At 46.2% G+C, this 60,948-nt stretch overlaps 3 protein-coding genes across 4 annotated transcripts in view; 1 reads left to right on the top strand and 2 right to left on the bottom strand.

The window, feature by feature from the left end:
• Positions 1-3,482: 3,482 nt before the first annotated feature.
• Positions 3,483-24,334, bottom strand: LOC310756956 (uncharacterized protein). The gene is made up of 4 exons (XM_083601941.1): positions 24,234-24,334; positions 21,301-21,474; positions 9,070-9,294; positions 3,483-5,045 (listed from the first exon to the last, which is right to left on the bottom strand). Exons 2-4 carry the CDS (start codon positions 21,431-21,433, stop codon positions 3,592-3,594), a joined length of 1,812 nt encoding a protein of 603 aa, XP_083458067.1. The 5' UTR covers positions 21,434-21,474; positions 24,234-24,334; the 3' UTR covers positions 3,483-3,591.
• Positions 24,335-40,574: 16,240 nt separating this feature from the next.
• On the bottom strand, positions 40,575-53,683 carry LOC310756735 (uncharacterized protein). 2 transcript variants are annotated; one of them, XM_083601373.1, is made up of 4 exons: positions 53,513-53,591; positions 52,156-52,281; positions 50,920-51,093; positions 40,575-42,271 (listed from the first exon to the last, which is right to left on the bottom strand). In XM_083601373.1, the coding sequence occupies exons 3-4, from the start codon at positions 51,050-51,052 to the stop codon at positions 40,734-40,736; spliced, it is 1,671 nt and encodes a 556-aa protein (XP_083457499.1). In that variant the 5' UTR covers positions 51,053-51,093; positions 52,156-52,281; positions 53,513-53,591; the 3' UTR covers positions 40,575-40,733. The 2 variants fall into 2 exon arrangements, with proteins under 2 accessions (XP_083457499.1, XP_083457498.1); XM_083601372.1 differs by lacking the exon at positions 52,156-52,281 and having other exon boundaries at positions 53,513-53,683.
• Positions 53,684-55,704: 2,021 nt separating this feature from the next.
• LOC310756523 (uncharacterized protein) overlaps positions 55,705-60,948 on the top strand; it is an 8,677-nt gene continuing 3,433 nt past the window's right edge. The window contains exons 1-5 of the mRNA XM_083600738.1: positions 55,705-56,104; positions 58,653-59,155; positions 59,354-59,435; positions 59,713-59,795; positions 60,107-60,233. Of these exons, the coding sequence (XP_083456864.1) occupies positions 58,745-59,155; positions 59,354-59,435; positions 59,713-59,795; positions 60,107-60,233 (703 nt within the window). The 5' untranslated portion in view covers positions 55,705-56,104; positions 58,653-58,744. The remainder of the gene's footprint in view (positions 56,105-58,652; positions 59,156-59,353; positions 59,436-59,712; positions 59,796-60,106; positions 60,234-60,948) is intronic.

Raw genomic sequence — 60,948 nt, 5'->3', positions numbered from 1 at the left:
CATGTAGAGTTACTAAACTTCTGAATAAGAAAGTTTTAGCAGCGGAACAAGAGGAAGCTGGACTATAACCTTGAAAGAACAATGGGGGGAATTTTATAATTTGACATTTTTAAAGATTTAGGAATTAATTTTTAAAGAAAGTAATCCTAGAAATGGGAAATAATTCTGCAAGGAGTTGGGGGAAAAATGGGATTGATGGACTTAAGATTTCCAGGCTGGAAACATAGATTGGAGGATAAGGGAAATTAAACCGGGGAAGGGGAGGGAGAATTAGAATCCAAAGGCTTGCAACTATTTTCTGAATTGGTTTTCTTTTTTCTAATATATTTTTTATTTTTTTTATACTTTTATTCTGTGTGCTTTTACTTTAATGGGAAAAAAGGGGGACATTGTGGAAAGAAAAGGGGGTGGGCTATGGGGAGAGATCTTTTGCTTTTTTTTTATCAAGGGTGTTGCATAAGGTTTGTATAAATTTAAATTTGAACAATGGGGTATATAAATTGTGCTTTAAATCAGAAATAGAACTTGTGGAAACAACAATATGAAAGGGGAATACAGTAGGGGTGGGGGAAGGGGGGAGTCCCAGAAAGTGGATGTTTGAAAATAAGGTTCTGAATGTATCTTCATAATTTCTTTTCTTCTCTTTCTGTATTTTGGAAACTTCAATAAATATTATTTAAAAAAAAAAAAAAAAAAAAAGAAGAGGTGGCAAGAATACACAGAGGAATTACTCCAGAAAGATATGGAGGTCTCGTACACCCCAGGTAGTGGGGTTGCTGAGCTTGAGCCAGACATCCTGGAGAGTGAAGTCAAATGGGCCTTAGAAAGCACTGCTAATAACAAGGCCAGTGGAAGCAATGATATTCCAGCTGAACTATTTAAAACTTTAAAATATTATAGTGTTAAGGTGCTACACTCAATATGCCAGCAAGTGTGGAAAACTCAGCAGTGACCAGAGGGTTGGAGAAGGTCAGTCTACATCCCAATTCCAAAGAAGGGCAGTGCCAAAGAATCCTCCAACTACCGCACAATTGCGCTCATTTCACATGCTAGCAAGGTTATGCTTCAAATTCTACAAGGCAGGCTCAAGCAGTATGTGGACCAAGAACTCCCAGAAGTGCAAGCTGGATTTCGAAAGGGCAGAGGAACCAGAGACCAACTTGCAAACATGCACTGGATTATGGAGAAAGCTAGAGAGTTCCAGAAAGACATCTACTACTGCTTCATTGACTAAGCAAAAGGATTTGACTGTGTTGACCACAGCAAACTATGGCAAGTTCTTAAAGAAATGGGAGTACCTGATCACCTCACCTGTCTCCTGAAAAATCTCTACGTGGGACAAGAAGCTACAGTTATAACTGGATATGGAATAACTGATTGGTTCAAAATTGGGAAAGGAGTATGACAAGGCTGTATATTGTCTCCCTGCTTATTTAATTTATATGCAGAATTCATCATGCGAAAGGCTGGACTGGATGAATCCGAAGCCGGAATTAAGATTGCCGGAAGAAATATCAACAAGCTCAGATATGCAGATGACACAACCTTGATGGCAGAAAGAGGACGGTGCAAAATATGGTCTGAAGCTCAACAACAACAAAATGAAGACCATGGCCACTGGGCCCATCACCTCCTGGCAAATAGAAGGGAAAGAAATGGAGGCAGTGAGAGATTTTACTTCCTTGGGTTCCATGATCTCTGCAGATGGTGACGGCAGTCACGAAATTAAATGACGCCTGCTTCTTGGGAAAAAAGCAATGACAAACCTAGTATCAGGAGTGCGTGCAGGAGCCAGGCCCTGTGACCAGTTTGCAGGACTGGGGCCTTCCTAAGTTTGTTCTGAAGAGGCAAGGCGCAGCCGCATAGGTGAGGCCGATTGGTAACTCACAGCACCTGGTGGCAAGAGCCAGGAAGGGATATAAGTTCAGCATTTCCCTTCCGCTCTTTGCCACAGCAACACGTTTCCTGCCTTGCTGCATTTGGCTTCTTGCTTCCCGACCCTTGGCCCCTTGACTTCAAGATTCCTTGCTTCTTGACCCTCGGACCCTCGACTTCGTGACTCCCTGCTTCCTGACCCTTGGACCCCTGGCTTCTAGACTCTTGCTCCTGCTCCCACCCTGCCATCTTACCCCTAGTCTCGATGTCCTCAGCCGGGACTTCAATTGCCCGTAGACTGGACCTTGACACCTAGACAGCATCTTAAAAAGCAGAGACATCACCTTGGTGACAAAGGTCCATATAGTTAAAGCTATGGTTTTCCCAGTAGTGATGTATGGAAGTGAGAGCTGGGCCATCAAGAAGGCTGATTGCCGAAGAATGGATGCTTTTGAATTATGGTGCTGGAGACTCTTGAGAGTCCCATGGACTGCAAGAAGATCCAACATCCATTCTGAAGGAAATCAGCCCTGAGTGCTGACTGGAAGGACAGATCCTGAAGCTGAGGCTCCAATACTTTGGCCACCTCATGAGAAGAGAAGACTCCCTGGAAAAGACCCTGATGTTGGGAAAGATTGAGGGCACAAGGAGAATGAGGGCACAAGGAGAAGGAGACAACAGAGGATGAGATGGTTGGACAGTGTTCTCAAAGCTACCAACATGAGTCTGACCAAAGTGCGGGAGACACTGGAAGACAGGAGTGCCTGGCGTGCTCTGGTCCAGGGGGTCACAAAGAGTCAGACACGACTAAAGAACAACGCCACTTGATGTTTTATCATGTTTTCAATATTCTGTTGGGAGCTGCCCAGCGTGGCTGTGGGACACCAGCCAGATGGGCAGGGTACAAGTAATAAATTATTATTTTTTAAAAAAATTCTTCCAGTAGCACCTTAAAGACCAACTAAGTTTATTCATGCATGGTCTCTGAAGTAGTTTACATGCACACGAAAGCTCATACCAATAACAAACTTAGTTGGCCTTTAAGGTGCTACTGGAAGAATTTATTTTATTTCGATCATGGCAGACCAACACAGCTACCTACCTGTATCTGTTATTATTACAGTGGTGCCTCGCAAGACGGAATTAATCCGTTCCGCAAGTCTCTTCGTCTTGCAGTTTTTTCGTCTTGCGAAGCACGGCTATTAGCGGCTTAGTGGCTATTAGCGGCTTAGCGGCTATTAACGGCTTAGCAGCTATTAACGGCTTAGCGGCTTTAAGAAAAAGGAAACAAACTCGCAAGAACTCGCAAGACGTTTCGTCTTGCGAAGCAAGCCCATAGGGAAAATCGTCTAGCGAAGCGACGCAAAAACTGAAAAACCCTTTCGTTTTGCGAGGCATTCGTCTTGCGGGGCACCACTGTATTAGTTCCTTAAACATTCCAAGCACTGTTAGTGTTGGGAGTCATTCTTCAAAGAAACAGTAAGGATGTTTGTACCTTTAAGAACTGTTTCTGTGAGCTTTGGGCAGATTGGTTACAGCTGGTCATGACTATAAAAGAAGGAAAAGTTGCAGTTTGAACTTTGCCTGCAGGAAAAACACCCACAAGCTTTGCTGTTTGTTGCTTTGTCATAAATCTTTATTTGATTTGGTTTTACACCGGTCTCGTGCTGTCAGTCTTCTGTCATCTGCCACCAGAGGAAAAACCCCCTCTAACACTTATGGTTTCTCTCCTATATGAAATCTTTGATGGGAGGTGAAACTAACCTTCCATCTGAAGCTCTTTCCACATTCCAAGCACTGATAGGGTTTCTCCCCTTTATGAATTCTTTGATGGGAAGTAAGACTATCCCTCCGACTGAAGCTCTTTCTACATTCCAAGCACTGATAGGGTTTCTCCCCAGTATGAATTCTTTGATGGGAAGTGAGTTTATCCCTATCACGAAAGCTCTTTCCACATTCCAAGCACTGATAGGGTTTCTGACCTGTATGAGTTTTTTGATGGGTCAGGAGATGGGCCCTTTGGGTGAAGCTCTTTCCACATTCCAAGCACTGATATGGTTTCTCCCCTGTATGAATCCTTTGATGCTTAGCAAGTTTTCCCCTCTCACAAAAGCTCTTTCCACATTCCTGGCACTGATAGGGTTTCTCACCTGTATGAATCCTTTGATGGATGGTGAGTTCGTGGCTGTGAATGAAGCTCTTTCCACACTGGAAGCATTGATATGGTTTCTCCCCTGTATGAATTCTTTGATGGGAAGTGAGAGTATTCTTCTGAATGAAGCTCTTTCCACATTCATGGCACTGAAAAGGCTTATCCCCTGTATGAATTCTTTGATGGGAAGTAAGACTAGTCCTCCAATTGAAGCTCTTTCCGCATTCCAAGCACTGATAGGGTTTCTCCCCTGTATGAATTCTTTGATGGGAAGTGAGAATTTGGCGGTTACTGAAGCTCTTTCCGCATTCCAAGCACTGATAGGGTTTCTCCCCTGTATGAATTCTTTGATGGTAAGTGAGACCGTGCCTCTGTCTGAAGCTCTTTCCACATTCCAAGCACTGATAAGGCTTCTCCCCTGTATGATTTATTTGATGGGAAGTGAGACTGTTGCTCTGACTGAAGCTCTTTCCACATTCCAAGCACTGATAAGGCTTCTCCCCTGTATGAATTCTTTGATGGGAAGTGAGCTCTGAGCTCAGTCTGAATCTCTTTCCACATTCCAAGCACTGATAGGGTTTCTCCCCCGTATGAATTCTGTGATGGGAAGTGAGCTCTGAGCTCTGTCTGAATCTCTTTCCACATTCCAAGCACTTATAGGGTGTCTCCCCTGTATGAATCCTTTGATGGGTTGTCAGATTGCTCCTCTGACTGAAGCACTTTCCACACTGCAAACACTGATAGGGTTTCTCTCCTGTATGAATTCTTTGATGCGAAATGAGAGAATCCTTCCGACTGAAGCTCTTTCCACATTCCAAGCACTGATGCAATTTCTCACCACTGTGAGTTCTTTCGTGTGAAGTAAGGCTATGCCTCCGAATGAAGCTGTTTCCTTGATGGGAGGTGGACTGGGAGCTCTGACGGATGTTCTCTCTACACCCTGAATATTTATTTGACTTCTCCGCTGTGTGGATTCTGTTGTGATCCCCTTTGTTCTTCCCTTCCAATTCATCGCCATCTGCAATGAAGAGAGAAGCTAATTAGAGTCTCAGGAAGATTATTCCCCAGATTATTGAACGATGTTAATGAATTAAAAAATTCCTTCCAGTAGCACCTTAGACACCAACTAAGTTTGTTATTGGTATGCGCTTTTGTGTGCATGCACACTTCTTCAGATACACTGAAACAGAAGTCACCAGACCCTTATATATAATGAGAGGGTGGGGAGGGGTATTACTCAGAAGGGTGGTGGGAATTGGTGATTGGCTGATAGGTGTGGTAAATCTGTTGATGACTATTAACGACTGCAATTGGTCTTACAGGAAAAAGCAAGGGGTGAGATGGCTAAAAATAGCTACATATACCATGTATAGTGAGATAAGAATCCAATGTCTCTATTCAGACCAGGTCTCTCCATGGTTTTAAGTTTGGTAATAAGTTGCAATTCAGCAACTGCTCTTTCCAGTCTATTTCTGAAATTCTTTTGTAATAAGACAGCTGCTTTGAGATCTTGTTTAGAATGTCCCGGGAGACTGAAGTGTTCTCCTACTGGTTTCTCTGTCTTGTGATTCCTGATATCAGATTTATGTCCATTTATCCTTTGGTGTGGGAGGCGCTGTGGCTTAAGCCACAGAGCCTAGGACTTGCTGATTAGGATGTCGGAGGTTCGAATCCCCGCCACGGGGTGAGCTCTCATTGCTTGGTCCCTGCTCCTGCCAACCTAGCAGTATGGAAGCACAAAAAGTACCGCTCCAGCGGGAAGATAATCGGCGTTTCCATGTGCTGCTCTGGTTCGCCAGAATCAGCTTCATCATGCTGGCCACTTGACCCGGAAGCTGTACACCGGCTCCCTTGGCCAATAAAGCCAGATGAGCGCCACAACCCCAGAGTCGGTCACGACTGGACCTAATGGTCAGGGGTCCCTTTACCTTTACCTCTTATCCTTTGGCATAGAGTTTGGCCTGTTTGTCCAGTCGTGACCCTAAAAAATCTGAAGATGACATTTAAAAAAGCCTGGGTAGTTCAAAGAAGCCTGGTCATTGCTTAAAAAAGCTTTACGAAATGAAGAATATTCACAGAGAAAACAGTTGATATCCCTCCATTCAGGATTCACGGTGAGGATGTTGGAATCCCAGATGATGATGATGATGATAATAATGATAATAATGATAATGATAATGATGATTATGATAATAATAATAATAATAATAATAATGAATTATTTGTATTCCGCCCTTCCCGGCCAAAGCCGGGCTCGGAGCAGCTAACAACAGGTAAAAAAAGCACAGTGTACATAAAATCACACAGTCAATTAAAATACATTTTAGAATTAATTCAGAATCATATTAATAGCAACCACCAGGTTAGAATTCTAGGATGATTACAGAAGGAGAGAGGGGGTCAGACTGTGCCTTGGCCAAAGGCCTGGTGGAACAGCTCTGTCTTGCAGGCCCTGAGGAAAGATGTCAAGTCCCGCAGGGCCCTAATCTCTTGTGACAGTGTTCTACCAGATCAGGGCCAAGGCCGAAAAGGCCCTGGCTCTGGTTGAGGCCAGCCTAACCTCCCTGTGGCCCGGGACCTCGAAGATGTTTTTGCTTGAAGACTGTAAGGTCCTCCGTGGGGCAGACCAGGAGAGGCGGTCCCGTGGGTACAAGGGTCCTAGGCCGTATAGGGCTTTAAAGGTTAAAACCAGCACCTTAAACCTGACCCTGTACTCCACCAGGAGCCAGTGCAGCTGGTACAGAACTGGGTGAATGTGATCCTGCAGTGAGGACCCCGTAAGGAGTCTGTCACGGGGCTGCCAGGGAATGCCCCAGAGCTGAGGGAGGGGGAAGAACAAGAGCCGTTAGAAAAGACAAGAGAGGGAGAGGAGGACAAGCAAGCAGAAGGAGCTCAAGCAGCAAGGACGCTCCCGGATGCTGGAGACCATCAACACCACTCGACCAGTTCAGAGGGAGGACAGAGAGAGAGTCAATGCCCATTCCTTCAGCATAGGACAGAAGGGGGTTAAAATGTAGGGAACAAATGAGGCGCTTGGGGCTTCTCAAGCTCCTCTGCTGGAGGAGGAGCCAAAAGCTCCCACTTCCTGGATCTGCTACCGAGGATTCAGATGCATGAAGCTATGTCCTGTACCTTGTAAATATGTATGTAAATAAAGACTGCAAATATATCTCTGAGTGAGCAGAGGTATTTCTTGCGAAAGGCTTCCAGACCCACCAGAGTCCTGCCTTAGCATTCTGTACCTGCTGGAGTTTCTGGGTCAGTCTCAAGGGCATCCCCACGTAGCGTGAGTTACAATAATCAAGCCTGGAGGTGTCTGTCGTGTGGATCACAGTAGCTAGGTCAGGGCGAGAGAAGTAAGGAGCCAACTGCTTAGCTTTTCATTCCACCAAAATAGTGAAGGTTCGTCACACAGAGCAGGGGTCACCTTTCCTGGGTCGGTTCAGCCCTGCGAAGATCCCACCATGGTCTGGATCGCTCATGTGTCTGCGTCTGATTTCCGGCACCATGGAAGCGAGTCCCCGCCCTGGACTGGTTTAGCGCAGCACGCGGGGACTCGCTGAGCGGGTGGCTTGGTTCAGGGGTGTCTTGTGGCCCGTTTAAACGACCCCCCATGGGCTGCAGCTTGCTGACCCCTGACATAGAGGTATGTATGAAATTTCAAAACTGATTTTATGATCCAACAGGGAGTTTTACTGAGAGGGTCCATGATCCCATGATTCTCCTCCTTTACTTCCTTCTGCAGAGCTCTTTGGACAGGATCCATGCCTTGTCTGTGAAACCTACACCCCATTAGCAGTTGCTTCACTCTGATTGGTCTAAATTTAAATTTATACATAAATCACTTTCTTCAGTTTGAACCCCCCTCCCGTGTTCATGAGGAGACCAACTCTGTATTGTTTCATTGGAAACATAAGTGGAAAAGTGACTATAACTCACACTTTATCTGAGCACAACAGCCACAAGAGCTCCTGACTAGGCATTCAGCTATGCAATGTTGAATGCTCTCTGTTCTCTCCTGTTTCCTCATTTTTTCTTCCAGTTTAAAACATTTCATGAACCCAGAACTCACACACTGACCACTAATGATGAATCGTATGTTATAGATATTCCTGCAAATAGATTCTGCTAGTTTTGAGATGTACAAATGACATGAGAAGACTCGGTCTACATCAGGGGTCGGCAAGCTTTACCTCGCCTGGGCTGGTTCACTCTCACGGAGATCACTCCGTGGGCAGGATCACGTGTGTACACACAGGACTCGCCGAGCGGACGGCTTGGGGGCAGCTCAGGGGCCGGTTAAATGACCCCCGTGAGTCGCTTGCGGCCCGAGGATGGTAGATTGCTGACTCCTGGTCTACATATTTCATCCTTTAGTGGTCCTATGATCCTTGTTTTTAAAAGCAAATAAAAGTTATTCCAAAAAGAACAGAAAAAGGCAATACACGGAAGACGCAGGATTAGGATTCAGTTCCAGAAATTTGTGTGCAGAAGTCTGATCCATGGAAAATGTGTACAAGGAAGTAACCTTAAGCCTAAACAACATACAGCCTATAACTTGAATCCGTATTCATGTTAATAGAAAAAAACAACAGCACTGTTTGTTCTATTTCAGTGGAAGAAGAACCAAAACTCCTTGTTTACATCTGTTATAATAAGGTTTGTTTTCAAGCTGTTTTCCCAAAGAAAACCCACGGTCACTCGTGATTCATACTTCATTGGGATTTCGCCTGAGGGAAAGGGAAGCAGAGGGCTGGCCCAGCAGTGCCAGGGAGAGAAAGTGACGTTGCGTCATTGCAGCTTCCGATCGGCTCTTCCCATTGCAAGAGCCAATCAAAAGTCACGCCTCGGACGTTGAACCAACTTCCAGAACGGATTCTGTTCGACTTCTGAGGTTCAGCTGTATTCCTAACTCAAAATGCCTGCAGATTACAAAGGCGCAGGCAGGAAGCAGGTGGAGGAGCCCAAAAAAGTGCTCCCCTTCTCCATCTCCATCTGCCTGCCTGCCTCCCCCCACCCCCAGACTGAGCAAGCCCTGATACCTCTCTGGCTCCGTCCATCCAGGTCCCCATCTCCACTCTCCTGGGACTCACCAGATCTCTCAGAGGTACCTGGGAGGGAACGCTCAGAGGTTGTGGGGAGGGATGCAGGAGACAACCTGACCACGTCAACCGTCCATCTTCCCCCTTCCATCCTCACTAGCTTTGCAGGATCCGTCTCTTTCATCCTTCCTGAGGAGTCAAGGAGCCAAAACAAGCTGCAGGGTCCTGGGAGAGAGGAAGAAGCAAAGGGAGCCTCAGAGGCCCAGCAGGGATTCTCCTGCCCTAGATATTCTCCTGCCCCTGGAGAAGCACAAATGGGGCAGCCCCTTCCCAAGAGAAGCCCCATTTCTAAACATCTCCAGTGATTCCAATTTCCTCTGTATACTCCTCACCCCACTTCGTAAGGCTGGCATGGTCTGCACAGTAGTGACCTGAGAGTAGATCCCTTTGAACTCAGTGGGGATAATTGACAGAACTTGGTGCAAAAACCAGTCACCATCCTGTCCCCAAGCCTGAAAACTTCAACCCCAGCATGACACCAGTCAAGCTTGCAAAAATATATCATTTGCCCGATAATAAATGTTGGAAGTGTAAAGAAAATGAAGGTACATTCTTTCACCTTTGGTGGACGTGCCCAAAGATTAAGGCTTTCTGGGAGATGATATATAATGAAATGAAAAAGGTATTTAAATATACATTCCTGAAGAAGCCAGAGGCCTTTCTCTTGGGCATAGTCGGCCAATTGGTACCAAAGAAGGATAGAATTTTCTTTATGTACGCAACAACAGCAGCAAGAATACTTATCGCAAAGTATTGGAAGACACAAGAGCTACCCACCCTGGAAGAGTGGCAGATGAAGCTGATGGATTATATGGAATTGGCGGAAATGACTGGCAGAATCCGAGACCTGGGAGAAGAGTTGGTGGAAGAAGACTGGAAGAAATTTAAAGACTATCTTCAGAAATACTGTAAAATTAATGAATGTTAAAATTATGTTTGGATTGGCAATAAGTGGTAATTAGCAACAAAAGTTAACAAGAATATGTAAAAAATGTATTGATAAATGGACGAAAATATTGAGTTACAATATGTTATGATATAAAGTTAAGATAAATGAAAAAGGGTAAGAATTTGCTGAACTGATTATGTAAATGGGAGTACAAAGGGGGGAGGTGTGAGGAGGTCAAGGAAATAAGCATATGAATTTAAAGATATCAAAAAAAATGGATTTGTTTTTTAACTTCTTTTCTAATTATTTGTTTTTCGTATTAATTTTTGTATTTTTTGTGTTTTCTTTATTCATTGTTTATCTTTTTTGTGGTTTTTTTTATTCTGTAAATCTCTACTTTTTCTGTAAAACCCCAATAAATATTTATTAAAAAAAAAATGAAAACTTCAACCCCAGAGCATGGGCAGAAAAGAGCAGAGTAGATATTACATGTAGGTGCCCCCATGCTAGGTGCTTTGTATGGAGAGCCCTGTTCACAATCTTTGAGCTCACTCATCACAAGCCAGATGTTGTGGCCATATTTGCCTCTGTCTGGGGTTGCATGGAGACCAAATCTGTACGTGGAAGCAGAGGAGATGGCAATGCCACATTTTTGAAATATCTTGAGACTAATACACCACTCCTCCTTAGATATTATCTGTGTTTATACACCATCTTCACAAGTCTCCAGTCTCGAAATGTGGCCCCCACCCTGGAATGGAAGCCATCAAAGTATAGATCTTCCACATGTCCTAAATCTCTTCTGTTCTTAAGACACCAGACATGTCTACCCTTTAAAAAAACTCCAGAGGTGAGCTTTACACTCCTCTTCTGACAAGATTCCCAAAGGCTTAGGGTAGCTTGACAGAACTAGTCTATTTTGAGATAACACCAATTTCCATTTCTTGTTTATCAAAACCCACAGACCCTCTGCTAGATTTTCTCCCAGAAGGTTTTACAAGTACCTATCAGGATAGTAAGGATTTTATCACAGTCATGGGGGAAAAGGATTTTATGTGTTCCATGTCCTCTGTTAGTAGCACAAGCCACCCAGTGACTGATAACCGCTCCTCATTTGTCCCAGAATGTTGGGAGAAGGAGTCTTTTATCCTTGCTTTAGCATTTCCTGAAAATACATCTGAAATTTGCTTTGACATTAGTTTGTGTACTTGTTTAGCCTGAATAGGGGAGAGACATGTGTTGTTGCATCTGGGACAGAGGAAATGGTCCGGTTGTGCAGATGCAGACGGGCTTTTCTTCTCCCTGTGCTCCCCCATGTGCAAATGTTCCCGTCTGGCTGCAGCCTCTGTTCACAAATGTGACTTACACCTCAGTCTGAAGGGGGTTTCTTTGCCTGCCCAGTTTTTCTTGACCCAAAGCCCCCTCCCCAAAAAGGAAGGCAGCATCTGGATCCCAAGGAAGAACAGAGCTGCAGACCTCCTGCAAACTGGCCCCCTCCCTGGCTTGGCGGAGAGGACAAGGGAGGACCAGTGTGGTGTAGTGGTTAAGAGCGGTGGATTCGTAATTTGGGGAACAGGGTTTGGGTCTTGGCTCCTCCACATGCAGCTGCTGGGTGACCTTGGCCTACTCACACTTCTCTGAAGTCTCTCAGCCCCACTCACCTCACAGAGTGTTTGTTGTGGGGGAGGTAGGGAAAGGAGATTGTTAGCCGCTTTGAGACTCCCTAGGGTAGTGATAAAGCGGGATAGCAAATCCAAACTCCTCCTCTTCTTCTCTCTTCTTCCCCCACCGTGCATGATCTGAACAGAGACCCCCATGCCCCCTCCCTGCACCTCTAGGACCCCCTTCTCCCTATTGCACCCTCAGGGGGAGGAAATGGGGGACTCACCGGATTCCAGGAGGGGCCCCAAGGAAGCTTTTGCAAAGGAGAGAAAACAAAGCAACCTCCTCTCTGCTTGCAGGAAAGGATGTGGGAGGGAGGGAATTTAGCCATGGAGGACCTTGACCCCCCCTTCACTTCCTGTCCTCTCTAGGAATCCAGCTTTGCTCCTTTTAACTCGTGCACCTCCTCCCTCTCTGCAGTTTTCCTGCTTCTGCGCCTGCGCTCAAGGGGCTGCCCCCGTCTGTGCCAAGGACTCTGCCCCAACGAGCCCACATATGATCCAGACCAACCGAAAGGGAGACGGGGGTGGCCATGGGGGGGTTACCTTGGTTCTCCCCCTCCTCCAACATAGAGGCTCCTGGATCCCAAAGAAAGGCTGGAATGGAGAAGAGGCTAAGAAATGGCTCCATCAAGACACCCCTCAACAAAAAACCACACCCTCCCGATCAGCGAGTGGGGGGAAGAATGGGGGGGCTCCCTAGCTAGGAGATTCCTCCCCCTCCGAAAATAATCTCTCCCCCCCCCCCGCCAAGCGGACTTTCCTGCTTCTTCAGCCCAGGAAAAGAGACAGATGAGGAAGTGTCCCATGCGAGGAATGCACACGCGATCTGGGGGGGGGGGCAGGTGTGGAAGCCCCCCCCCCGTAAAAGCACCACAGGCAGGAAAGGCGAAGCCCAGGAGAGGGAGGGAGGGAGAGGGGCACATGCTGCTCAGGGGGCAGCCCCCCCCCACTCTAGGACTCTTTCCCCCCCTCCCAACTCCATCCTTTCCCTGTGTTTCCTGTCAGAAAACCAGTTTATACTGCGCTCTCAGAACCATTTGACCCCATTTCTCACCCCAGAGCAGGACCAATCAGAAGCCTCTCCATTTGAGAGCTGGCCAATCCCCTTTCAGATTCCCCTGGGCCTCGTCCTCTCCTTTGCCAGGTTTCCTGAGGGAGTTTTCCCCCTGAGTTTCCCTCTTGGCTGCTCCCCCTCCCAGCTTCTCCTTCATTTCTCCTTCTCTTAATGCCCCCCCTCAATGTCTGGGGAAGGGAAGAGATTGGGGGCAGCTGCATCCCCCCCCCTCATGGTCAAGCAGGCTAAGCAGGAACCCACGGAGGCGACAGGGCCAGGAGATGGCGTTTCCCGCTCTTTTCCGAAAAAGGCGGGAATGCCATTTTGTTTCATATGGAGGCCCCAGCCGCTCCCAGAGACGTCATGGCTCCCCTGTGGACCTCGGGGGTCCCACGCTCTCGGGGGTCTCTCCTCCCAGCGAAGGAGGGCGGCAGCTTTGGGGGCCAGCACTCATGGGGCATCCTCAGTCGCTTCCACTCCGGATCCCTGCAGGTCTCAGGGGGCCACTAGAGCCCAGTGGGGAGACTGAGGGGAACTGGCTCAACTGGGGTCCTCCCAGTCCAGCCCAGACAAGAAAGAGAGGGCGCTCTCAGAAGAGGAAGCCATTGCGGAGAAGAACCAGACTTGGCTGCTCCCTGCTGCGGGTCTCCTGCCTTTCTTACAAGGCTTCAAGGGGGCTGCCATGGCCAGAGGAAGAGGCAGGCCCCCCACCCTGAATCCTCTGCAGGACCCTGGGCGGCAGCCAGAGCTCTTCCTCTTGTCATGGCCAGGCCTGCCTCAGTTTCCTTCCCCAAGGCCTTGGAGGAACCTTGGGGTGAGGAATGCCAACCCCAAAAGGAGCTTAGGTTCCTGGCCAATGGGGAAAGGAACATTATATTGCATCTTTCCAGAGGAGTCCAGGCATTGCCTCCAAGGTCCAGGGACTGATCCGCCCTGGCCTCCTCCTCCTCGGAGGTCCCTTCTGGAGAAGGGGTCCCAGGTCTCTATGGGGGTGAACGGGGAGAAGCATCCCTGAGGCCTGCATTCGAGGCCAATGCTTTTGGCTTTTACGCCCCAGCCACCTTCGCTCTGGTGTTTATGTGAGCTCTAGAGATGGGATCACATACAGATCCTCCCCTTTAGGGATTCCTGCTCCTTCCATGCCCAGGGGGACAGCCTCTGTGGCATGTAGGGGGGAGGGGGCACATTGATGCAAGGGGCACATTGATACACCAACAATATTTCAATTTCGAGAAACATGTCTATAGATGTGTGAGTACAACAGTTGTGACCACGCTGCCCACCAGTTAGCTGTTGGCGTTTGACAAGAGTAGGTGTGTTTTTAGTGCAGCCAAATGAACAATTATGAGAAATGTAAAAGTGCTCCAACAGTTTTAAATCCTTAAGATTTATTAAGACCAAGTAAGTTATTCCACTCAGTAATCAAGATTACAAGGGCTTTTTAAATAAATTCAGTGGTTTTATTAATAAATGTTAATTTTTTGAAAATGTCTGTTTCGGGCACTTTGATACACTAAGACATGGGGCACATTGATACGTATAGAAGTGCTAGTGTACAATTATTGATGTTCCCAATCCTGAAAATATAAATGTTGGAGATTTCCTAATCATTAAATTTGGAAAGAAAAATACTGTTGTTTACTACAAGAGCCACTGTGGTGTACTGGTTAAGAGCGATAGACTCGTAATCTGGGGAACCAGGTTCGCGTCTCCGCTCTTCCACATGCAGCAGCTTGGTGACCTTGGGCTAGTCACACTTCTCTGAAATCTCTCAGCCTCACTCACCTCACAGAGTGTTTGTTGTGGGGGAGGAAGGGAAGGGAGAATGTTAGTCGCTTTGAGACTCCTTCGGGTAATGCTAAAGCAGGATATCAAATCCAAACTCTTCTTCTACGTGGCCAAAATCATTTCTAAATATAATATGGCCGATTTTCAAGTGTCATATCTCAGGGAAAAACCAGGATCTTGTATGTTGTTTTGAAGTTGCCAAAACCAAATTTATCAAAGGGTTCATCTTCCTGGTGATTAGAGTTGTTTGACAGTGGACTGGTCTCCCTCTGGAGTTTGTGGTCTCTCCTTCACTGGCAGTTTTTGAGAAGAGGGTGGATGGCCATCTCTCAGGGATGCTTGAAATGAGATTCCTGTGTTGCAGAGGGTTGGACTGGATGACCCCAGGGTACTTGCAACTCTTGTAGGGACGCGGGTGGCGCTGTGGTCTAAACCACTGAGCCTCTTGGGCTTGCTGATCGGAAGGTCGGCAGTATGAATCTGCATGACGGGGTGAGCTCCCATTGCTCTGTCCCAGCTCCTGCCAACATAGCAGTTCGAAAGCACACCAGTGCAAGTAGATAAATAGGTACCACAGCAGTGGGAAGGTAAACGGTGTTTATGTGCGCTCTGGCACTCGTCACGGTCCTCCGTGTGCCAGTAGCGGTTTAGTCATGCTGTCCACATGACTCGGAAAGCTGTGTGTGGACAAACGACAGCTCCCTCAGCCTGAAAGCGAGATGAGCGCTGTAACACAGTCTCCTTTGACTTAAACGTCCAGAGGTCCTTTACCTTTTACTTTTACTTGCAACTCTACAATTCTACTGCAAGAAGATCAAACCTCTCCATTCTGAAGGAAATCAGCCCTGAGTGCTCATTGGAAGGTCAGATCATGAAGCTGAGGCTCCAGTACTTGGGCCACCTCATGAGAAGAGAAGACTCCCTGGAAAAGACCCTGATGTTGGGAAAGATTGCAGGCACAAGGAGAAGGGGACGACAGAGGATGAGATGGTTGGACAGTGTTCTCAAAGCTGCCAGCATGAGTCTGACCAAAGTGCGGGAGGCAGTGGAAGACAGGAGTGCCTGGCGTGCTCTGGTCCAGGGGGTCACGAAGAGGCAGAAACGACTAAACGACTAAACAACAACAACGCTTGATGTTTTATCATGTTTTCAATATTCTGTTGGGAGCTGCCCAGCATATCTGTGGAACACCAGCCAGATGGGGAGGGTACAAGTAATAATTTTTTCTTCCAGTAGCACCTTAAAGACCAACTAAGTTTATTCATGCATGGTATCTGAAGTAGTGTACATGCACACGAAAGTTCATACCAATAGCAAACTTTTTTATTTTGTTTCGATTATGGCAGATCAACATGGCTACCTACCTATATCTGTTGTTATTATTGTTTCTTCTTTAAACATTCCAAGCACTGTTAGGGTTTCTCCCCTGTATGAATTCTTTGATGGGAAGTAAGACTATCCCTCCGACTGAAGCTCTTTCTACATTCCAAGCATTGATAGGGTTTCTCCCCTGTATGAATTCTTCGATGAGAAGCGAGTTTTCCCCTCTCACGAAAGCTCTTTCCACATTCCAAACATTGATAGGGTTTCTCCCCTGTATGAATTCTTCGATGAGAAGCGAGTTTTCCCCTCTCACGAAAGCTCTTTCCACATTCCAAACATTGATAGGGTTTCTCACCTGTATGAATTCTTCGATGAGAAGCGAGTTTTCTCCCCTCATGAAAGCTCTTTCCACATTCCAAGCATTGATAGGGTTTCTCCCCTGTATGAATTCTTCGATGAGAAGCGAGTTTTCCCCCCTCACGAAAGCTCTTTCCACATTCCTGGCACTGATAGGGTTTCTCACCTGTATGAATTCTTTGATGGGAAGTGAGAGAGTTGCTCCGACTAAAGCTCTTTCCACATTCGAAGCATTGATAGGGTTTCTGACCTGTATGAATTCTTTGATGGGAAGTGAGATTGGCCCTCTGAGTGAAGCTCTTTCCACATTCATAGCACTGAAAAGGTTTTTCCCCTGTATGAATTCTTTGATGGGAAGTGAGACTTTTCCTCTGACTGAAGCACTTTCCGCATTGCAAACACTGATAGGGTTTCTCCCCTGTATGAATTCTTCGATGGGAAGTGAGTTTTCCACTCTCACTAAAGCTCCTTCCACATTCCAAGCACTGATAGGGTTTTTCCCCTGTATGAAATCTTTGATGGGTTGTCAGAATCCTACTATGACTGAAGGTCTTTCTACATTCCAAGCACTGGTATGGTTTCTCCCCTGTATGAATTCTTTGATGGAACGTGAGAGAGACTCTGTGACTGAATTTCTTTCCGCATTCCAAGCACTGATAGGGTTTCTCCCCTGTATGAATTCTTTGATGGGAAGTGAGAGATACGTTGTGACTGAAGCTCTTTCCACATTCCAAGCACTGATAGGGTTTCTCCCCTGTATGAATTCTGTGATGGGAAGTGAGCTGTGAGCTCAGTCTGAATTTCTTTCCGCACTCCAAGCACTGATAGGGTTTCTCCCCTGTATGAATTCTGTGATGGGAAGTGAGCTGTGAGCTCAGTCTGAATTTCTTTCCACATTCCAAGCACTGATACGGTTTCTCCCCTGTATGAATTCTGTGATGGGAAGTGAGAGTATCCTTCCGACTGAAGCTCTTTCCACATTCCAAGCATTGATAGGGTTTCTGATCTGTATGAGTTTTTTGATGCATCAGGAGATGGGCCCTTTGGGTGAAGCTCTTTCTACATTCCAAGCATTGATAGGGTTTCTCCCCTGTATGAATTCTTCGATGGGAAGTGAGAGTATCCTTCCGACTGAAGCTCTTTCCACATTCCAAGCACTGATGCAATTTCTCACCACTGTGAGTTCTTTCGTCTTATGAAGCAAAAAATAAGGTAATTAAAATACATTCTAGAATCAATTCAGAATGAAATTAATGGCAACCATTGGGTTAGAGTTCTATGAAGATTACAGAAGGAGAGAGGGGGTCAGACTGTCCATGATCCCACGATTCTCCTCCTTTACTTCCTTATGCAGAACTCTTTGGTCAGGATCCATTAACATCCATGCCTTGTCTGTGAAACCTACACCCCATCAGCAGATGCCTCAATCTGATTGGTCTAAATTTAAATTTATACGTAAATCACTTTCTTCAGTTTGAACCCCTGTCCTGTGTTCATGAGGAGACCAACTCCGTATTGTTTCATTGGTAACAGAAGAGGAAAAATGACTATTAATCACACTTAACCTAATACAACAGCCACAAGAACTCCTGACTAGGCATTCGGCTATGCAATGTTGAATGCTCTCTGTTCTCTCCTGTTTCCCCATTTTTTGTTCCAGTTTAAAACATTTCATGGGACTTCCGGGGTGGCGCCATCGGTAATGGCGGATTCCCTCTGATCCGGAGGGACTGGCTCCACGGAAAACGGGTCTGTTCCGCTACGGCGAAGCGGGAACCCTTAAAAAAATCACAGGCGGATGAAGCCTGTGACCATGGGACTCGGCAGGCACCTTTCGCGCGCCCCCAATCCGTAAAGGAACCCAATTATGGGTTCCGGAGCGAAGAGGGGCAAGTGGTTCGGTGCTGAGAGTCAACTGCTTCTTCCGTGGAGCGAAGCCGCACAGCCGTTGCCGGAGAGCGCTACCTTTTTCCTGGGACAATTTGGCTACAAAAACAACTACCCGTGAGTAGACTAAATTTGGACAATTGGACTTTAAACAACGACCAGTGAGTAGAACAGAAAATTGGATTGAGAAATTCTTCTTAAATTGGCACTGAAGCGGGAAGGTCTAAACAGGAAGTCTGCCTTCCGTTTCTTGTAGATAGATTAAAGCAAAGACATGGTAAACTAGAGTTCAAAAAATCGTTCGCAAAGGATCAACTTTCATCATTTAAAAGTACCGAACCCCCTTCGGAAGCAGGAGAAGAGGAGGGATTTTTTCTGGATTGTTTAAACCTGCAGAAGAGAGTGTAAAGAAAAGTAATTCTCCACCGTCTTGAACCTGGGAGCGGGGTGTCAGGACAGAAGCTTTTGGGAAGTTCATTGACTACAGACAAACTTTTTTGACAGACAGTCAAAAGAAGAGAAACATAATGATTCCATTGTTCTCCTTCGCATTTTAAAGGAACAAATATTGACAAAATATCTGAAAAAGGAAACTGTTGTTAGATCTGCTTTTGAAAAAAAAAGAGAGAGATGGATACAAATAGAAGTTTTTCCCCTAGAGGGAGCTTGTGAAACTGTTATTGAATTTGAACTGGGGAGCTTTGCAGCTGCAAATAGATTAAGACTGTGGGAACAGACTTCTGACCTTGCATAACAATGTACTCAGAGGCTCTGGTGCGTGCTTTCTGCAAGACAAGTGCTTTACTGGAACAGTTACATGAGAAGACGGATTTGATGACTGTTGCGATTAGAAATTTTGGACAGGCAGTGGGTATCTATATAGAACCCACCCAGGAACCAACTTGTGCTCTGACAGATCAGATGAGGGAGGAGGTTGTTGTTGGACCTCGGGTGGCAGAGATGGAGGGAGCTGTGGCCCAGCAGGAACATGAGTTGTTGGATCTGACAAATGAACTTGGAAAAAGCCAGATTTTGAGAGATAGAGTTGTATTTGGCTTGGAGATGGGGGGCTGGATAGACCCCCCTATGCAGGGATGTTTTGACTTTTCAAGTCTGGCAATGGGCCGTGAGGAGTTTGGGGATGTGGGGGTCCTCAACTCTGGAGGGGGTTTGAAACATGTCTTTAAAAATCACATGGAGTTCAGTGTGGACTATGGAAAAGGGGCTGATCTGTCGAGAAGGGACAAAAATATTGTTAAGTTGGAGTTTCCACGAGTGAAAGGAGCAGGAGACAAAGTAAAGTACAGGTATAAATATGAAGAAGATCTGTGGAAGGGACATGGAAGAGACTTAAGGGCCTCGGACATAAGATTACCAGGTTAATGAACTAGATGGATGGGATAGAAAGGACTGACTAAACCCGCTACCAGGAGGAAGAGACGTTGGATGAAGATTGGAAGAAAGTTTTTTAAAACATTTATTTAGGATTGTTTTGAAAAATTAATGAATATTAATTTTGTTGGAACGAAATTATTTGGCTTTAGCAGAAATGTTAAAAAGAACTTTGCAAGAATATGCTAAGGTTAGGAGAAATTGGTATAAATAAGATTTAAGTTTTAAATTTAAAGGTTTTTTATGTAATATAGGTCAAAATAGATCAAGTTAATTTAACGACAAGATATTATGAAACATGGAAAGGATTTGCTGTTATAATTAACAACTAGAATACAAAAAAGGGAGGTGTGAGGAGGACGATGAAATAAGGTCATGACAGTTAAGGATTTGGGAATATTGGATCTGTTTTTAAATTTTTGTGGTTTATTCTTGTTTTGTGATTTTGATGTGTTATGTGTTTTGTTTTTGTTTTTTGATTTTGACTTTTATCGATTTGTATTGTTTGACTGCTGTTTGTCTTTCTATTGTTTTTATTTTTTTCTTCTTCTTTTTCTCTCTATTTCTTTGTAATTTTAAAATTCTTAATAAATATCATTTAAAAAATATAAAAAAACCAAAACATTTCAAGAACCCAGAACTCACACACTGACCACTAACGATGAATCGTATGTTATAGATATTCCTGCAAATAGATTCTGCTAGTTTTGAGATCTACAAATGACATGAGAAGACTGGGTCTACATCAGGGGTCGGCAAGCTTTACCTTGCCTGGGCTGGTTCACTCTCACGGAGATCGCTCCGTGGGCAGGATCACATGTGTAGACACGGGACTCACCGAGCAGACGGCTCAGTTCGGGGGCAGCTCAGTTAAATGACCCCTATGAGCCGCTTGTGGCCGGTGGGACATAGATTGCCGACCCCTGGTCTACATATTTGCATCATTTAGTGGTCCTATGATCCTTGTTTTTAAAAGCAAATAACAGCTAGTCCAAAAAGAAAAGAAAAAGGCAACACACGGAGGACGCAGGATCAGGATTCAGTTCCAGAAATGTGTGTGGATAAGCCTGATCCATGGAAAATGTGTACAAGGAAGTAACCTTAAGCCTAAACAGCATACAGCCTATAACTTGAATCTGTATTCATGTTAACAGAAAATAATAAACAGCACTGTTTGTTCCATTTCTGTGGAAGAAGAACCAAAACTCCTTGTTTACATCTGTTATAATAAGGTTTGTTTGCAACCTGTTTTCCCAAAGATTTTTTTTAACATATAGACACAATACATCTCATCATATCTTTTTTCTTAACATCTTCTGCTCGAAGGAGCTTTGTGACTTCCTTCTATCACGTCTAATAGTTTACCAATTAATTGCATTCTGTTTTGTTTCTTTTTTCAGTTACATCAATACCTATCTCATAACATTGTTCGGCATAAATAAGTGATATTTTAATCTTACAAATCTTCCGACAGTCAGATTTCAGCTGAGGGAAAGGGAAGCAGTGCCAGGGAGAGAAAGTGACATTGCGTCAGCTTCCGATCTGCTCTTCCCATTGTAAGAGCCAATCAAAAGTCGCGCCTCGGAAGTCGAAGAGACTTCAAGAATGGATTCCGACTATACGACTGTATTCCTAGCTCAAATTGCCTGAAGATGACAAAGGCGCAGGCAGGAAGCAGGTGGAGGAGCCCAAAAAAGTGCTCCCCTTCTCCATCTCCATCCACCTGCCTGCCTCCTCCCACCCCCAAGCTGAGCAAGCCCTGATACCTCTCCGGCTCCGTCCATCCAGGTCCCCATCTCCACTCCCCTGGGACTCACCAGATCTCTCAGAGGTACCTGGGAGGGAACGCTCAGAGGTTGTGGGGAGGGATGCAGGAGACAACCTGACCAGGTCAACCGTCCACCTTCCCCCTTCCATCCTCGCTAGCTTTGCAGGATCCGTCTCTTTCATCCTTCCTGAGGAGTCAAGGAGCCAAAAGAAGCTGCAGGGTCCTGGGAGAGAGGAAGAAGCAAAGGGAGCCTCAGAGGCCCTGCAGGGATTCTCTTGCCCTAGATATTCCCCTGCCCCTGGAGAGGCACAAATGGGGCAGCCCCTTCCCAAGAGAAGCCCCATTTCTAAACCTCTCCAGGATGGCATTGTCTGCACACTAGTGACCTGATAGTAGATCCCTTTGAACTCAGTGGGGATAACTGACAGAACTTGGTGAAAAACCACTCACCGTCCTGTCCCCAAGCCTGAAAACTGCAACCCCAGAGCATGGGCAGAAAATAGCAGAGGAACTATTACATGTAGGTGCCCCCATGCTAGGTGCTTTGTGTGGAGAGCACAGTTGACACGCTTTAGAAGCCTCTAATTGCAAGCCAGACAGATGTTGTGGCCATATTTAATAATAATAATAATAATAATTTATTATTTATATCCCGCCTCTGTCAGGGGTTTCATGGGGACCAAATCTTTGGGGAAGATTTGAGGATACAATTTGCTGTTTTCCACCCAGAGGTCCTGATGGAATTTATGTGTAGTTTATTGGATCCTGAAGCCTGGATCACCATTCCTAAGTACTTTTAGTTTAAGACTTGTTCTAGTTTATGGCCTTGGAGTTCCCAGCTTCTAAGCTTTGGTTATTCCCCGAAAGCGAGAATTTATCTCACGGTGGTATATCTAGTGGGCTGGATCTGGAGCACAAAGGGTCAAGTTTTGCTTGCATGAGGCCTTTGCTCCTTCTTCAGACTTATCAGTCAGGAACGTAAGAGGTCAAATCTGGAGAGTATTTCATTCTGGGCGTCTTGTGGCAGAGCACAGAAGGATTGTAATAAAGTCTTTTCAGTTCTGTCAATAAGGTCATTTCCCAGATTCCTCAAGTACAAGGACCCTGGGGTGTCTGAGTTATTGGGGCCTGGTAGGGACCCCAGGATCTCCTGCAATGCTTTTACAAAGTTTTGGTGGAAGAATATTCCCAGATAAAACAGGAGATACCCGCCCACACACGCACACATTGATAGTTTTCCATTCAAGAAGTGTTGTGGGTGTCTTAAAATCTCAGACGCTGTAGCTGGCGCTATTGGGCTCCCTCAAAATTGCGGAGGTTTGTCCTACAGAGATCTGTATGGAATTTCAAAACTGATCTGATGATCCAGCAGGGAGCCTTACCAGAGAGTCCAGGATCCCACACTTCACCCCCTTGACTTCCTTCTGCAGAGCTCTCTGGTCAGGATCCAGCAACGCCCAGTCCTTGTGTGTGAAACAAAAAGCTACCGTATTTTTCGCCCTATAGGACGCACCGTCCCATAAGGCGCACCTAGTTTTTTTGGGGGGGAAATAAAGGGGGGAATTATTTCCCCCCCAGGCACGGGGCTGGGACGGGGGAAGCCCGAGCTTCCCCCGACCCCAGCCCCCAGAAGAGGCAACTCTCCGCAAGCCGCGGGAGCCCAGCGTCGGGCTCCCACGCCTTGTGGAGAGCTGCGCCAAGCCTGGGCACGCTGAGCTCAGTGCGCGCAGGCTTCAGCGTGCACGTAACTCTCCGCAAGCCCGGCACCGGGCTCCTGTGCCTTGCGGAGAGCTACCCGAAGCCCCAGCGTGACTGCTCAGCGCGCCGGGGCTTCGGGATAAGAGGCAACTCTGTGCAAGCCGGGGGAGCCCTCCTGCGGCTTGCGCACAGCTACCCGAAGCCCCATCGTGACTGCTCAGTGCGCCGGGGCTTCAGGGTGCAGGCAGCTCTGCGCAAGCCAGGGGAGCCCGGGGGAAACTCCCACGGGCTCCCACGGCTTGCGGATAGCTTCCTGAAGCTTGGAGAGGGAGAGGGGTCGGTGCGCACCGACCCCTCTCGCTCTCTAGGCTTCAGCGAAAGCCTGCATTTGCCCCATAGGACGCACACACATTTCCCCTTCATTTTTGGAGGGGGAAAAGTGCGTCCTATAGGGCGAAAAATACGCTACGTCTTCCAAACACACTGGACCCTAAGAGAGAAAGGGAGAATGAAGACCATCTTCTACACATTGCTCTGTTCTTTTCTGCCTCTTAATAGCTGCACTGTTTTAATTCTATTCTTTTCCTGCATGCTTATTTCAACATCGTAATGGAACAATTTTAATGATGGGTATTATTCTTTGTGTAAATGGAATTCCACATTGTAATAATTTTATTATTATGATTATACGGCACTCATCTTTACATAATTCTTCAAAGTGTTCCCATTTTCCAGATGGAAGGACCTCCTCTCTCAGCATCTGGTGGGGTGGACTTCCCCCCCCCCCAACGTCCTCAAGGCATCAGGAGGGGGAGGGGAGGGAAAGCCCCATTGTGCATTGTGAGGGGGTGGGAATGGTTCCTTGGCCTCCATCTGTCTTGGGAGACCATGGAAGAGAGTGCCTTTGGGAGTGAGATCCAGCTGTTGGAAGGTAACAGCGCCAGCTGTGGGTGGAGAGGACAGGAGAGAGAGAGACATGTGTTGTTGCATCTGGGACAGAGGAAGTGGTCCAGTTGTGCTGCTGCAGATGCAGGAGGGCATTTCTACTCCCTGTGCTCAAAGCCCCCTCCCCCAAAATGAAGGCAGCATCTGGATCCCAAGGAAGAGCAGAGCTGCAGACCTCCTGCGAACTCGCCCCCTCCCTGGCTTGGCAGAGAGGACAAAGAGGACCCACTGCTCCCTGACTTGGGGGTCTCCCCCCACCGCGCATGATCTGAGCAGGGACCCCCATTCTCCCTCCCTGCACCCATGGGGCCTCTGAGGGGAAAGAGAGAGGGGACTCACCGAGGAAGCTTTTGCAAAGGAGAGAAAACAAAGCAACCTCCTCTCTGCCGCAGGAAGGGAGGTGGGAGGGAGGGATTTTGGCATGGAGGACATTCACCCCCCTCCCCCTTCACTTCCTGCCCTCTCTAGGAATCCGGCTTTGCTCCTTTTAACCCTTGCAAAGCCGAGGGCAACCCCTCCCTCTCCCTGCCTGCATTTTTCCTGCTTCTGCGCTCACGGGGCTGCTCCCCTCCCCCCTCTGTACCAAAGACGGGGATAGCAATGAGGGGGGGTTACCTTGGCTCTCCCCCTCCTCCAACATAGAGGCTCCTGGATCCCAAAGAAAGGCTGGGATGGAGAAGAGGCTAAGAAATGGCTTCATCAAGACACCCTTTCAACGCCCCCACGATCAGCGAGTGTGGGGAATAATGGAGGAGATCCCTCCCCGTTCCGAAAATAATCTCCCCCCCCCCCCCCAGCCAAGCGGAATTTCCTGCTTCTGCAGCCCAGGAAAAGAGACAGATGAGGAAGTGTCCCATGCGAGGAATGCACACGCGATCTGGGGGGGGGGGCAGGTGTGGAAGCCCCCCCCCGCCGTAAAAGCACCACAGGCAGGAAAGGCGAAGCCCAGGAGAGGGAGGGAGGGAGAGGGGCACATGCTGCTCAGGGGGCAGCCCCCCCCACTCTGGGACTCTTCCCCCCCAACTCCATCCTTTCCCCGTGTTTCCTGTCAGAAAACCAGTTTATACTGGGCTCTCAGAACCATTTGACCCCATTTCTCACCCCAGAGCAGGACCAATCAGAAGCCTCTCCATTTGAAGGCTGGCCAATCCCCTTTCAGATTCCCCTGGGCCTCGTCCTCTCCTTTGCCAGGTTTCCTGAGGGAGTTTCCCCCTGAGTTTCCCTCTTGGCTGCTCCCCCTCCCAGCTTCTCCTTCATTTCTCCTTCTCTTAATGTTCCTCTCCACCCTCAATGTCTGGGGAAGGGAAGAGTTTGGGGGCAGCTGCATTCCCCCCTCATGGCCAAGCAGGCCAGGCAGGAACCCACGGAGGCAGCAGGGCCAGGAGATGGCATTTCCCGCCCTTTTCTGAAAAAGGCGGGAATGCCATTTTGTTTCTTCTGCATGCCCCAGCTGCTCGCAGAGACATCATGCCTCCCTGAGGACCTCAGGGGTCCCACGCTCTCGGGGGTCTCTCCTCCCAGCGAAGGAGGGCAGCAGCTTCGGGCGCAAGCGCAGATGGGGCGTCCTCAGCCGCCTTCCTGCCGTGATGGCTTTGCCTCCGCAGAGCAGCCTTGTCATGGAACTTTGAAGTGTCAGGCATAGCTCTAATGGCTTTAGCCCAAACGTAGCAGAGTTTTCCTGCACAGCGAAGAAGCTAGTTGAGGTGGAAATGACTAGTCAGCTTGACTCAGAATAACTATTTACAGGATTTATTAAAAGGAAAAATAAAACCAGCAGAGTTTCTGCATACAAAACAAAGCAAAATAAATCCTTTCTTTCTCTCTCTCTCTTAACCATACACAACACTCCTACTCCTAACTCCTAACACACCTAACACACCTAACCCAAACTGTGCTAGCATTCCTAGATAACAGAGTTGAGTGCTGGTCATTAACCAATCAGAGTAAGTAGTTTCTAGGTCAAGCAGACCTTGGCTTTCTGCCAAGAGTAAATTGACACTGCCTTGAGTTAATTGTGTGAAGCCAGAATCTGTAAGTTTTCATGAGAATCAGTTAACAGAAACTGAACACCTTGCTCCTCACCAGACCCCTTCTGGCTCCTCAGGGTCCCAGGAGCCCTTTCTGAACGGCCCTCGCTTGTTCTTCCCCCTCAGCCGGTAGTTCAACAGGAGAAGTCGCTTCCACTCCAGATCCCTGCAGGTCTCAGGGGGCCACTGGAGCCCAGTGGGGAGACTGAGGGGAACTGGCTCAACTGGGGTCCTCCCAGTCCAGCCCAGACAAGAAAGAGAGGGAGTTCTCAGAAGAGGAAGCCACTGCGGAGAAGAACCGGACTTGGCTGCTCTCTGCTGAGGGTCTCCTGCCTTTCTTCCAGGCTTCAAGGGGGCTGCCATGGCCAGAGGAAGAGGCAGCCCCCCACCCTGAATCCCCTGCAGGGCCCTGGGGGGCTGCCAGATCTCTTGTCATGGCTAAGCCTGCCTCAGTTTCCTTCCCCAAGGCCTTGGAGGAACCTTGGGGTGCGGAATGACAACCCCAAAAGGAGCTTAGGTTCCTGGCCAATGGGGAAAGGAACATTATATTGCATATTTCCAGAGGAGTCCAGGCATTGCCTCCAAGGTCCAGGGACTGGTCCGCCCTGGCTTCCTCCTTCTCTGTGAGCACCTAGAAAGGAATGCTGTGATCACCAATAGTCAGCATGGATTTCTGAAAAATAAGGCATGTCAGACTAACCTGATCTCGTTTTTTGACAGAACTACAAGCCTTGTTGATGAAGGGAACGCAGTGGATGTAGCCTACCTTGATTTCAGCAAGGCATTCGACAAGGTGCCCCATGATATTCTTGTAAAGAAGCTGGTAAAATGCGGTCTTGACTATGCTACCACTCAGTGGATTTGTAACTGGCTGACTGACCGAACCCAAAGGGTGCTCATCAATGGTTCCTCTTCATCCTGGAGAAGAGTGACTAGTGGGGTGCCACAGGGTTCTGTCTTGGGCCCGGTCTTATTCAGCATCTTTATCAACGACTTGGATGATGGACTCAAGAGCATCCTGATCAAATTTGCAGATGACACCAAACTGGGAGGGGTGGCTAACACCCCAGAGGACAGGATCACACTTCAAAATGACCTTGACAGATTAGAGAACTGGGCCAAAACAAACAAGATGAACTTTTACAGGGAGAAATGTAAAGTATTGCACTTGGGCAAAAAAAATGAGAGGCACAAATACAAGATGGGTGACACCTGGCTTGAGAGCAGTACATGTGAAAAGGATCTAGGAGTCTTGGTTGACCACAAACTTGACATGAGCCAACAGTGTGACGCGGCAGCTAAAAAAGCCAATGTAATTCTGGGCTGCATCAATAGCAGTATAGCATCTAGATCAAGGGAAGTAATAGTGCCACTGTATTCTGCTCTAGTCAGACCTCACCTGGAGTACTGTGTCCAGTTCTGGGCACCACAGCTCAAGAAGGACACTGACAAACTGGAACGTGTCCAGAGGAGGGCAACCAAAATGGTCAAAGGTCTGGAAACGATGCCTTATGAGGAACGGCTAAGGGAGCTGGGCATGTTTAGCCTGGAGAAGAGGAGGTTAAGGGGTGATATGATAGCCATGTTCAAATATATAAAAGGATGTCACATAGAGGAGGGAGAAAGGTTGTTTTCTGCTGCTCCAGAGAAGCGGACACGGAGCAATGGATCCAAACTACAAGAAAGAAGATTCCACCTAAACATTAGGAAGAACTTCCTGACAGTAAGAGCTGTTTGACAGTGGAATTTGCTGCCAAGGAGTGTGGTGGAGTCTCCTTCTTTGGAGGTCTTTAAGCAGAGGCTTGACAACCATATGTCAGGAGTGCTCTGATGGTGTTTCCTGCTTGGCAGGGGGTTGGACTCGATGGCCCTTGTGGTCTATTCCAACTCTATGATTCTATGATTCTCGGAGGTCCCTTCTGGAGAAGGGGTCCCAGGTCTCTATGGGGGGAACGGGGAGAAGCATCCCTGAGGCCTGCATTCGAGGCCAATGCTTTTGCCTTTTACGCCCCGGCCACCTTCCCTCTGGTGTTTATGTGAGCTCTAGAGATGGGATCACATACAGATCCTCCCCTTTAGGGATTCCTGCTCCTTCCTTGCCCAGGGGAGCAGCTTCTGTGGCATGTAGGGGGGAGGGGGGCACATTGATGCAAGGGGCACATTGATACACCAACAATATTTCAATTTCGAGAAACATGTCTATAGATGTGTGAGTACAACAGTTGTGACCACGCTGCCCACCAGTTAGCTGTTGGCGTTTGACAAGAGTAGGTGTGTTTTTAGTGCAGCCAAATGAACAATTATGAGAAATGTAAAAGTGTTCCAACGCTGTTTTAAATCCTTAAGATTTATTAAGACCAAGTAAGTTATTCCACTCAGTAATCAAGATTACATGTGATTTTTAAATAAATTCAGTGGTTTTATTAATAAATGTTAGTTTCTTGAAAATGTCCATTGGGGCACTTTGATACACTAAGACACGGGGCACATTGATACGTATAGAGGTGCCCTGCTAGTGTACAATTATTGATGTTCCCAATCCTGAAAATATAAATGTTGGAGATTTCCTACTCATTAAATTTGGAAAGAAAAATGCTGTTGTTTACTACAAGAGCCAGTGTGGTGTAGTGGTTAAGAGCGATAGACTCGTAATCTGGGGAACCGGGTTTGCGTCTCCGCTCTTCCACATGCAGCTGCTGGGTGACCTTGGGCCAGTCACACTTTGGCCAGTCTCTCAGCCCCACTCACCTCACAGAGTGTTTGTTGTGGGGGAGGAAGGGAAGGGAGAATGTTAGTCGCTTTGAGACTCCTTAGGGTAGTGATAAAGCGGTATATCAAATACAAACTCTTCTTCTACGTGGCCAAAATCATTTCTGAATGGACTGGTCTCCCTCTGGAGTTTGTGGTCTCTCCTTCACTGGCAGTTTTTGAGAAGAGGGTGGATGGCTATCTCTCAGGGATGCTTGAAATGAGATTCCTGTGTTGCAGAGGGTTGGACTGGATGACCCCAGGGTACTTGCAACTCTTGTAGGGACGCGGGTGGCGCTGTGGTCTAAACCACTGAGCCTCTTGGGCTTCCTGATTGGAAGGTCAGCGGTTCAAATCCCCATGATGGGGTGAGCTCCCGTTGCTCTGTCCCAGCTCCTGCCAACCTAGCAGTTCGAAAGCACACCAGTGCAAGTAGATAAATAGGTACCACAGCAGTGGGAAGGTAAACGGTGCTTTCTGTGTGCTCTGGCACTCGTCACGGTCCTCCGTGTGCCAGTAGCGGGTTAGTCATGCTGGCCACATGACTCGGAAAGCTGTGTGTGGACAAACGACAGCTCCCTCGGCCTGAAAGCGAGCTGAGCGCTGCCACACAGTCGCCTTTGACTTAAACGTCCAGGGGTCCTTTACCTTTTACTTGCAACTCTACAATTCTATGATTGGGCAGTGAGACTGTTTCTCTAGCTGAAGCTTCTTCCACTTTCCAAACACTGATATGCTTCCTCCCCTGGCATGAATTATTTGATGGACCATTTGATGTTCCGCATAAGAGACTCCTGGGAGGCCGGAGGGAAACTGCCCTGCTGTGAGTCCTGAAGAGCTCAAACTCACTGGAACAAACTCTGGGGTTGGGGCAAATGTCTAAAATGTTTTTAAATGTTTTAAAATAGTTTTCAATCTGTGGTGTTTTAAATTTTGGTGTTTTTTTTGTTCTGTTTTTGCTCTGTTGGGGGTGGGATGAAAGTTTAATTGTGGCAGCGGATTAGTTTAATTTTAGTATACTGTTGATTTTTTAAAAAAAAATTTCTACTGTCTTATTGGTTTACTGTATAGTTTGTTTTCTGCACTGAAGGGGAGAAGATCAGGGCAGCCTGGAAGTGGGGACCAACCAACAGAATGGCTGGGGCAGGTTCCATGGGTGGGAGGAGATGCACTGGGACACATGATCTCAGTGATCACAGGTAGGAGGAGGAGTTACACTAAGACCAGACCATGTCCTTACCAAGGAGGCAGGTTTAGTCGTTGTTTGAAGACTATCCCTACCTCCGGGTCTGGTCTTGACTGGAAGGATACTGGAATCAACAAGAGAGATCCACATGACCTGAAGGTGCTGCTGTGCAATGCCAGGTCAACGATTCACAAGACAGCAGTCACCCACGACTTGATCGTGGATGGAGGACTTGACTTGGCATCCGTGACAGAGACTTGGTTGGTTGAAGCAGATGGACCTGACCTTGCCGCTGCTTGTCCATCGGGTTTCTCTTACGCACAGCAACCCTTTCAGCTGATTCCCTGGTGGCCCACTGGAATGTGGAGATAACCACAGCTGTTGACTGTCTGGCTCTGAAGCGCCCTATCTGATTGAATGGAGCCCGGACAGCCCTGTGGTTTTCCTCAGAGCTGAGGGCAATGTAAGAATGGTTGAGACCTCTAGAGCACAAGTGGCAGAAAACTCATTCTGAATCAGAATAGACACGGTTTACAGCTCAATGCCAAGCCTACCAAGTGGCAATAGCGACGGTAAAAGGGACCGCCTCTATTGCATCTGCAGAAAACAGCAGCAGGAGACTCTTTCAGGTGGTTCGTAATTTAACAGAACCACCTGCGCCATTGGGACCTGAAAAGGCCCCCAGGATCTCCTGTTATTATTTTGCAAAGTTTTTTTGCAGGTAAAGTCACTCAGATTCAGAAGGAGGTAGACTCCGCTGTGGGAGCAGGGACAGGGTGAGAGAGTGCTAAAGTCCTGTCTAGTCAAGTTGCATGGGATCGATTCCAACCTGTTACCTCTGAGGATGCAGACAGGCCTCTTGGACGAGTGAAAGCAACCACATGTCTCCTTCATCCTTGACCATCCTAGCTCATGAAAGCTAGCCAGGAAGGGCTGGGCGATGAGCTCTGTGGGGTGGTGAATACTTCCCTCTGCGAGGGAGCCTTCCCAGATCCACTGAAAGGGGCAGTTATTAAATCGCTTCTTTAAAAAACATCTTTAGACCTGGCCAATATGGCCAACTATCGCCCAGTCTCAGATCTTCTATTCTTGGGCAAAGTGATAGAGCAGGTGTTTGCTGGACAAATCCAGGCACGCATAGAGGATGTGAACCATTTGGATCCCTTCCAACCAGGGATTCAGGCCTCATCATGGAACTGAAACTACCTTGGTCGTGTTGGTCGATGATGTCCGACATACTAGGGACAAAGGTGAAAGCTGTTTCCTAGTTCTGCTGGATCTATCAGCGGCCTTTGATACCATCGACCATCACATGCTTCTCAACCACCTAGAGGAGCTGGGAGCAATGTTATACAGTAGTTCTGCTCCGTCCTCCTGGGCCGTGTCCAGAAAGTGGTGTTGGGATCCTTGGCTCTCACTTGTGGGGTGCCTCAGGGTTCCATCCTCTCCCCCATGCTTTTCAACATCTATATGAAGTCACTGGGAGAGATCATCAGGGGATTAGGGCAGGGTGTTCATCAGTATGCAGATAATACCCAGCTCTACCTCTCTTTTACATCAGAACCAATGAAGGCAGTGAATGGTCTGTGTGAGTGTCTGGAGGCAGTTGGAGGATGGATGGCGGCTAACAGATTGAGGTTGAATCCTGACAAGACAAAAGTACTCCGTGACCCTTCCCTGGAGAAGTCCAGTTGCACAAGGAAGTGATCTGACTTCTTTCATTTCGCTTTTACTTAGTGTCAGATCACCAACATCCATAGAGGTAAACAACAGGTCCAAGGCATGTCCGCGGCTATGGGTTGGGCCAGACGTATTCAGGGACAGCCCCATGGAGGCCATGCTTTCCACGAAGTCCCAAGCAGCCCCTTGTAAGGTCATGTTGGCATGGATGTTAAAATCCCCTAGGACAACCAAACTAGGTGTCTCCAGGAGAACATCCGCCATGACCTGAAGTAGCTCAGGCAGACAATCCTTGGTGCAGCGTGGAGGTCAATACACCAAAAGGAATCCTGTACTGCCCCTATTGCCCAACTTCCAGAACATGCACTCAGAGAACTGGGTCTTCCCAATAGGACGCCTGGTGCAAACTAGTGACTTCCTAAAAATCACTGCAAGGCCTGGGTTGCTATGCGTAAGAGAAACCTGGTGGACAAGCAGTGGCAGTGTCTGGAGGCGGTTGGAGGATGGATGGCACTTAACAGATTGAGGCTAAATCCTGACAAGACAGAAGTACTGTTTTGGGGGGACAGGGAGCAGGCAGGTGTGGGGGACTCCCTGGTCCTAAATGGGGTAATTGCCCCTCAGGGACCAGGTGTACAGCCTGGGATTCATTTTGGACTCACAGCTGTCCATGCGGATGCAGGTCAATTCTGTGCCCAGGGCAGCTGTTTACCAGCTCCACCTGGTATGCAGGCTGAGACCCTACCTGCCCGCAGACTGTCTCGCCAGATTGCTGCATGCTCTGGTTATCTCCCTCTTGGACTACTGCAATGCGCTCTGTGTGGGGCTACCTTTGAAGGTAACCTGGAAAATACAACTAATCCAGAATGTGGCAGGTGGACTGGTGATTGGGAGTTGCCGCCATATAAGACCGGTCCTGAAAGACCTACATTGGCTCCTAGTACATTTCCCTCACTGCGAGAAGTGCAGTTACATGGAACCAGGCAGAGGACCTTCTCAGTAGTGCTTGATGCTTCTTCACGGATCAGTGCCTTGTCGTGGCGAAGGGGCTTAAATAACTCAGAGAAACTATGAGCTAGGAACCTGAAATGTAAGAACCACCAACCTTGGTAAGCTGGATGTGGTCAAAAATGAGATAGGAATAATAAATATTGACATCCTGGGCATCACTGAACTAAAATGGACGGGAACGGGCAAATTCAGTTCGGATGACCATCGTATCTACTAATGTGGGCAAGAATCCCATAAAAGAATCCCAGCTAGAAAAGACTGGGGGCTGTTTTTGTCCCGGTTGGAGTTTCCTGGAACCGGCACCGTGAAGCAAGCCTCTTCAGAGACGGAAGAGAAAAAGCAGATAGACTGTGAGCACAGCGGCTGCCTAAAAGTGAAAGTAGGATGCCTGGAACGTTTGTGCAGCTGCCAAGTAGCTTGAACACAGAAGCTTGGATTTATGACTGCTTCTGAGTGTTCTTGTTTCCGTTTAATCTCTGGGGCAGAGACTGAGCAGGAACGGATCCCATTCCCTAAGTTTCCATGGAGGGAACTGGGAGGAAGAAGTCCCATCGCCTGAGTTAGGGAAATGGGGGAAATAAAGGACCAAAGTGGTAAGGACCTAACATAAGCAGAAGACACCAAGAAGAGGTGGCAAGAATACACAGAGGAATTATTCCAAAAAGATATGGATGTCTCGTACACCCCAGGTAGTGTGGTTGCTGACCTTGAGCCAGACATCCTGGAGAGTGAAGTCAAATGGGCCTTAGAAAGCACTGCTAATAACAAAGCCAGTGCTTAAAAGAGATCCAAGATGGCGTCGTCGTTAGTAGTAGCGTCGACTTGAGCTCCGCATCAGTTGATGCTGTTTTTATTATTTTTATCAGTTTTTATTAGCTTTTATCAGTTTTTATTAGCTTTTATCACGGGTTCAACATGGCGCCGAGGTAAGACGCGCTTACCGGTGCTCTTCGGATCTCTTTTAATCTTCTTTTAATTCTTTATATTTTATCTTAACTGACCCAGTCAGTCTTTGAAGCATTTTATAATTGCTGCAGCTACATGCTATGGCAACTTTCTGAGAGATTTGGCCCTGCTCCAGATTGTAGCAGACTGCTCCTTGTTTCTCTCTTATCTGCGGGCCGGCCTCGGCTGCTAAAAGAGAAGAGAACGCCATTATCCTAATTGGAGAGAGGGTTATTATGTTATTTTAAGAATCGTAAAATCCTTGGCCTGAGGAAAGCATGGGTCAGAACAAACGCTTGAGAGACTTTGACGAGCCCCTATCATCCCCTAAACCAAAACTATCAAGGTTGGTGCCACACCGGAATAGAAGAGGGAGTGACAATGCTGAGCATTGCTTTGCGGTGGAAACCCAAAATCGCTTCCTACCTCTAATTGATTTAGAAGCCACTCCAACTCGGACAACTCAAAATTTTTCAAAAGTAAAGCCTGTAAAGGAGAATACGAAAGAAAAACTCTCAATACAGGATGATGGTTTAACATCTGATATGGGGGAGTTCCCCAGTTGTGAGCAGTTACACTTAGTAATTAAGACCCTTCACTGTATCTTTAAAAGGCTGGATGAGGTATCTTCACAATTATCCAATATCCTACTGAAAGTCGAAAAACTTGAATCAACAACTCAATCTTCAGTTTGTGAGGTCAAAAACTTATTGCCTCACCCCAATTCAGATAAAAGAAAGGAGACTAAAATTAAATATATCTTAAATTCCCAATTGAATAATCAGATATTAACTCTGCAACCCAAGAAAAGTTGCCTTTCTGTCAGGTCGGAAATAGGAAGATGGTCATCGCTAGAAGGGGCTAAAGACTGTTTAAGCAAACTTTTAAAAATTAAGAAACACCAGATTGACCTATATGCGGTGATGCCCCTGTTCCGACAGACAAACTTCTTGAAGGTGATACTTGCGTTCCACTCTGAAAAGATACCATCTATTATTGTTAGGCGGAAAACGCTTTTGTCCATGGCCGATATCGTAGCAACGAGGGTTTTTGCAGATAGCAAGATCAAACCCCTTCTAAAAAGGTGCCCTGGCGGTGAGGACATTAGGACAAGAGACTCTGCCTTACTTCAAAATACTGTTAGGCCCCACTGCGATGATTCTGCAGCGTGCCATTCTCGACCAATCTCGATACCCTCTCAAACAGCCATATATGAGGACGGAAACCTGCAGACTGCCCTTGATGAAAGGGAACTTATTGATTCATTCAGAGCCCTCCCTCCAAAAGAACAGTCGGTGATGATGCAAAGATTTGACACGCTTAAATCGCAGCTTTTGCAAGTCCAACACAGAGGGGAAGATACTAACGATGCTTCAAACAACCCCACTTGGGTTCACCGGACAGAAGTGGTCGACCTTCTTCAGCTCAGCCCCACTTTGAAAACAAAAACCATCCTGCAAGACTCAAATCTTCAAGTTGTTTCTGCCCCCAGTGCTATTCCACGAGACGACCAGGCTCTGCCATCCTCACTTAACCTTCATCTACATCCATCGACCAACACACCTAAGGACGAAACTCTGATTTCCCTGCCTGACTCAAATCCCTCTTTAACTCACTCATCTATGCCAGAGCTAGAATCTTCTCCAGTTTCGACCAGATATAGAAGTAGTCCACAAGTGATGCCCCTGAGAGAGTCTTCCGCAATTACCGCCCCCGTGATGTCCCCTCAACTACCCTCTTTAAAGGAAAATGTGAATGTTACACTTCGGGACCCGTCGTCGGAAACGATTGAAGACCCGATGGGACGCATCAATAAAATCATCCTAATGCCTGATGATAAATCTGCTAGAGGGTTTCCTCCGACGGACTTAATTTCTCCCTCTCTGGGTATTTCTCTGTCAAGTTGTACAAAGAATTTCGAAATGAAGAAACCTCCTGTTCAGGGATCTACTTCTAGTAGATCATCCTCGGTGTTCCAACAGTCGAACCAAATTGTTAAAAATTTTAATTTGGAGGGCTCCTCACAGTTACCATCTTCCCAATGTAAAATAACTGATTTTTTTGTTACATCTTCTGTCTCTTCCAGAGAGCCTGCCCCTCCTTCGCTTTGACTGTTAAAAGAACAACACAGAAGTCCCCAGCTAGCAGTCCTAAGTTGGAATATTGCTGGCTGGAAAAGGAAAAGATTAGATCCCGAATTTTTGTCCTATATAAACTCTTTTCAGATAATCCTTTTGCAAGAAACATGGGAAGAAGAGAAAATAGACATAAATGGCTTTGAACTGATATCACTTCCAGCTAGTCCCTCCCAAAAAGGTGGCCGGTCCAGAGGTGGTCTTGCTATCGCCATATCGCTTAAAATGAGCGCTAAACTCTCGCTAGTTCAGACTTTTCCTCCTTTTGCTTTTACAGGTCTGATTTCAAGCGAAAAATTCTCCCTATTAATCACCAATGTCTATCTTCCTCCAGGTGGTCTTATATCGGACCTCCATTATAGATGGGATTCTCTGGAAGAGCATTTATTGGCATGCTATGTTATGTACCCTAATATTCCATCGATAATGGGTGGTGACTTTAATGCACGTACAGGCGCCAATTGGGATGGGATAATCAAGGCCAAGTGGTGGGTTCCTCCCCACTACCCAAAATCTGATTTAATCTCTTTTACATCAAGAAGATCTAAGGACATCAGAGTGAATGAGGCGGGAGTCCTTCTTTATCAATTGGCCATTCGTATGAATTTGAACATTTTGAATGGCAATTGCCCTCCGGACGTGCCAGGTGAATTCACTCATTTGGGCACAACATCAAATAGTGTCCTAGACTACCTTCTAGTTTCAGAAGACCTATTCTCAAACTTCTTTTATTTTAAGGTAGACAATGTACAATCTAGTGACCACCTACCTCTAGCGGCCAAGCTAACGCTTGACTGGCACCCGGTTAGCGGTTCACACCCAATTCATGTAGGTTTAAATGCCGCAGCTCAAGTAAGAAGCATTAAATGGTCTATGAAACAGGCCCAAAAATACGCAGAATTCTTCCAGAGGAATATCTCCGAACCCCCTATTGTTTCAGTGGCGGAGTTGTTTGAACCAAATAGGATATTGGAGTGGTTCTCCCACCTCTCTGTAGATTTAACTAGCTTCTTTACGATGCCGACTCACCTGGTTAACCGAGATCAACCCAGGTTCGGTGCACCTTGGTTTGATTCCAAATGTAAGCAAGCTAGACTCTCTCTCTGTTGTATCTACAACAGATATAAATCTTCTGGAGCTGAAACTCTTCCCCCAGAGTACTTCCAGGCCAAAATTGCTTACAAACAGGCACAGAAGTCAGCCAAGCATGAATGGCAGCTAAGACGTTGGCAAGCGCTGATTGCTGCCTCTAAGCTTCGCAGCTCTCGTGGTTTTTGGAATTTAATCAACAAAAGATCGAGGAAATACCCATTGACGGTTATACCAGCCCCGATATGGGAACAATTTCTAAGAAAATATTTCTCCCAGACAGTGATCTCTAACATTCATTCTGATACTCTTTCATGCCACTTGCCCATATGGCCAGATACTGACCCGGAGGAAATAGCTGATTTAATTGCTAAACTGAAAACTGATAAAGCCCCAGGGCCCGATCTGATCCCGGCGGAAGCTATTAAACAACACCCAGCATGGTGGGCCAAAATTCTTGCAAAAATCTTTGATGCAATTAATGCCACGGGCCAGATACCTAGATCATGGAAGGAGTCCATCATAATTCCTATATATAAAAAAGGACCACCAGAGGACCCAGGAAACTATCGTAATATCAGTTTATTATCAATCATCGGAAAAATCTATACTCGCTTTCTGCTAACCAGACTAACCCAATGGGCCGAAGATTCCAATCTGATAGGCCATGAACAGGCCGGGTTTAGACCTAATCGTGCTTCTATTGACCATGCAATAATTCTACATCATTTGGCGCGGAAGTATTCTTCCCCCACTCATGGTCTTTTATGTGCCGCTTTTATAGACCTGAAGGCGGCTTTCGACAGTATCTCTAGAGAGCTGCTATGGGAAAAACTGGCAAAGTGGGGTATAGATAAAAGGCTGTTGTGGCTAATGATTAAATTACATGAAGGGACAGCCGCTAGGGTGAGGTTAACACCTGAGGGCGATCTCACAAACTCTGTTCCAATAAATAAGGGGGTCCGACAAGGGTGCATCCTTGCCCCCTATCTCTTTAACCTCTATATTAGTGACATGAGAACTCCCCTAGTTGAGGCCCAAACCACCATTCATGCACCCAGGCTTGCAGACTATCGCTGCCCCTTACTATTGTACGCTGACGATGCGGTGATCCTCTCATATTCAAGAATCGGTTTGAGGAGGGCCTTTAAAATCTTCACGTTATATTGCCAAACAAATTTACTTACTATTAACCATTCCAAATCTAAAGTCCTAATTTTTTCCAGGAGTCGTAAATTGTATAGGTGGGAACTCGAGGGGAAGCCAATTGAACAAGTCTACAAATTTCAATATCTAGGAATTTACTTTCAGTATAATATGGGATGGAAAGCGCATATCACATACTTACAAAATAAGGGCAAAGCCCTTATCTACGCTCTATTACGCTTTTTCTTTACAGAGGGGGCTATGCATGTTCCATCTGCCTTAAAAGTTTATAGTGCAAAAGTGGTTGCAACTATGGCCTATGCGGTCCCTTTATGGGGCGCTTTTGTAAACTTCATGCCTCTGGTGACATTGCAAAATCTTTTTCTCAGACGCCTTTTGAAACTACCCTCCTGTGTAAGCAACTCTGCTATTCGCTTAGAACTCAAGACCCCCTCCTTAGAGATCCTGATGTGGAGACATGCCTTTAATTACTGGCTGTCCCTTTGGCATAAATTGCCCAATTACCATCTTATTCAGTGCCTTTGGAGAGATGAATTTACCAGCCCATGGGCAACAAAAATCCATTCCAAACTGTTGTCTTATGGAATCTCTCCTTCCGATATACCAAATTTAGATCTAATTACAGCAAAAAAGGTCATCAAACAAAGATTGGAGGAGGTTGATTTGCAACAAAATCTTACTACAGGTGGAGGTACATGTTCCCCGATAAATCAGGGCATTACATTTATGTCCCAGATACCTCGATATCTGTCTACCTTATCGGTTGCGTCGCATAGATTCGCTTTTGTTAGAGCCAGATTTAATGTGTTCCCCTCAAATGTGCTGAGTAATAGATTTTCTAACGGTAAAACCTCTGTTTTATGCGCATGTGACAGCAAATCAATAGAATCCCTTTATCATATCTTGTTTAATTGTCCTTTATATATTGTTCCCCGATCAAGGATTCTGAGTTCAATCATCTTGGAAACTGTTACCAAACCACCTGAATTACATCTAGCCTACTTACTCCAGGACATTGACTCTTATAGAACATTACAGGTTGCCAGATTCCTGAATTCAGTTCTTTCATATAAAAGACTTCATGGAATGCTGCATGACTATTAAAAATCTAGTAAACTTTATCCACCATCTTTATATTCAAGGCCACAATATGGTACATCTAGAGATTGTATGTAACGTGAAGGAGATTATGCGTTGAAATATTTTAGTTGATATTTTAGAATGTAAAATGCTATTTTATTTATTGATTGGTTTTACCTTGTGGGCTTATAGCCGAATAAAGTATTATCTATCTATCTATCTGATGATATTCCAGCTGAACTATTTAAAATTTTAAACGATGATTCTGTTAAGGTGCTACACTCAATATGCCAGCAAGTATGGAAAACTCAGCAGTGGCCAGAGGATTGGAGGTCAGTCTACATCCCAATCCCAAAGAAGGGAAGTGCCAAAGAATGCTCCAACTACCGCACAATTGCGCTCATTTCACATGCTAGCAAGGTTATGCTTAAAATTCTACAAGGAAGGCTCAAGCAGTATGTGGATCGAGAACTCCCAGAAGTGCAAGCTGGATTTAGAAGAGGCAGAGGAACCAGAGACTAAATTGCAAACATGCGCTGGATTATGGAGAAAGCTAGAGAGTTCCAGAAAGACATCTAGTTCTGCTTCATTGACTATGCAAAAGCCTTTGACTGTGTCAACCACAGCAAACTATAGCAAGTTCTTAAAGAAATGGGAGTACCTGATCACCTCATCTGTCTCCTGAGAAATCTCTACGTGGGACAAGAAGCTACAGTTAGAACAGGATATGAAACAACTGATTGGTTCAAATTTGGGAAAGGAATACGACAAGGCTGTATATTGTCTCCCTGCTTATTTAACTTATATGCAGAATTCATCATGCGAAAGGCTGGGCTGGATGAATCCCTAGCCGGAATAAAGATTGCCGGAAGCAATATCAACAACCTCAGATATACAGATGACACAACCTTGATGGCAGAAAGTGAGGAGGAATTGAAGAACCTTTTAATGAGGGTGAAAGAGGAGAGTGAAAAATATGGTCTGAAGCTCAACAACAACAAAACTAAGATCATGGCCACTGGGCCCATCACCTCCTGGCAAATAGAAGGGGAAGAAATGGAGGCAGTGAGAGATTTTACTTCCTTGGGTTCCATGATCACTGCAGATGGTGATGACAGTAGTCACGAAATTAAAAGACGCCTGCTTCTTGGGAGAAAAGCAATGACAAACCTAGACAGCATCTTAAAAAGCAGAGACATCACCTTGCCAACAAAGTTCCGTATAGTTAAAGCTGTGGTTTTCCCAGTAGTGATGTATGGAAGTGAGAGCTGGACCATCAAGAAGGCTAATGGCCGAAGAATTGATGCTTTTGAATTCTGGTGCTGGAGGAGACTCTTGAGAGTCCCATGGACTGCAAGAAGATCAAACCTATCCATTCTGAAGGAAATCAGCCCTGAGTGCTCACTGGAAGGACAGATCCTGAAGCTGAGGCTCCAAGACTTTGGCCACCTCATGAGAAGAGAAGACTCCCTGGAAAAGACCCTGATGTTGGGAAAGATTGCAGGCACAAGGAGAAGGGGGCGACAGAGGACGAGATGGTTGGACAGTGTTCTCAAAGCTACCAACATGAGTTTGGGGTCACGAAGAGTTGACATGACTAAACGACTAAACAACAACAATACTTGATTTTTTATCATGTTTTCAATAGTCTGTTGGGAGCTGCCCAGCGTTAAGAATTTTTTAAATTTTGTTTTGATTATGGCAGACCAGCACGGCTACCTACCTGTATCTGTTGTTATTATTATTAGTTCTTTAAACATTCCAAGTACGGTTAGGGTTTCTCCCCTTTATGAATTCTTTGATGGGAAGTGAGACTGTGCCTCTGACTGAAGTTCTTTCTACATTTCAAGCATTTATAGGGTTTCTCCCCTGTATGAATTCTTTGATGGGAAGTGAGAGCATCCTTCCGACTGAAGCTCTTTCTACATTCCAAGCATTGATAGGGTTTCTCCCCTGTATGAATTCTTTGATGAGCAGCAAGTTTTCCCCTCTCACGAAAGCTATTTCCACATTCCTGGCACTGATAGGGTTTCTGATCTGTATGAGTTTTTTGATGCATCAGGAGATGGGCCCTTTGGGTGAAGCTCTTTCCACATTCCAAGCATTGATAGGGTTTCTCCCCTGTATGAATTCTTTGATGAACAGCAAGTTTTCCCCTCCCACGAAAGCTCTTTCCACATTCCTGGCACTGATAGGGTTTCTCACCTGTATGAATTCTTTGATGCATATTGAAACTGTAGTTCTGACTGAAGCTCTTTCCACATTCGAAGCATTTATATGGTTTCTGACCTGTATGAATGCTTTGATGGGAAGTGAGATTGGCCCTCTGAGTGAAGCTCTTTCCACATTCATAGCACTGAAAAGGTTTCTCCCCTGTATGAATGTTTTGATGTTTAGTGAGATTGGCCCTATGAGCGAAGCTCTTTCCACATTCATAGCACTGAAAAGGTTTCTCCCCTGTATGAATTCTTCGATGGGAAGTGAGTAATCGACTCTCACGAAAGCTCTTTCCACATTCCAAGCACTGATAGGGTTTCTCCCCTGTATGAATTCTTCGATGGGAAGCGAGTAATCGACTCTCACGAAAGCTCTTTCCACATTCCAAGCACTGATAGGGTTTCTCCCCTGTGTGAAATCTTTGATGGGTTGTCAGAATACTACTCTGTCTGAAGCTCTTTCCACATTCCAAGCACTGATAGGGCTTCTCCCCTGTATGAGTTATGTGATGGGATGTGAGCTCTGAGCTCTGTCTGAATCCCTTTCCACATTCCAAGCACTGATAGGGTTTCTCCCCTGTATGAATTCTGTGATGGGAAGTGAGCTCTGACCTCAGTCTGAATCTCTTTCCACATTCCAAGCACTGATAGGGTTTCTCCCCTGTATGAATTCTATGATGGTAAGTGAGCTCTGAGCTCTGTCTGAATCCCTTTCCGCATTCCAAGCACTTATAGGGTGTCTCCCCTGTATGAATCCTTTGATGGGTTGTCAGATTGCTCCTCTGACTGAAGTTCTTTCCGCATTCCAAGCACGGATAGGGTTTCTCTCCTGTATGAATTCTTTGATGGGAAATGAGAGAATCCTTCCGACGGAAGCCCTTTCCACATTCCAAGCACTGATGCAATTTCTCTCCACTGTGAGTTCTTTCGTGTAAAGTAAGGCTATCCCTCTGAATGAAGCTGTTTCCTTGATGGGAGGTGGACTGGGAGGTCTGACGGATGTTCTCTCCACACCCTGAATATTTATTTGACTTCTCCACTATGTGGATTCTGTTGTGATCTCCTTTGTTCTTCCCTTCCAATTCAGCACCATCTGCAATGAAGAGAGTGTTGAATGGTTACTTTAAATGTAAAGGTTCATCATTGTTCCACCCGATGTGTATGACTTTAAGGGGCCAGAGCAAGGGCCAGAGCAAAATAACGAGACCCAGCTTTACAGCTGTGAAACACAGCAGGTGCTGCTGAGTTGTATTGATTAAGCTGTGTTAGCAATTGGGTGTAGTATATAAGGAGCAGCACCTAACTCTCCCATCACCCTGGGGGATGGGTTGGTGGTTGGGTCATGTTTGTTTGTTGATGTATTTAGTGTAAATGGAGTTTTTGTTTTTCTTATTAAAACCTTGTTTAAGTTATTTTTGAGTCCCTTTTTAATGCATGGTCTCCCCAGCAAGCTCTCTGCAGCGCTACCATACTGCAAATAGCCAACAGAGAGAAGCTAATTAGAGCCTCAGGAAGAAATGAAGCACCAGATTACTGAACGATGTTAATGAATTAAAAAATTCTTTTCCTTAGCTGGAGCAGTTCTTTGCTCCTCCCTTTCTTCTAATTACTCTCCTCATTGCTTTAGTCTTCCTGTCTCCTCTCCTTGCAAGTTTGCTGTCTTTACCTCCCCCCTTCCAGGCAGCCTTCACTGCTAGTGTCCCTTATCTCGCTCCCGATCGCTTGCTGATCAGTGGCTTTGTTTCAACACCCACTTCCCTCTTTCAAAAAAGAAAAAGAAAAACATGATCTGCTTTTTGCCCCTGGGCAATTCGTCTCCAAGGACCACGCATTCGCCCCATAAGACACACAGACATTTCCCCTTACTTTTTAGGAAGAAAAAAGTGTGTCTTATGGAGCAAAAAATACGGTAATTAAAATACATTCTAGAATCAATTCAGAATGAAATTAATGGCAACCATTGGGTTAGAGTTCTATGAAGATTACAGAAGGAGAGAGGGGGTCAGACTGTCCATGATCCCACGATTCTCCTCCTTTACTTCCTTATGCAGAACTCTTTGGTCAGGATCCATTAACGTCCATGCCTTGTCTGTGAAACCTACACCCCATCAGCAGTTGCCTCAATCTGACTGGTCTAAATTTAAACTTATACATAAATCACTTCAGTTTGAACCCCTGTCCTGTGTTCATGAGGAGACCAACTCCGTATTATTTCATTGGTAACAGAAGAGGAAAAGTGACTATAACTCACACTTAATCTAAACACAACAGCCGCAAGAGCTCCTGACTAGGCATTCAGCTATGCAATGTTGAATGCTCTCTGTTCTCTCCTGTTGCCTCATTTTTTGTTCCACTTTAAAACATTTCATGAACCCAGAACTCACACACTGACCACTAATGATGAATCGTACGTTATAGATATTCCTGCAAATAGATTCTGCTAGTTTTGAGATCTACCCCTCCCCACCTTCTCACTATATAGAAGGATCTGGCAACTTCTGTTTCGGTGTATCTGAAGAAGTGTGCATGCACACGAAAGCTCATACCAAGAACTAACTTAGTTGGTCTTTAAGGTGCTACTGGAAGGAAAAAAAATTTTTTGTTTTGACTATGGCAGACCAACACGGCTACCTATCTGTAACTAAATGGAAAGATCACAGATAAATTGAAAGAAGTAAGAGTAGGATTTGTAAAATACCTTTCAGATTTGTATAGGCAAGAGAAGGGGGAAAAATTAAGATTGAGTACGTCAGAAGTAGTAATATGCCACATATAAAAGAAGTACAAATGAAGATCTTAAACACCCAAATAACATTTCAAGAACTGTTAGAGGCAATAAAAGGGTCAAAAAATGGCAAGTCACCAGGCCCAGATGGACGTACGGCAAAATATTACAAAAAATTAAGTGAGCAACTAGTGAACCCCTTGAAAGATGTTATGAATGAAATATTGAATACAGGTGAAATTCCAGAAACATGGAAAGAGGCCTATATTACAGTACAGTGGTACCTTGGGTTACATACGCTTCAGGTTACATACACTTCAGGTTACAGACTCCACTAACCCAGAAATAGTACCTTGGGTTAAGAACTTTGCTTCAAGATGAGAACAGAAATCGTGCTCCAGCAGTGCGGCGGCAGCAGGAGGCCCCATTAGCTAAGGTGGTGCTTCAGGTTAAGAACTGTTTCAGGTTAAGAACGGACCTCCGGAACGAATTAATTACTTAACCCGAGGTACCACTGTAATTCCAAAACAAGATGCAGACTTGCTGCAAATAAAAATTATAAGCCTATTTCTTTGTTAAATAATGATTACAAATTGTTTGCAAACATATTAGCTAACAGATTGAAAAAAATACTAAATGAGTATATACATCAAGATCAGGCAGGGTTTCTTCCAGGTAATAATAATAATACTGCTTGATGCGGCAAAGGTGGGAAAATGTCGCCTTGGCTGTTGCTGTAACATGCGCCTCCATGGAAAGGGAGGCGTCAAGGATTACACCCAAACTCTTAACGGAAGGGAATGGCACTAATTGGGTCCCCACAAGAGAAGGGAGTTGGTCCCTCATCCCCATGCCATCCCGACCCAGCCATAGGACATCTGTCTTCGAAGGATTTAGTTTCAATCGGCTCCCACGAAACCATCTAGCCACAGCTTCCAAGCATCTGGTCAGTGTGTCCGGGGCCGAGTCAGTGTGGCCATCCATCAGCAGATAGAGCTGAGTGTCATCAGCATATTGGTGACAGCCCAGCCCAAAGCTCTGGACAATCCGGGCAAGGGGGCACATAAAGATGTTAAAAAGCATCGGGGAGAGGATTGCGCCCTGCAGCACTCCACACACCAAGGAGTGGCGCAACGACATTTCCCTCCCTAGTGCCACCCTTTGTCCCCGACCAGAGATAAAAGTTACAGATAGGTAGCCGTGTTGGTCTGCCATAGTCAAAACAAAAATTTTTTTTCCCTTCCAGTAGCACCTTAAAGACCAACTAAGTTAGTTCTTGGTATGAGCTTTCGTGTGCATGCACACTTCTTCAGATACCCTGAAACAGAAGTTGCCAGATCCTTCTATATAGTGAGAAGGTGGGGAGGGGTATTACTCAGAAGGGTGGTGGGAATGGGTGGTTGGCAGATAGCTGTGATGAGCCTGTTGACGACTCTTAACGACTGCAATAGGTCTTACAGGAAAAAGCAAGGGGTGAGAAGGTGAAAAATGGCTTTGTCATGTATAATGAGATAAGAATCCAATGTCTTTGTTCAGACCAGGTCTCTCCATGGTTTTACGTTTGGTAATGAGTTGCAATTCAGCAGCTTCTCTTTCCAGTCTATTTCTGAAATTCCTTTGTAGTAAAACAGCTACTTTGAGATCTTGTATAGAATGTCCTGGGAGATTGAAGTGTTCTCCTACTGGTTTCTCTGTCTTGTGATTCTTGATGTCCGATTTATGTCCGTTTATTCTTTGGCATAAGGTTTGGCCTGTTTGTCCAATATAGAGAGCTGAGGGACACTGTTGGCATTTGATGGCATATACAATGTTAGACGATGAGCAATTAAATAGTCCCGAGATGGTATGTGTGATGTTGTTGGGGCCAGTAATGGTGTTGTCCGGGTGTATGTGGCAGCAAAGTTGGCATCTGGGTTTATTGCAGGCTCTGGTGCCAGTGTCCGTGTTACGTCTGGTTGTAGTATTATTGTAGTATTATACTGGTTGTAGTATTATACTCCTAACCCACAATAATACTACAACCAGGAACAACTGGCAAGTTTGGCCTTGGAGATCAAAACGAAGCAGGGCAAAGGCTAATAGAGTTCTGTCAAGAGAACAAGCTGGTCATCACAAACACGCTTTTCCAACAACACAAGAGACGACTCTACACATGGACATCACCAGATGGGCAGCATCGAAATCAGATTGATTATATTCTCTGCAGCCAAAGATGGAGAAGCTCTATACAGTCAGCAAAAACAAGACCTGGAGCTGACTGTGGCTCAGATCATCAGCTTCTTATAGCAAAATTCAAGCTTAAACTGAAGAAAGTAGGAAAAACCACTGGGCCGGTAAGATACAATCTAAATCATATCCCTTATGAATACACAGTGGAAGTGAGGAACAGGTTTAAGGATTTACATTTGGTGGACAGAGTGCCTGAAGAACTATGGATGGAGGCTCGCAACATTATACAGGAGGCAGCAACGAAAACCATCCCAATGAAAAGGAAATGCAGGAAAGCAAAGTGGCTGTCCAATGAGGCCTTACAAATAGCGGGGGAGAGAAGGCAAACAAAATGCGAGGGAGATAGTGAAAGATACAGGAAATTGAATGCAGATTTCCAAAGAATAGCAAGGAGAGACAAGAAGACCTTCTTAAACGAGCAATGCAAAGAAATAGAGGAAAGCAATAGAATGGGAAGAACCAGAGATCTGTTCAAGAAAATTGGAGATATGAAAGGAACATTTTGTACAAAGATTACCATAATAAAGGACAAAAGTGGAAAGGACCTAACAGAAGAAGACATCAAGAAGCGGTGGCAAGAATACACAGAGGAATTATACCAGAAAGATATAGATGTCTCGTATACCCCAGGTAGTGTGGTTGCTGACCTTGAGCCAGACATCCTGGAGAGTGAAGTCAAATGGGCCTTAGAAAGCACTGCAAATAACAAGGCCAGTGGAAGTGATGGTATTCCAGCTGAACTATTTAAAATTTTAAAAGATGATGCTGTTAAGGTGCTACACTCAATATGCCAGCAAGTTTGGAAAACTCAGCAGTGGCCAGAAGATTGGAGAAGATCAGTCTACATCCCAATCCCAAAGAAGGGCAGTGCCAAAGAATGCTCCAACTACCACACAATTCCGCTCATTTCACATGGTAGCAAGGTTATGCTTCAAATTCTACAAGGCAGGCTTAAGCAGTATGTGGACCAAGTACTCCCAGAAGTGCAAGCTGGATTTCAAAGGGCAGAGGAACCAGAGACCAACTTGCTAACATGCACTGGGTTATGGAGAAAGCTAGAGTTCCAGAAAAACATCGACTTCTGCTTCATTGACTAAGCAAAAGGATTTGACTGTGTTGACCACAGCAAATTATGGCAAGTTCTTAAAGAAATGGGAGTGCCTGATCACCTCATCTGTCTCCTGAAAAATCTCTATGTGGGACAAGAAGCTACAGTTAGAACTGGATATGGAACAACTGATTGATTCAAAATTGGGAAAGGAGTACGCCAATGCTGTATATTGTCTCCCTGCTTATTTAACTTATATGCAGAATTCATCATGCGAAAGGCTGGGCTGGATGAATCCCTAGCCGGAATTAAGATTGCCGGAAGAAATATCAACAACCTCAGATATGCAGATGACACAACCTTGATGGCAGAAAGTGAGGCGGAATTAAAGAACCTTTTAATGAGGGTGAAAGAGGAGAGCGCAAAATATGGTCTGAAGCTCAACATAAAAAAAACGAAGATCATGGCCACTGGTCCCATCACCTCCTGGCAAATAGAAGGGGAAGAAATGGAGGCAGTGAGAGATTTTACTTTCTTGGGCTCCATGATCACTGCAGATGGTGACAGCAGCCACAAAATTAAAAGACGCCTGCTTCTTGGGAGAAGGGCAATGACAGGCCTAGACAGCATCTTGAGAAGTAGAGACATCACCTTGCCAACAAAGGTTCGTATAGTAAAAGCTATGGTTTTCCCAGTAGTGATGTATGGAAGTGAGAGCTGGACCATAAAGAAGACTTAATGCTTTTGAATTATTGTGCTGGAGGAGACTCTTGAGAGTCCCATGGACTGCAAGATCAAACCTATCCATTCTGAAGGAAATCAGCCCTGAGTGCTCACTGGAAGGACAGATCGTGAAGCTGAGGCTCCAGTACTTTGGCCACCTCATGAGAAGAGAAGACTCCCTGGAGAAGACCCTGATGTTGGGGAAATGGAGGGCACAAGGAGAAGGGGGCGACAGAGGACGAGATGGTTGGATAGTGTTTTCGAGGTTACCAGCATGAGTTTGACCAAACTGCGGGAGGCAGTGGAGGACAGAGGTGCCTGGCGTTCTCTGGTCCATGGGGTCACAAAGAGTCGGACACAACTAAACGACTAAACAACAACAAGGGATCTAGTGAAGTTTTCTTTAAGAGCGGACACACCACTGCTTCCTTCGGTTCCCCTGGGAATGTCCCCGTGCCAAGGGACAAATTGATAATTTCAACCAGGGGGGGCCGCGCGACATCTGGACACGCCCTTATCAGCCAAGATGGGCACGGATCAAGGAGGCAGGCCTACTAACTTGGAGGAATCTATCCACATCAGCAGGGAGTATCTGATCGAAGTGGTCCAACACTGGACCTTAAGTCAGTCGAGGGGCCTCCAGTTCAGTCACTGTATCTAAATTGGCAGGGAGGTCACGGTGGAGCAACAGGACTTTCTCCACAAAAAAAGCTCGTGAATGCCTCACAGCTGTGGGTCGAATTTGTGCTTAAATTTGGTTGTCCTCTGAAGGACGTAGACAAATGAAGGAGAATATAAGGAATATTCTGAATACAATAGAATACCTGGAGGTTAAAAACGAAAAGAAATTAAATGCGGCCCTAAATTTTTAAAATGAATATCAGCAATTTACTCAGAGCAAAAAGCAAAATTAATTATAAATCAGGTGATAATGGATGAATGTAAGATACAAAAAGGAACCAGACAAGGACGTCCATTATCACCACTGTTGTTCATTCTGGTACTGGAAGTACTTGCCAGAAATATTAGAGGAGATAAAGAGATTATAGGTGTAAAAACTGGGAAAAGCGAATTTAAATTAAAAGCATATTCTGATGATTTAGTGATAACTGTGGAAGACCCAAAAACTTCACTCCCTAAAGTCATAGAAAAGATCCAGAATTTTGGGGAAGTGGCAGGATTTAAATTAAACAGGAATAAAACAAAATTACTACTTAAAAATTTGAAGGATGAAAAAAAAAGGAATTGGAGCAAAACACTGAGATAGAAGTCCACAAAAAGGTTAAGTATTTAGGGACATGGCTAACATCAAGAAATATAAATTTATACAAAGATAATTATGGGAAAAAATGGCTTGAGGTAAAAAGAAATTTATAAATATAGAGCAGAATGAATCTCTCACTGTTAGGGAAAATAGCAGCGGCCAAAATGAATGTGCTTCCAGAAATGCTATTCATCTTCCAATCAGTCCCAATAATTGTGAAAGACGAATGTTTTTAAAACTGGCAGAAAGAAATTTCTAAGTTTATCTTGGGGGGCAAAAGGCCAAGGATAAAATATAAGATACTTACAGACATAAAAGATAGAGGCGGTTATGCTCTCCCAGACCTTAAATTATACTATGAAACTGCCTGCCTGGTTTGGATTAGGGACTGGATGAAGTTGGAAAAGCAAGAAGCATTAGAATTGGAAGGGCATGACAACAGATTTGGCTGGCACACATACTTATGGTATGGGAAAGGGAAGGTTCATAAAAGTTTCTACAATCACATAATTAGGAAATCATTAATGAGAGTATGGGAGAGAGATAAAGATCTGTTAGAACAAAAGACTCCTTGGTGGCTTTCACCACACAAAGCTTTACTGCTCAAACCACTGGGAAAGAAAGGGAAGTGGCTTATGTATGCTGATCTGTTAAAAGACCAAGAAGGAAAATAGAAATTAAGAGACTATGAGGAAATAAAAGACCATTTTCAGAGTTGGTTACATTATTGGCAACTACATGAAATATACAAAGAAGATAATAAGAAAGGATTTAGCTATACGACATCCAGATTCCAAAAGGAAGTCGTAGAAGGGAAGTGAAGCTGCTGAAAGCTGCATATAGTATTCTGTTAGAATGGGAAACAAAAGATGAAGAGGTGAAAACAGTAATGATTAAATGGACACAGGATATAGGTCACAATATAATGTTTGAAGACTGGGAAAGATTGTGGAAAACTGATTTAAAATTTACAGATTGCTCTCTGTTGAAAGAAAATTATATGAAAATGATGTACAGGTGGTATATAACACCAGTACAGATAGGAAGAATGCATAAATCCAGTTCAAACATGTGTTGGAAATGTAAGGAAAAAGAAGGGACTTTTTTCCATATGTGGTGGGATTGCAGTAAGATTAGAAAATTTTGGGAAACAATATATAATGAGTTGAAGAAAATGTTCCAATTAACATTTGTTAAAAAACCTGAAGTATTTTTGTTAGGGATTTTAGGGAAAGACCTGCCAATGAAATTTAAGAATATCTTTATGTATGCAACAATGGCGGCAAGAGTCTTAATAGCACAAGGATGGAAGAATGAAAAAACCCCGACTAAAGAACTCTGGCAAGAGAAACTGATGGACTAAGCGGAATTGACGAAATTCACATAAAACTACGTGATAAGGACAACTGTGACTATAAAGAAGAATTGGAACCCTTTACAAAGTATTTAAAGAGACAACAAAATGAACTGGACTCCTTGGCAGGTTTTGAATCAACATTCACATTTTTATTATTAAGAACATATAGTCAGATAGGTTAAGGATTTTTACAATTTTATAATATGCAGAGAATTATAAGTATGGAAAAACCAGAGAGAGGAGGTGAGGGAAGTCTGGGAGTGGTGGGAGGGGGGTTCTATTTTGGGGAGGGGGGAGGGGGAAATGGAGGGGGGAATGAGGATGATATGTTTTATTGATAAAATGTTATGTTGTAATTCCTAATAAAAAAATCTTATATAAAAAAAAAACCTCACCAGATCTCTCAGAGGTCCCTGGGAGGGAACGCTCAGAGGTTGTGGGGAGGGATGCAGGAGACAACCTGACCAGGTCAACCGTCCACCTTCCCCCTTCCATCCTCACTAGCTTTGCAGGATCCGTCTCTTTCATCCTTCCTGAGGAGTCAAGGAGCCACAACAAGCTGCAGGGTCCTGGGAGAGAGGAAGAAGCAAAGGGAGCCTCAGAGGCCCTGCAGGGATTCTCTTGCCCTAGATATTCTCCTGCCCCTTGAGAAGCACAAATGGGGCAGCCCCTTCCCAAAAGAAGCCCCATTTCTAAACCTCTCCAGGATGGCATGGTCTGCACAGTACTGACCTGACAGTAGATCCCTTTGAACTAAATGGGGATAACTGACAGAACTTGGTGAAAAACCACTCACTGTCCTGTCCCCAAGCCTGAAAACTGCAACCCCAGAGCATGGGCAGAAAATAGCAGAGCAACTATTACATGTAGGTGCCCCCATGCTAGGTGCTTTGTGTGGAGAGCACCGTTGACACGCTTTAGAAGCCTCTCATTGCAAGCCAGACAGATGTTGTGGCCACATTTAATAATAACAACAACAACAACAAGAACTTATTATTTATATCCCGCCTCTGTCAGGGGTTGCATGGGGACCAAATCTTTGGGGAGGTTTTTCATCTCCAATTGGTAGGAAAGAAGGTTCAGTAACCTGCTATTGGGGGGGGGGTGGCTTTTCAGCCCATAAATCTAACTCACGGTGGTATATCTAGTGGGCTGGATCTGGAGCACAAAGGGTCAAGTTTTGCTTGCATGAGGCCTTTGCTCCTTCTCCAAACTTATCAGTCAGGAACGTAAGAGGTCAAACCTGGAGAGTATTTCATTCTGGGCGTCTTGTGGCAGAGCACAGAAGGAGTGTAATAAATTCTTTTCAGTTCTGTCAATAAGGTCATTTCCCAGATTCCTCAAGTACAAGGACCCTGGGGTGTCTGAGTTATCGGGGCCTGGCAGGGACTCCAGGATCTCCTGCAATGCTTTTACAAAGTTTTGGTGGAAGAATATTCCCAGATAAAACAGGAGATACTCCCCCCCACACACACATTGATAGTTTTCCATTCAAGGAAAGTTGTGGGTGTGTTAAAATCTCAGACGCTGGAGCTGGCGCTATTGGGCTCCCTCAAAATTGCAGAGGTTTGTCCTACAGAGATCTGTATAGAATTTCAAAACTGATCTGATGATCCAGCAGGGAGCCTTACCAGAGTGTCCAGGATCCCACACTTCTCCTCCTTGACTTCCTTCTGCAGAGCTCTCTGGTCAGGATCCAGCAACGCCCAGTCCTTGTGTGTGAAACGAAAAGCTACGTCTTCCAAACACACTGGACCCTAAGAGAGAAAGGGAGAATGAAGACCATCTTCTACACATTGCTCCATTCTTTTCTGCCTTTTAATAGCTGCACTGTTTTAATTCTATTCTTTTCCTGCATGCTTATTTCAACATTGTAATGGAACAATTTTAATGACGGGTATTAATCTTTGTGAGAGCTGGACCATAAAAAAGGCTGATCGCCGAAGAATTGATGCTTTTGAATTATGGTGCTGGAGGAGACTTTTGAGAGTCCCATGGACTGCAAGAAGATCCAACCTATCCATTCTTAAGGAAATCAGCCCTGAGTGCTCATTGGAAGGACAGATTCTGAAGCTGAGGCTCCAAGACTTTGGCCACCTCATGAGAAGAGAAGACTCCCTGGAAAAGACCCTGATGTTGGGAAAGATGGAGTGCACAAGGAGAAGGGGGCGACAGAGGATGAGATGGTGGGACAGTGTTCTCGAAGCTACCAACATGAGTCTGACCAAACTGCGGGAGGCAGTGGAAGACAGGAGTGCCTGGCGTGCTCTGGTCCAGGGAGTCACAAAGAGTCGGACACAACTAAACAACAATTAATCTTTGTGTGAATGGGGGAATTCCACATTGTAATAATTTTATGATTATGATTATACGGCACTCATCTTCACATAATTCTTCGCAAGCATTCCCATTTTCCAGATGGAAGGACCTCCTCTCTCATCATCTGGTGGGGTGGACCCTCCCAATGTCTTCAAGCCAACTTAAAGGGGCACCAGGAGGGGGAGGAGAGGGGAGGGAAAGTCCCAATGTGCATTGTGAGGGGAGGGGGAATGGTTGGTTGGTTCGTTGGCCTCCATCTGTCTTGGGAGACCATGGAAGAGAGTGCCTTTGGGAGTGAGATCCAGCTGTTGGAAGGTAACAGCGCCAGCTGTGGGTGGAGAGAGGACAGGAGAGGGACATGTGTTGTTGCATCTGGGACAGAGGAAGTGGTCCAGTTGTTGTACTGCTGCAGATGCAGAAGGGCTTTACTTCTCCCTGTGCTCAAAGCCCCCTCCCCCAAAATGAAGGCAGCATCTGGATCCCAAGGAAGAGCAGAGCTGCAGACCTCCTGCGAACTCGCCCCCTCCCTGGCTTGGCAGAGAGGACAAAGAGGACCCTCTGCTCCCTGACTTGGGGGTCTTCCTCCACTGTGCATGATGTGAACAGGGAGCCCCATTCTCCCTCCCTGCACCCCTGGGACCCCTGAGGGGAAAGAGAGAGGGGACTCACCGAGGAAGCTTTTGCAAAGGAGAGAAAACAAAGCAACCTCCTCTCTGCTTGCAGGAAGGGATGTGGGAGGGGGGAATTTAGCCATGGAGGAACTTGACCTCCGCTTCACTTCCTGTCCTGTCTAGGAATCCAGCTCTGCTCCTTTTAACCCTTGGCAAGCCGAGGGCACAGACACCACCCCTCCCTCTCCCTGCCTACAGTTTTCCTGTTTCTGCGCCTGCACTTATGGGCTCCCCTTCCTCCCTCCCTCCCCCCTCTGCCCAAGGAGCCCAAATCTCCATCTCTGCGCATGTCTTCGGTGGCTGAATGATGGATGCCAACCGCTTGGCGTAGCTACCCGGACCATAGCTGTCAACTTTCAGATTTGAAAATAAGGAATCAGCAGCCTCACCTGTCCCAGGGACAGTCTACGGGAGGAAGCCAGGACTCTTTAAAGTGGCCTGATCCTGTTTGCATATGCAGCACAGGTGTGGTCTGGGGCATGTGTTGTCTTTTTCCTTTCTTTTCGGAATAACATTGAGGGGGGGGGTTATTAACAAGGATTGTAGGAATAATGAAAGATACAGATAAATAGACTTGAGTCTTTTCATGCCATTTGTATCACAAAAATAGCAGGAGGATCTACGACATATAGTTCATTATTGCTGGTCGCTGTATGAGTTCTTGCTTGGTGAATTAAACAGAAGCAGAAAAAATGGAGACAGGACAGAACAGAGTTTACAGAACAGCCCACATTGCATAGCCAAATGGCTAGTCAGGAGTCCTTGTGGGTGTGTTCCTGTGTCCAAGGCGCTGGAGTAGAGGGGAAAGTGCCTGGTTCATCTCTGTGGGGAGAGGGAATTCCCCAGCGGAGGATCCGCCACCAGGATGCCCTCCCTTCACCCCAAACTCTGAGATTGGGGAAACTACCAAGAGGGCCCCCTCTGCCAACTTGAACACGCAAGAGGGTTCCTGAACACCCAGGAAGGTCTGTAGGGAATCACAGGATCTGTGAGGTGGAAGTCTTTGGCCAAGGTGTTGAATTCAGGCTTTTCTCTGTGGCAAGGTTACATCTAGGATTCACTGGCTGCTGTTCTTCAGCAAGAGTTTGCTTCAGCCAAATCCAGTTCACATCTGCACACGTCCAACACAAGGTAGGAGGTTGGATGGAACTGAGAGCAACACGAGTCACCCCAGTGGCAGCGTCTGAGTCCTTTTTCCATGCCATGTGGAAAGAGCACCAGATCTTGACCAGGGGGACATTTTTGTCAATGTCTGACACTTTTCCCGCAAGCTGCTCAAGAAAGTTTTTATGGTTTTCTTTTTACCATTGTTGATCTGCAGTGTTGAGGGTCATGGGCCCAGTGACTAGTGATTCAGACTCAAGTGCCTTCAAATAGGCAGGCCATGAGGAGGACCTCCCGAACAAGGGTCAATGGATGCTTTCTTCTTCTTTCTCCTCCTCTTCTTTAATGTGTTTACTTTTAAGTACAGTGGTACCTCGGGTTACAAACACTCCGCTAACCCAGAAGTAATACCTCGGGTTGAGAACTTTACCTCAGGATGAGAACGGAAATTGTGTGGTGGCGGCAGCAGCAGGCCCCATTAGCAAAAGCGTACCTCAGGTTAAGAACAGTTTCAGGTTAAGAACGGACCTCCGGAATGAATTAAGTTCGTAACCCGAGGTACTACTGTAGTTCTAAAACTTTTCTGATATTATTGTTCTATATGCTTTATAGCTGTAAACCACTGTGGTATGTTTTTAAGATACCACGGCCTATGAATTTTGACTAACCATCCTGTGTTCCCCGAGGACACACGCTGAGCTTGGTGGCAGAGCGGCAACGCTCCGTGTTAATATAACACATAATCCCATCTTATGTTTTGCTTCTGCATCACCCTGTTGACTCATGCTCAGCTTGTGATCTACCAAGACCCCTAGATCCTTTTCGTATGTACTGCTAGTAAGCCAGGAGTCCCCCCTCCTATATTGGTGGATCAGGTTCTGCCTGCCTAAGTGCAGAACCAGACATTTTGCCCCTGTTGAAGTAAGTCTCGCTCCAGGACTCCCAACTGGGAAATGTATTGATTCTTCTGTATTTCGTAGTCAGAAGGGACCACCAGGGTCATCCAGCCCAACCCCTTCCCATCTTTTGCCCGAGGTGAGGCTCGAACCCACAAGCCTCAAGTCCCCTCCCAATATTGCTCGGGCCTTTCAAGCTGCTGGTGGGCAGGTGAAGGGGACAGGGCCCGAGGCTGCGCTTCCCTTCTCCTCTCTCCTTTCCCGCCTTTTCCTTTCCCCTCAGCTCACGGGCGCGTCGAATTTCGAGATCCCCTTGCGGCATGACGTCACCCACGAGCCGTTAGATTGGGGGAGCGGAGGAGGCGCGGCTTCCTGCTGCCCTCGCTCGTCAGAGACGGCGACCCTCAGGGGGGCAAGACCGCCCTCATCCGAGAGGGTTAGGGCGCAGGCGCAGGCGACATGGAAGAAAAAGAGGCGAGCTGGAATCCTAGAGAGGCCAGGAAGTGGGGGCGGGGGTCCCAGGTCCTCCAGAGCGGACGCCCCTCCTTCGTCCTCTGCCAAGGCTGCCTGGTGGCCCCTCCTGGGATCCAGTGAGTCTCCTCTCTCTTTCCCCTTGGGGCGCCTGGGGGAGAAGGGGGGTACCAGGGCTGCAGGGGGAGGATGCCCAAGGGGGGGTAGACCCCCAAGGCAGGGAGCATCCTCCCCTTCCTCTCTGTTCAAGCTGCTGCCTTACAAGGGGTCCCCACCCTCCCCAGAAGAAAGCCCCTCTCTGTGGGCTCCTGCTCTCCATAGAGGGGGGAACTGGGTGCGTTCAGCTCACGAAGGGTTAAAAGGAACTAAGCTGGATTCCTAGAGAAGGGAGGACAGAAAGGGGGAGGGAGAGGTCCACCAGAGCTAAAGCCCCCACCCCACCCCGTCTTGAAAGGGGAGGGGGTTGCTTTCCTCTCTCTTCTTTGCCAGAGCTGCCTGGGTCCCCCTTCTGGGATCTGCAGTCTACTCTCTTCCCCCTTGGGGTGCCTTGCATAGAAGGGGGGTCCCCAGGCTGTAGGATGAAGGTGCATGGGGGGGCAGAGACCCACAAATCAACGAGCTTTCCCTGCACCCTCATCAAACTATAGTTCCCCTGATTCTTTGGAGGAAGCCAGTACTCTTTAAAGTGGCCTCATCCTGCTTTGTAGATGGGGGGGCTGTGTTTGTCTTTTTCCTTTCTTTTGGAATAACTCTTAATGGGGTCATGTAAACAAGGATAATGGGAACAGTAAATGATACAAATGAATAGACTGAGTCAGTCAGTAAAGCATGAGACTCTTAAACCCCTAGTCATGGGTTTGTGCCTCAAGTTGGGTGAATATTTCTGCATCACAGGGGGCTGGACTAGATGGTCCTCAGGGTACCTTCCCATTCAATAGTTTTCCAATTGTAAATCCTCTCCCTTCATTTGTATATCACAAAATATCATAATAAATGTGCAGGGATATCTGCAACATATATTTCATTATTAGTGGTCACTGTACAGTGGTACCTCGGGTTAAGTACTTAATTCGTTCCGGAGGTCCATTCTTAAGCTGAAACTGTTCTTAACCTGAAGCACCACTTTAGCTAATGAGGCCTCCTGCTGCTGCTGCGCCGCCGGAGCACGTTTTCTGTTCTTAACCTGAGGTACTATTTCTGGGTTAGCGGAGTCTGTAACCTGAAGCGTCTGTAACCTGAGGTACCACTATACTGAGTTCATTCATTCCCCACCCATCTGGCTTGGTTTCCCCAGCCACTCTGGGCAGCTCCCAACTGAATATTAAAAACACAATACAGCATTAAACATTAAAAACTTCCCTAAACAGGGCTGCCTTCAGATGTCTTCTAAAAGTCTGGTAGTTGTTTATTTCCTTGACATCTGACAGAAGGACGTTCCACAGGGCAGGCACCACCACCAAGGAGGCCCTCTGCCTGGTTCCCTGGAACCTCACTTCTCACAGCGAGGGAACCACCAGAAAGCCCTTGGCGCTGGACCTCAGTGTCTGGGCAGAACAATGGGGGTGAAGACGCTCCTTCAGGTATACAGGACCAAGGCCGTTTAGGGCTTTAAAGGTCAGCACCAACACTTTGAATGTGCTCAGAAACGTACTGCCACTCCCAGTCACCAGTCTAGCTGCCGCATTCTGGATTAATTGCAGTTTCCGAGTCACCTTCAAAGGTAGCCCCATGTAGAGCACATTGCAGTAGTCCAAGCGGGAGATAAAACTAGAGCATGCACCACTCTGGCGAGACAGTCTGTGGGCAGGTAGGGTCTCAGCCTTCATACCAGATGGAGCTGATAAACAGCTGCCCTGGACACAGAGTTGACCTGCATCTCCATGGACAGCTGTGAGTCCAAAATGACTCCCAGGCTGCACACCTGGTTCTTCAGGGGCACAGTTACCCCATTCAGGACAAGGGAATCCCCCACACCCACTTGTCCCCTGTCCCTCCAAAACAGAACTTCTGTCTTGTCAGGATTCAACCTCAATCTGTTAGCCACCATCCCTCCTCCAGCCGCCTCCAGGCACTCACACAGGACCTTCACAGTCCAGAAGGAAGTTATGGTTGATGGTATCAAAAGCCGCTGAGACCCAGCTAGGAGAATAATTGCTCTACTGATGCAGAAACATTTTTAATGTTTGATGCCATACTGTGTTTGATGTTCATCTTATTGGAAGCCGCTCAGAGTAGCTGAGATAACCCAGTCAGATGGGCGGCATAATAGTAGTAGTAGGTATAGTAGTAGTAGTAGTAATTATGTATTACTATTACTATGCTTAAATTTTTATTTAGACCAGCCAGACTGAGCCAAATTCTGATGATTTGTGTGTGTGTTTTCTGCAGATAATAACTTCTTCTTATACTTAAATTTAGACCAGCCAGATTAAGACAAATTCTGATGGTGTGTTGTTTTTTTTCTGGAGTCTTTATTTTTCTCTCACGGAGCTGTAATAAGTTTAAAAACAGCTTAAAACAACTTACAACCACAATATGTTCAGAGCCTGGGCTTTAGTGCAGTGCAGCCTTGATTGCTAGCAAAAGCCATCCACGTTTGTCTGGGGACATTTTTCTGATCCTGACACAGTGCCAATTTTATAACAGAACAATGCATTTGCTTTGTAGGGTTTGCCAGCATCTCTAATTCGGACGGGAAGAACTTTCCAGAAGAAAAAAGGGACTCCTTCTCATCTCTTGGAAGCTTCCTGAGAGCACAGATGGATGAGCAAGACTTGGCTGGACCTAAAGCAGGAATAGGCCCGGCCACTGAAGATGGGAGCACTGGGGGATTCTGGGAAAACTCTGTGCGGGAGATCCTATGTGAGGAGGACACCCTCCACTCAGATGTGCAGAGCCAGCAGCTCAAGCAGTTCTACCAGGAGGCCAAAGGACCCCGAGAGGTTTGCAGCCGACTCTACCACCTTGACTGTCAGTGGCTGAAGCCAGAAAGGAACACGAAAGCTGAGATGCTGGACATGGTGATCTTGCAGCAGTTCCTGGCTGTCCTTCCACCTGAGATAGAGAGCTGGGTGAGGGAATGTGGAGCAGAGACCAGTTCCCAGGCAGTGGCCCTGGCCGAAGGTTTCCTCCTGAGTCAGGCAGAGGAGAGGAAGCAGGCAGAGCATCAGGTGAGAGAGACTTTCCTCTGGAAACTCCCAAGGGGCTCCAAACCAGAGCGAGAGTATCCCAAAATGTGGTACTAATGTCCCATCCCTTTATGGATCGGATCCAAGGAATGAGATCTACTACCCCTAAAGTGTTTGCCTCTACCATTGCTTTTCTAATCCCCCTTCCCATTTTGTTTTGAATCTTTGTTGCTCTTTCAGGTTCAGGATCTGTTGACAGAAATGGGTCCTGATTCCTCTGAGGCAGAGAGGACTCTGATGGACACCAGAGAGAGACCACTAGGTAAGGAGCGAGTTATTTCTCTCCTTGGTCACATCCTGGGGATTTGGAAATTAATCTGTCAGTTCTTTCCGTCTTTTGTGGGGAGGCAGTTGGGGCCAAGAGCCCAAAGGAGGTGGGATATATTTTTACATAACTAAAAGACGAAAGGTGTACGGATGTCAAAAGGCACTCAATAGGGTAGACTTCTTCAAAGGTACACCTGTAATTAGAGATACACTCCTGAACATTGGAGAAAAGCAGGCATTCATGGCTTCCCACTTCTCTTTGTCTCTGGAAGGTGACAGGATGATACCCACAAGACCTCCTCATCTGTCTTTTCATGAGCCTGAAGGGAAAGCAGCAGCTATGGAAGCAGATCAGGTAGGGGGCAGGAGACATGTAGGGAGAGAGGCTGAGGGGTGGGGCTGGCAGGGTGACTCCCTCTACCTCCTGGCTCCTGTCAACAGTGCCCTGAAGAAAATGAAATGCCATTCAAGATGGTTTATGTGCTGAGAATATGGAACATCCACCTCATCCTTATCACCTTCTCAATGTCGGCAATATTATTTATCAGCAGTTGCTGTTTTGTTTCTATATTTACACTGAAGACTAAATAGGTTTCTGAGCAGTTGACAAACCATAAAAATGGGCCAGGATTTATCTAACTAACCCCATCACCCTTATTTGTTTAGGATTTGGTATGCTTTGAGGATGTCGCTGTTCATTTCACGGACAAGGAGTTGGCGTTGCTGGATCCTGACCAGAGAGCTCTGCATGAGGAGGTCATGGAGGAGAATCGTGGACTCCTGGATTCTCTGGGTAAGGCTCTCTGAGGATCATCATATCTGTTTTGAAATTCCATATCTCTCTCCTTGCGATGAATCTCCAAGGTTTGGCTGGAACTCAGTAGCGCTACCTACAACACCTGGAAATCTAACGCCCCCAGAAATCACTTGGAATGAAGGGCGATTGGCGGTGTTGTCTGTGAATATCCATCAGAGTGGGTAGGGAGGTTGAAGTAGCTTCTGCCAGATTTGTGTTTTTGCTTCTGTTGATTTTGGTTGACTAAAGAGATAACTGACAATGGATACAGAGCAGATTCCGTGATTGGGCCAAACAAAATTAATTGAATCTCAGGTTCCCATAAATATATCAGCTAATACCAGCCAACAAAGGCAGTGAACTCCATAGTAAAAATTCCCATCTAATTCCCTTTAGTTATTCCTTTCACAACTGTTAATTAGCAATGTTGAAGAATGAACAGTTGTGAACGGTTGTTCTTCCTTAGGCTCTAATTACCGTATTTTTTGCACCATAGGACGCACTGGACAATAGGACTCACCTTGTTTTAGAGGGGGGAGAACAAGAAAAAAAATCTTCCCCTCTCTCCCCAGCGCCTCTTCAGCGAAGCGGCAGGAGGCGCTCCACAGAGAGGGGGAGAATTTCCCCCCTCTTGTTTTCCCCCTTTAAAACAAGGTGCCGTTTAAGGTGCGTTCAGTCGCCTTCAGGCGGCTACCTTGGAAGCCTGGAGAGA

The sequence above is a fragment of the Podarcis filfolensis genome (genome assembly GCF_964270895.1).
Source record: "Podarcis filfolensis genome assembly, chromosome: 2".
Lineage (NCBI taxonomy): Eukaryota > Metazoa > Chordata > Lepidosauria > Squamata > Lacertidae > Podarcis > Podarcis filfolensis.
This window is presented reverse-complemented; position numbering and strand designations above follow the sequence as displayed.

Excerpts from the sequence above, each read along its gene's own strand:
- LOC310756735 (XM_083601372.1), bottom strand. The coding sequence starts at position 53,597 with ATGGCTAAATTCCCCCCTCCCACATCCCTTCCTGCAAGCAGAGAGGAG. Across the intron at positions 51,094-53,512 it reads CCTTTGCAAAAGCTTCCTCG|GACCCTGCAGCTTGTTGTGG; the intron begins GTGAGTCCCCTC and ends CCTCTCTCCCAG. Across the intron at positions 42,272-50,919 it reads AGGGACCTCTGAGAGATCTG|ATGGTGCTGAATTGGAAGGG; the intron begins GTGAGGTTTTTT and ends TCTTCATTGCAG.
- LOC310756956 (XM_083601941.1), bottom strand. The coding sequence starts at position 21,433 with ATGAAAGAGACGGATCCTGCAAAGCTAGCGAGGATGGAAGGGGGAAGG. Across the intron at positions 9,295-21,300 it reads AGGTACCTCTGAGAGATCTG|GACCCTGCAGCTTGTTTTGG; the intron begins GTGAGTCCCAGG and ends CCTCTCTCCCAG. Across the intron at positions 5,046-9,069 it reads GGATGGACGGAGCCAGAGAG|ATGGCGATGAATTGGAAGGG; the intron begins GTATCAGGGCTT and ends TCTTCATTGCAG.